This window comes from Crinia signifera, chromosome 1 (assembly GCF_055691185.1).
Source record: "Crinia signifera chromosome 1, ASM5569118v1, whole genome shotgun sequence".
Taxonomy (NCBI): Eukaryota; Metazoa; Chordata; class Amphibia; order Anura; family Myobatrachidae; genus Crinia; species Crinia signifera.
Genome location: NC_139217.1, coordinates 424,164,324 through 424,236,412, shown reverse-complemented (window position 1 = coordinate 424,236,412; position 72,089 = coordinate 424,164,324). Strand labels below are relative to the sequence as shown.

Genomic DNA, 72,089 nt, shown 5'->3' with positions numbered 1-72,089 from the left:
GGTTTGTGGTGCACCAGGAATTAGCGCTCCACAATGTGCAGTTGTAGGAAGGAGTAAGAAGCAGGTTTCTGCTTACTGGAGATTATTTTCACTGAGAGCTGAGGAAACAGCCATGCAGCCAGGAATGTTGCTCAAGCCCCAACACAGTATTTCCTTGCTTTTTACTTAATGTCTGTCCACAATGTTGTCAACTTCTGTTCAGTTTCCTCCGATTGTTTAAGTCCAAGTGCAAGAATGCAGATGGGCAATCTCATGCTACTTGTGTGGAAGTGACGTAAACCAATGATCCCCCATGACAATGAGGTTCTGTGGGCTCACTTATGGTAAGTCTGCGTGTGTCACCTCTGGTTGCTGCGGTCATCCCATAGCCTCAGAGGAAGGACCACACAGGCCAGCAGAACATTGTGTTGAGGAAGTGGCACTTGTTACACGCTGTCATACTCTGGTACCATAACAACGTTACAATACATGTTCTGTGACGCTTCTATTGGCCTGGATAATACACTCATCAGCCAGAAGGTGTTGGCTACAATCATATGAGTGTTTTAATATGATCATATATCATAATGCTTTCAAATAATGATACATTTAATTCAATGGATAACTTCATATAGCACATTATAGAGAATATTCAGCCACTCTCCTAATGGAATATGGAAGCATCTGCAGGAACACATGGACACTTGGGGGTAAATTTACTACGGTCAGCCGCAAACAGCCGTTCCCGGTACAAATGTGTACGAACAGGATTGGCAGTGAACGGTCCGACAATAAGAATGGAGAATACAGCAAATTTACAATCCTGACGTATTCTTCAGATTCATATTTGCTGATGTCGTAGCCGTTCGGGTACTGCTTTCCTAGCACGGCGCCCACGATTAGCATCGCATTAATCGCAAGCATCGTATGCATCTTATGTGTTTCTGCACCACTAGATGCATGCGATGCTTGCGATTAATGCGACTACAGTGATTTTTTCATCGTACCCATTTTTATCGTATGCATCGCATCACTCGTACTGTAAACATACATACAATGTATGCGATGGACGCGATGTTGTTATGCGCTATTGCACATTGCAACCATGATGTTAAATGCAGCCCCACGCCAAACCCCCACTATAAACGTGAACCCGAAGCATAGCGAGCCCCGCGAGGGGCGGCGGTACGTGTCCTCCGACCTTTTCATACCCCCACTATCCACGTCGGTGTGGAGTTGAGAATAGAAAGTGTGGCGAGCGCACGCGGATACCTTCACAGATATCCGCATCCCCTCGCGAGCTTCACAGGTATCCGCGTCCCCTTGCGGGCTTCACAAGTATCCGCGTGCGCTCGCCACGCTTCGGGCTCGGTGGCTCGCTGCGCTCGCCACTTTCTATTCTCAACTCCACGCCGACGTGGATAGTGGGGGTATGAAAATGTCGGAGGACGCGTACCGCCGCCGCTCGCCACGCTTCGGGTTCACGTTTATAGCGGGGATTTGGCATGGGGCTGCATTGAACATGGTAAGCACCCATTTGGGTGCTTAACAGCACCCGGGGGGTTGATGTGGGGCTGCATTTAACATTGTAAGCAGCCGTTTGGGTGCTTAAAAGCACCCTTTAGGGTGATTAGACAATTTGTACGTATAGGGGGCATACATACACCATAGTATATCGCACCCATCACATTCAGTGTACATCTACAACTACATACAATCCATACAAGTGACTCGATGAGTGTGATGCATGCAATTTAAACCCATACATCGCAGTCGCACGCATCGTAGCTAACTATAGTACTGTTTTTCATACGATGCCTGCGATTTAAAACCCTAAATCGCAGGCATCGCACAGATTGTATGCCATATAAAAATGTACACGATTATTGCGATGGGCGCCGTGCTAGGAAAGCAGTACCGCCGTTCGTATTTGATTGCCGTATTACTGGCAGCCAAATACGAACGAGCCACCAGCATCGTATGGATCTATCAGATCCGTGCGATGCTGCCCTATGTAAAAAACAGAGTATATAAATAATTACAAAACCTGACGTGTGGTGTGTCCCCCCCCCCCGACAACTCAGCCCCGGGCTCAGTTGCAGAAATACAAGGGAAAAAAAGCTGGGTTCCCCCTGTATTTCTATAACCAGCATTAAGCTATGGCCGGTCCTGGTTCCCAATATACGGGGGACAAAAAGAGTAGGGTTCCCCCATATTTTGCCAACCAGTACTAGGATCAAACATTCAGCAGGCTAATGCCGCAGCCAGGGGACAATTTTTATACAAAGTCCCCCCGGCCCCGGCCAAAGCATCAACCTGTGGCTGGCAGCCTGGGCTGGGACCCTGGGGGGGTCAAAGCCCCCCTCCTGGCCTGCACCGAAGCCTGGGGCTGTCCACAGTGCCCCTGGGTGGTGGGCACCGGGCAGATGGTATATAAAGTGTAGAAAAAAAAATTAGACATTGGGTTTTGTTGTGGAACTACAAGTCTCAGAAAGCCTCCCCACATGCAGGGACTTGGCAAACCACAAGTCTCAGCATGCAGGGCAATAATGGTCCTGCAGAGTTGTGTAGTTCTAAAACAAAACCAATGTCCAAATAAATGACAAACACACCCTGAAAAATAAAACTTTGAAACATAATACTATCACCCATACAAACTTTCCTAGGGTCCACTGTGAAAATATATTGTACTCCTCTGGCGTAGATCACGTCCTCGTCTTTCCAAAGTAGGCATCCAGGGAGGTTAAAATAACGACTGTCCCGTATCACCTGAGGAGCCGCAAGAGTGTTTACACTTGTATCTCCTCCCCCGAAACGGAGTGATTTCCCAGTGATGTAATTCACCAGGTCCTCCCCCAGCCAATCAGGAGCAGCTGATTGGCTGTTCTTGGCTCCATAGAAGCCTATAATAAAGTTGCAGCTGAAGTTTACTCAGGCTGGCCATAGGATCCGGACACGATGGCCAGGAAGTCACCATCCGACGACACAGACCCAAAACACCTTCAAATGGAAGACTAAAACCCTGTAGCAATTCATTGGGTCTTGTCTTGTCATGATGCTGCGAGCATCATGACAAGACCTATATTTGCCCCTAAACATCATATTTGTACTGAAACCATCAGTTGAATGTACAAATATGAAATCAGACCCTATATACAAAATCATATTTCCAACTTTGAAAATGCCACTAGCTCTCATTCGTTACCCCTATAATCTCCAGTGCTATGTAAGCCAACAAATAGACAAGGTAGACCACCACCTCCCCCATAGTTATTGGGAGAATCATCACTACAAGGCAGGACCATTTTAATGTACAGGCAGCTGCCCAGAGCCCCACAATTCCAACGGCCTTCAAACGAGGGCGGGTGGCTGGAGGAATACTGACAGTCACTCACTATATGGAAGCATTTGGAGATGGGGCAGGACTGCACAAGGGACACTGAATTGGTTTCCGTCAATGGGTGGGTAGGGGCCCAAGTCTTTGCCAGGGTTTATAATGCCTTTAGGATTGCCCTGCAACAAGGATGGTGACGTTTAACCCTTTGAGATCCGCACCAAAAAAATTCTCAACCGTTTGGTAGAGGTCTATATCTCAAAAACTGTGGAGTCTCATTTAAAAAAAAACTATTGGTTGTTGTTAATATTATCCTCAGTGAATAGAAAATGCAAAGAAAAATCCTTTCCTTTTTTTGTGGTGCGGACCTCAAAGGGTTAAGAAGGAGGTCTGGTGTGTCCCATGTGACACACCTGCAAATGGTATGACGATAAAAGCTGAGAAACATTCATGATTGGCAGCAGCTGTCTTAAGGCCCATACACAGTCTTTAGCAGCCCATACACGCTGCTATGAGGGCGTGCTTTCCGTGCTGTACTAGCACGGATCACATTGCATTGTATTGCATGTGCATCCGTTGTGCATGCAATGCGATGCAATTTGATGAAACCTAAGTACAAAAAGTATGTGCTTGCACATACTTTTTGTACTTAGGTTTCATCACATTGCATTGTATGCACAACGGATGCACATGCAATGCAATGTGATCCGTGCTAGTACAGCACGCCCACAGAGCAGCGTGTATGGGCTGCTTTTCTTCTTATGATGATGAACAACCCCATTATAAATCACCTCCTGAACCACCCAGAACGACTTCATTCAGGGTCGTTTAGGAGGTGAATCTTTTTTTTTTTTTTGATGCAATAATTTTTTATTGATATTTTACATTTTTACATAAAGAAAAACAAAACAAAGATAAACATACAGTTCACAGTCAAATCGAAAATAAAGATTGTCTTAAGTAAAATTTACATGCGTTCACGTGCGTCTGTTTACATTGGCTGAACCAAGAGAGCATGTTTAAACATACCTATACAACATATAAAAGTTATAAAGATGAAGGGAGACAATAATGATAGAATGTGCGAAGATGAGCGGGAGAGGCGCCCTGCATTCACACGTCCCAGTGTCGATGCGGGAAATAAGTATAGACAGGGTATGCGAATGTCCAATATTTTAAGTGGTCGTCATTAGGTGGAAAGTGTTTGAGTGGTGGGGTTAGCGAACTGGGAATCAGACCATCTGGACCATATGGCCGTAAACCTGTGAGCAGATCTTCTAGCAAGGTATGTGAACTTCTCATGGGACACACTGTCATTGACTAAATGGAGCCAGGCTTGTATGTTGGGCGGGTTTTTAGCAAGCCAGGTTCTGGCGATACACACTTTTGCGAGGGCGCACATATTAATTACATAGCGTTTGGTTGGCACATCTATTGTGTCGTTGTCTAGGGCAGCTAAGATACATACAGTAGGGGTGAGAACTTCACTCGGAACACCTGTCTGCACTATAATGCTAGTAACTCCTGTCCAGAATGAGGCTACACGCGGGCAGGACCAGAGCAGGTGTAAGAAGGACCCGTCCGACGCTCCACATTTAGGACAGACTGGCGGGGGGGCAACACCTAGCCGGAATAGTTTATCAGGGGTGTAGTATATACGGTGTAAAACAAAAAATTGGATCTGCTGAAATCGTACAGTTAGTGTGGAGATACGGGGACCGGCAAGTGCCAATTCCCATACCTCATCTTCCAGGGGGCCCAAATCAGACTCCCAAAGAGTTTGCAGTCGTGGCAAGTCGTCCGGGTGGGCGCGTAATAGGATGTTTGAGTATAAATGAGAAATTAGGTGAGATTCAGGGGATTTCAGAACCATTATTTTCACCGGTGAGTCTAAGAGTTCTGGGGGAGCATCCCGAAATTGGGCAGAGAGGGCATGGCGCAACTGTAGGTATCTGTAAAAGTACGAGTTTGGTACCGAGAGTTTAGTGTGTAGAGCTTGAAAGGTTTTAAGAATGTTTTCTTGGTATAAATCACGAAGCAAGGAGATGCCCCATCTGGACCAAACTGTCGTGACCTCCAAAGCAACTAGTTCAGGCAAACATAGGTGATTATTTAACGAGGTTTCAGGGTCCCAACCATGCCCGCCCAACACCCGGTGAACCTGTTTCCAGATCAGAATTGCTTGTCTGATTAGGGGGATGTGGACAGAGTTTGTATTAGCACTGATTAAGACCTGTAGAGGGGATAGGTTTGGGAATTTTTGCGCAAACATTTGGGCATGAAGTGTGGAAGGTTCCTGTTCATGAAGCCACTGTCGAATAAATATCAACTGGGCAGAGTAGTAATATATCCTGAGCGCTGGGAGTCCCAAACCTCCCCTATCTCTGGGACGGGTCAGTGTGGTGAGCTTGATACGTGGACGTTTATGGGCCCAGATCAGGGTCGAGAGCAGACCATTGATCGTGTGGAAGAGTCTCTGGGGGATGTATACCGGGGATTGCTGTAGGACGTATAAAAGTTTAGGTTGAAAAACCATTTTAACTAAGTTAACTCGGCCAGTTAGAGTTAGCGGTAGTTTAGTCCAGACCCGTATTTTGGTACGAAGATTTATGATCAGAGGGTCTAGGTTTAGTGGTATAAATTGGCGATGGTCATTAGATATCTGAATACCTAGATACTTGAAGGAATCTGACCATTGAAGGGGAAGTGAAATCTCAGGGGTTGAAGGACACCCTCCCGACAGGGGCATAATGCAGGACTTTTCCCAATTAATTGTAAGACCTGAGAACCTCCCGTATGTATCAATGAGGTGAAGGATAGCAGGCATGGAGGAGACATAGTTTTGTATAAATAGCAGAATATCGTCTGCATACAGGGCGATCCTGTCCTCTCTTGTACCCACTGTAAGCCCCTGTATAGCTGTGGATTGCCTGATCAAGCAGGCCAGGGGTTCGATTGCGATGGCGAAAAGTGCTGGAGAGAGGGGACAGCCCTGCCTAGTACCTCTAGAGAGAGGAAAGGGAGGGGAAACAAAACCATTAACCAAGATCCTCGCCACCGGCTTAGAATATAGCAATCTAATGTAACTAATAAATGTAGGGCCAATGCCCATCCGAGCCATCACCCCCCATAGGAAGTCCCACTCCACGGAGTCAAACGCCTTAGCGGCATCCAAGGAGACTATGACCGAGGAGCAGGACTCCCCACGAGGGAACTGGAGGTGAGTAAATAGTCGACGGAGGTTAATAGATGTTGATTTTTGGGGCATGAATCCAGTCTGGTCTGAGTGTATAAGTTGCTCTATGACCCCATTCAGCCTGGCGGCGAGGATCTTGGCAAGGATCTTTATATCTGTAGGAAGAAGGGAGATTGGGCGGTAGGATTCAGGGAGGGTAGGGTCTTTGCCCGGCTTGGGAATGAGAACAATCAGAGCCTCAGACATTGTGGTCGGGAGGGAACCCTGCAATAGAATTTGCTGGAATAGGGTCAGTAGTCGAGGGGCGAAATAATCTATATGTCTCCTGTAGAATTCTACTGGAATACCATCCGTGCCCGGTGCTTTTTTTAGCGGGGAAGGATTTGATGGCGGTAGTTACTTCTTCTAGGGTCAGAGGGGAGTCTAAGAACGCTAGGGCTTCTTCCGATAGGGAGGGAAGGGGGATATTATGAATATATGCTTTTAGATCCTCAGGGGTACTGTCCAATTTGGATTTGTAGAGCTGTTTATAAAAGGCAACAAAGGCATCCGCTATATCTGGTGTATGTGTAGCCCGGGAGCCGTCTGGCCGCTGTATCATAACCACTGTGTTGTTAGGACGGTCACCCCTAGCCAAATGAGCCAGAAAGCTACCCGGTCTGTCCCCAGTGGCGTAGGCAGAATGGGATGAAAACAGCAGTTTAAGTTTGGCCTTATCCTCCAAGTAATAGGTCCATTCTCTCTGGGCCTTCAACCATGTCGCCTTCGAGGTCTCTGAGTGGTCTGACAGGTATGCCAGCTCAGCCACGACGCAGGCCAGCTCCAGCTCCTCCTCGTTCTTCCTATAGCGGGCTTTTAGAGTGGAGATAGTTTGGATAAGGGTACCCCTGGCAAACGCCTTAAAGGTATCCCATACCAGCATAGGGGAGGAACTGGACGAGTTATGTTTAAAAAATTCCTCCCACCCGGTCTCAAGTTCAGATGGTGGGCCCAGACGCTCAAGCCAAAAAGGATTGAGTTTCCAGATCCTCTGTCCAGGGTGGCAGTCAAAGTCAAGGGACAATGTAAGGGGAGAGTGGTCGGAGATGCCTCTGCTCTCGTATCCGATCCGCGTGACCCGGGGCAGCAGCTCTCTCGAGAGAAGAGCCAGGTCGACCCTCGAAAAGGAGGAATGGGTTAAAGAGAAACAGGAGTATTGCTTTGTATTTGGATATTTCTCTCGCCAAGCATCGACCAGGCCCATCTCACCGAGCAGCTGGGAAAAAGGGGACAAACGTGTGTGCAAGGAGGGGTTGACAGCAGAGAGTTTATCTAACTGGGGGTTCAAGACATTGTTAAAGTCACCGAGACACATAACAGGAGTGGATGGATAAAGGGTCATGAATGCAGCTAATTTTTTAAGAACATCATGTTTATAGGGGGGAGGGATATACACTGCAGCAAGGATAACTGAAATAGAATTAAGGGTACATTTTAAGAAAATGAACCGCCCCCCCGGGTCCGTCTGTATCTGTTCCATGGAAAATGGTACAGTTCTACGTATAAGGACAGAAATTCCCCTAGAGGCGGAGGTGTGCATCGAATGGTAGGCCCAGCCCACCCAGGGTTTTTTGAGCGCCAAGGTCTTGGATCCCACCAGGTGCGTTTCGGTTAGGACAACTATGTCAGGGGAATACTTTTTAATATGATTGAGTACCAACGACCTTTTAATTTTGTCGTTTAAACCACGCACATTCCAATTGAGAAAGGTAAGCTTAGCCATGTTGTAGATAGTATATAGTAGGAGCATAAGGATGACCCCTCACCGGACGTCTCCCCCACCCATAACAGCACATGAATAGGAACAGCCAATGTATTATCACAGAAATAAAACAAACTGTAAACAAAAACACAAAAAAAGAGTGCCCGAACCCACCCCGTATACCCCCCCCCCCAACTTGAGGCATACCTATATCCCAAACTAGAGAAGAAAACCATCCCTGATGTAGGGAGACACGTCAATGACCAGAGGGCTGGTCACCAGACGCCAGCATTAAAGAAAAGTAAAGACAGAAAGTAAAAGAAAAGAGAAAGAGAAAAGAGAGAAAACAATAAAGTTTAGAGAGTAATGAAGACTATAACATACATGAAGGGGCCAAAAATATAATGGCAACTCAGCAAAAGGAGCTCCTCCGAGATGGCACGGAGTATACCGAACCAAACCCGGGGAGCCGGAACCCTTACTATAGGCAACAGCGTCTTATCAGTATATCTATGTATGGAGATTAAGGTTACTAGGATCTACACATCAATTACGACACCATAACAGTATAAATCTGGATATCTAGCGGCTATACACTGTTAAACTAGATATGCAGGGCTATGTAATAGACAGACCAGGTTGTGTCAGTCGTTGTCCATTGCTCGTCTTGCAGGTCTGTGATGATCCAACCAGGCGGATGCTTCTCTAGGCGTTTGGAAAAACTTTGTCGCCCCATCTGCCACGATTCTTAATTTGGAAGGGAAGAGCATGGCATAAGGGATTTGGAGCTCACGGAGACGACGTTTGATTGGGAGGAATTGTGCTCTATCTTTCTGAACCCCAGCTGCAAAGTCGGGAAAGACAGAGATATTGGAGCCGTTCCATTTCAGAGGGCCTTTCGTGCGGGCCAGCCGCAACACTGCATCTCTGTCCTGGTAGTGAAGGAAGCGTGCTATGAAGGTACGCGGTGGGGATCCAGGAGGCAAGGGGCGCAAGGGGACTCGATGAGCCCGCTCTACAGCAAAATGGGTAGAGAAGTCCTCCAGACCGAATGATTCCACGAGCCATTTTTCCAAGAATCTTTCAGGAGAGGTGCCCTCTTCTCTCTCTGGAAGGCCCACAAAGCGGATATTGTTGCGTCTGAGGCGACCTTCCATATCAACAAGCTTCTTTTGGATGTCAGAGACATGTGACTCCAGAGCAGTCGTACGCCTCTCTATAGGGGGGATATTATCCTCGATATTAGAGACTCTGGCCTCAACCTCTCCTACTCTCTCTCGAACCCTTTGAAGGTCATGGCGAAACGTGGCAAGGTCAGACTGTACCTGCGTTATCTTGTCTGAAAGTCTTGTTTCAGTCGCCATAAGAGCATCTATCAGCTTTTGCATTGGGTCAGGTGCTGGATCAGGGGGTGCAGGGCTCTCTTGGGGGGAGGGTTGGGCAGAGTCCTGCATCTCAGTCTCCGACACCCGTCTTGCAGGGGGGTTTCTAGAAAACTTCTCCAGCTTAGCTGCAGCATTCGACTGGTGTTGAGTTTTCCCCATTTTTGTGGTGTATACCTAAAGGTAGATATGTGGGGGGCCAGAGAGCCGGATATATAGCAGGTCAAGCTAAAACAATGTCTTCAATAGGCCCGTAGGAGTTATAGCCAGGTATGTGTTAAGGCAGTACAATGTGCCTACACAGGTATGCGTCAGTTAAATAGATATAGTGGTAGATCAAGGATCTGCGTAACAATGTCCCAGAGCCCCAACAGTGCAGGGTCACGCCGGGGAGTGCCTGCCAGTTAAGACAATATGTGGAGCAGTCACAGGTGTATTACAGAGTCTATGGGCACACTTTGTATGGCCAGGCGCCAATTCAAGAGTATCAGCACCGCAGCTCAGGTTATATATATAGGTTATATCAGGTAATATATGCGGCCTTAAACACATGCGCTGGGCCAAGACCACAGGTAAGTAAGGGAGACGCTGCTGCGCTGTCCAACTGCTTATGTGCTCAGGAGAAGAAAGGAACCCGCAGGCACAGCGCGCTCCACAGCGTGGTCAGCTCCGTGTCACAGGCGGCAGTGAAGCGCACTCACCGGGCTGTCTGTTGGAAGGAGGGTCTCGGGAGGGAGGCTGCCCGCTGTAGTACCCGGGAGTATCCTCTGGTCACGGTGAGGAGAGGATCTTGGTGGTCGCGCTGCGTCTCACGATCCGGCCGCAGCTGTGTCCCGGGCAGCAGCGCAGGACACCCCCCAGGATGTTAGTCGGAGAGGGGGGCCTCGGGAGGGGAGCCCTGCGGCGGGTCACTGAGAGAAGGAGCACGACGTTAATGGCGTGTCCCCCAGCGCGGTGCGGCACACTCACCGGGACGCCGGTCTGAGGAAGGAGCCGTCTGCTGCAGTACAGGATCGCGGGGACTCCACAGTGGCTTCCAACTGGAGCGCGTCCTGAAGCGTGGTTGGATTAGGGCCCAGTCGCCGTCCTGCACGACCGTAAGTAGGCTTGGGGGGAGTCTGCCGGAGGGTGCAAGGTCGCAAATGAGGTATCGCCTGTCGCCTCAGCCTGTCCCCCAACAGAATATTAGGGTTCCAGACCCCGGGGTGGTATAAGAGAGGATAATCTGCAGGATAGCACGGAGGAGTAAAGCAAGATGCGTGTTACTCCATTGCCGCCATCAGGAGGTGAATCTTTTAACATCGTCTAGTGTTTATGCTATGAATGATGGACGACTACCAACGATGCTCGTACCCGCAGGTCGTTAAAGACCATAGCCATCGTCCATACATGCAGGTCAATTTGACTATGGTCGTTAACATTGTTTGTATTTTCAAAAGAAAAAGGTCCTGCATCGTTTGTGGTCATTTGTCATCCACCAGCGATCCCCTGCAATGCTGAGGTCGTTCACTTTCACTTCAAGGGTGAACATGAAGGATGGTAGTTAACGATGGGTCATTAGTGACACATCGTTGTGTGTGTATGGGCCTTTAAGATTTAACCATCTTTCCTATCATAGATAAAACAGGATAGGCAGCTGTAGACAGGAGAATGCTTCTACCTTACATACTAGCCCTACCACAGCAACACTAGATATTCTGATGCTGTATGTACATACGGTCTTAGATTGTGAACACCTCTGAGCATATCACTGTATGTCCTTTGCATTATGAGCCCCTCAATATACAGGAATACCAGAGGATCAATAATTTTCTGGTGACATTAGGACACTTTGCTGGAGAGGAATTAATCCAAAAGTGTATTTGCATTGTATAAGGTGCGCAGAAAAGGAGACTTTTGCTGTAGAGGCGTTGTATCTTATCGCAGTGGGTTAAGGTGTTTGCAGATAGATGGCGTGGCGGTTCTCCCAGTTGCGCATGTGTAGTTAAAGGCTTTGCCTCAGTTTCTTCACTTCTGTTGTTGTGCATGATGTAGTCCTCCAATATCAGAACAAAGAGCTGTCATCCAATTTATTCACACAGAAGGTGGTGGCAATTCTGACAAATGAGATCCTCCACAGCGTTTAGGGCTGGTGACAACGTGCGCCTGCCCGGGCCGTGAAAAGTCTTTGATGCTTTAGCGTCCCGCCTTATACTATGGGAGAAAACACCCACACAATAACATCTGTGTATGTTCTCCATTGAGTCATGGCAGTGCCCACAGTATCATAGTTAAAAATGCTAAATTATTAAAAACAGATAAAAATATATAACTCAGTAATAGTTTGTGATATGTCTAAAGCACCTATCAACTCATCTCACTGCTGACTGCATGCTGCCACCTAGTGGCAATGGTTTGCACAACAAACCCCATGTGTGTAATGGTGTAATGTAAGCAGTAATGAACAAGAGGTGGGCCATGATTGTTACTAGGAGTTAAACACAAAAAATGAAGAGTAGGAAAAAAAACAAAAAACCTCAAAATCTGCTTTTTTGTTGTTGTTCTAAAGCAAACAAACGTAACATTTTATGTGTATCATATGCCAAGTATGTTCTGTACATGTACAACTGCACTGTAATGTAGGTTGGGCTCCATGAAAACTAATTGGTATGTTTTTCTATACAAACATAGGAAACATGTTCTAAAATGTGACAAACCACTGCTTGGGAAACCAGACAAAAAGTGAAAGCAATATAAGAAATAGAACAATTCAGAAGTCTAAGACCAGGTACACATCACAACAATGTGTTCCTAGCTCTGATGGGCATCAAATTGAACGTGGTTGGTTGGTTGGTTGTGTGTGTGTTTCAAGAGCCCCTTGTTTCCTGTACCTTCAAAATTACACAGGTCAGACAGCAGTTTTTTTGTTGGCCTAAAGCATATTGGGAGAATGGAGTGCAACTTAAATAAATGGATTGTCTGCACCACAAATGGTCCTCATTTAACTTCTGAATTCTTTAATATATTATAGACGTCACATCCTGGTACTACTACAAGGACAGTCATTTGCAGGTGTGTCACATGGGAGGTAGCAGTGGTGGCCATATACTGAAGCACATGGACACTATAATAATGTGCCCACGTGATGCAGCATCTACAGTTCCTAAGCGGAGCCGCGGTACTGCACAACCACAATAACTATGCAGCTATGTACTGCAATCACATTACTCAGCCAGGCACTGGAGAGGACAATGTCCATGGAATCACAGCTACACAGAACAAGATATAACCCAGTTTCACTGTTTTTCAATATTTTCAATTACTGTTGTCTTCAACATTGGCTAGCCAAATTGTGTTTCAGCCATTTCCCTTATGGCGATGCATCCTTACATGGACCATGCTATGCTGCAGTGTGTATTTTATCAGACTATATTCTCTTTTCCCTTTTGTTTAAGCTCTGTTTTCAGGTTGGATTGTACACACAAATCATTACTTTCTGCTACCACAACCATGCACAGGTCTTGCCATCAGTGACTATGTGCAGAACAGTGCCATCTAGTGGCTTGGTGATGAAAATTTTAACTTGCATTATTATTATTATCATTAGTAACAAACTCACTGAATCATTTTTTTAAAATGTTGACATACTTGAGTTTTACTCAGTAATGACCAGTGAACAAATATTGGTACAAAAATATTCAATATCCTTTCCTTCACTTGCTTGAATGCGAAACAGCTCATGCCAATTTGATTTTCCTACAGATTATTGTCATTACTACAATTAATAATACGAGAACGGCTTCTGTGTCTGTTCAACCTACCAGAATGGTGGGATTGTTTTGATGGCTTTTCTGCTATTACCAACTCAGAGACACTTCAAGGTCCTTTCAATGGCTCAAGTGTTTGAAGAAGCCTCTCAGGATAGATCTCCTTGTGAGGCTCTGGTTTGTGACCTTTGCTCATACAAATATAAATGTATAAGGTGGTGCACATAAATGAAACTTGCAAAGCTCTAAGGAACATTTAGGCTATCTGAACTGCCCCTTTACTGAGCACTTCTCCAGGCAAACCGTATCTGGAAAATTAGGGGGAAAAAAGTGCAGGACCATTAGGGGCCATCCAATCACGTGCTGCCCCAGTTTCACAAATGATCCTGCTACAATGTTGTGACAAATAGGAGTCCTGTGTCCCAGAACTACTGGTTAGGCAGTAAAGCAACACAGTAACATTGAATTACTATTAATGTTAATGGATATCTGAACCAATAAGGCAGAATCTTGTCCTAAGTACTGATATCATATGAGCGGTGTAAATGCAGATGTCTTATTCCATCTCTGCCAGGTGAAAGCTGATCATCGTTTGACAACCTCGGTCTTTGCATTTAAAGAAAAAGAACTCAACTAGAGATCAGGATCAGAACACCCCATCTACTATGTTACAAAGTAACAGCTGAAGACCGACCGTCTCCTACAGCTCTGGGTCAGCGAGATAGCAGAGAACAGCAGCAACCAAAACGACAGAAGGAAACAAAGTGGATGCTGGACAATGAGCTTTACCAGTGGTGGTCACAGGGCAATCATCTGACAGAAGGAGTTCATGTAAAATCTACTCAAACACTTTGTTTAAAAAAAGTCAATGAACAAACATCCTTGACTGAGTCCTCTGCAACCCTCAGGATCGCGACCCTGGCCAATGGTCTGTAATAGAATCCCAACCTTTGCTCTGGAACTGATGACCCCATATAAAATATATAAAAAGTGATAAAAGGTCTTATGTCCACTGGTAACTGCCAGGTCACAGTGAGGATTTTCTGTCAATCAAGGTCTTTGGATCTGTTATTGATTTGGTCTCTCCTGAAACAGTTTCTTTTTTGCTTGCCATAGTTGCAAAGAGGGTGTCCATCATCCCCAAAACCTCTAGGAGCTCTTCTTGGTAGCTGATCTCTTTCTCTAAAGTGTCTTGGAGCCTTAGGAACAGTTTATCGACTATAGGAGATTGGTTGATGACGGAAGAATAGATATCTAGGAAAATAAAAATACACAATTAAAAGGGGCGATCACATCAATCAATTCATCAAACATTGGGGCAGATGTATTAAGCCTTAACAAGAGATAAATGCAAAGGTGATAAAGGGGCAGATGTATGATGTGTCGATATGGGGGAGAAGGGTATCAGCGCACGTTATGTGCACTGATACCGCTTCTCCCCCATGTATGAAGCGGCCGGGATGCGGTAATGGACAGGGGCGCTATGCGCCCCTGTCCATATCGGCGCTGCTATCAAAATGATAGCAGGCTGATTTTATGATTGGTCAGCATCCCCGACCGTTCCGCACGAAGCCGGGTTTGGCTTCGCCAGCATCAGGCTGGCGAAGCCCTATCTAAACAGCAGGGACAGCGCTGTCCCTGCTGTTAGGTCTGGGCTGGGGATCTCGCGTGAACAGCGAGATCCCGCGTATGCCCAGTGCGGCCGGCCGGGGGACAGGAGATAGCGCATCAGTATTAACTGATGCGCTATCTCCAGAAAGGGACATCGCCAGAGGGGGGAGTTAACGCTCCCCCGCTTCAGGCCGACAAGATGTTAATACATCTTGTCGATGTCCCTTCCTGCTTCGCCTCGCTATTGAGGCGAAGCAGGAAGTATCATAGCGGCGCTTATCGCGCCGCTATGATACATCTGCCCCAAAGAGAGATAAATGTCCAGCCAATCACATCCTAACTGTCATGTTACAGGCTGTGATTGAAAATAGTCAGTAAGGAGCTGATTGGCTGGACGTTTATCTCTCCTTATCACCCTTGCATTTATCTCTTGTTAAGGCTTAATACATCTGCCCCAATATCCCTAATAAGTGGGTTCTGCCGGTTGGACAACTTGCTACATAGCAGGCCCTCCTGCAGAACACCTTCCTAGAGAGTTGGCGGTGAAAGCACCATCACATATCAGGGTAATCATATGGAGTCTTGCAATTCCCTCTTTCTTCTTTTCTGTATACATTAGAAATTAAGAACTTGTGCCAAGCAACACAGGTGACCATAAATTCAAAATAACAAGCATGTATTGATCCCTTAATAGGTCAAATGGTGCCCAAATTACTATGGGGCTCAGTTTTCAGGAATCAAAAGTGTACCTTTCTAAGTTAATACTAAAATATATTATATAACAGGCAAATTCCACACACGGCCATGATTTTTACATATAAAAGCACCCAGCTCATTTAAATTACAAATATAAAAAAGTAATTAGTTAAAAAAAACACTTACCTATAACTTTTTCGGCTACATTTGCCAATATTGGGGCAAACCGGGGCTCCACCACGTGCCTGGAGATGGGAGAGAATTTAATGAAAACATTTATTTCCTGGGCGCACCAAGCGTTTTTGAGGATGCAAATGCTCCCTGCCCACCTCAATCCCCCCCCTTAGCGAGGGACCCCCTGTGCAGGTCACCTACACAGAAGCCCTGAACATACACATATAAGAGAATTTGCACATGTGCAGTGCTTCAACACCGGTCCCGAAACGAACACGCCGGGGACTGAAGTGATTACAATGAGGGCCTGTGTGTTTGAGTTCCGCTGAGTGATAGCACACATCCACACCAGCTAAGTCACAGGCAAGCGCTAGTTAGAAATATATGGGAAATGACTGACAGCTTTAACCCCTTGACTACCATAGATGCACACCGGGCAGTGTGTTATCTTATCTGGAAGCACATGATGTGACCAATCAGATACACAGCGGGGTGGCGGCAGGAAGAGAATCCTCATTCACAGAGACCTCCGTGAAGTTCCCTAGTGTGAACCTGGTGGCTGAGCATCCGCTGGCCAAATTATTGTAACAATGTTTTAATGGTGACGATTTGAGGTTTAAAAAAACAATTAATTTATTTTGTTTTATAAATATATATTTTTTTTTTTTAATATTTTTCAAAAAATAAGTTAATACATTTTCTTCACCTAGTTCGCCCACAAAAAAGACCAGACAATTTCTAAGCGGACATTAGAATGGATTTGGTATTAACATCTAAAAAGGTCCATACACACTGGGTGTGCATACACACTTCAAAAACAAAAATTAAACATATTGATACACTATACAAAAATTGGACGATCTTTGCACGGACATAGGAGTAAAACAATTACATTTGGATAAAACACCAGACTTCGGAACGAGAAGCAGAGCTCCAAAGAATAATGCATGAATAAAGAAAAAGCAATGCAAGAAGAGCAATGATAATCCCCCGATGCTGGGAATACTTACTTGATTAGGAAAGTGAGTATGGTGCTCAGCTGCTTCTCATCCCTCCCTGCTAGAGCATTTTTAAGGGTTCCTCTTCGGTTAATTTCATTCATCACAGCTACGGTCACCTCTGGGGTTCTAACAGTAATATCAGCCTTTAACAAGAAATTAATATATTTTATATCAGGGAACTACACAGAAAACAAAGTCTACAAATCAAGGGTAACAAGACCATGTTGTGCACATTAACCCCTTCCCGACATTTGACGTACATTTACGTCATGGCCGGGATGTACTTCCCGACACATGGCATAAATGTACGTCATGAGTTTAAACTGTCACTGCGTCTCGAGACGCAGTGACAGAGGGACGATGTCTGCTGTCCCTGACAGCAGACATGTCCCTGCATGCCCAGGGGGGGCTGCGATGTCGCCCCCCCGTCGGCGATCGCTGTGATTGGCTGTTCAGTGTGAACAGCCAATTACAGCGTTTTCCTGTGTTACCAGCGAATCGGACGCTTGGTAACACAGGTGTCAATCACCGCCGGGCGTCGGGGGGCATGAGGGGGTCATCGGTGACGATGACACCTCACCCCACCCTCACCCCACCTGCCCCCAAGGCTGTGATTGGTCCGTGGGACCCACGGACCAATCACAGCCAAGGCGCGACATTTAAACTGACGGTGACTGCGCTGCAGACGCCATTCCGGTCTGGAATAGCGTGCAGAACGGTCACCGTGCCTGCCTGCCGTGAATACCGACCTGATCCTTGCTAATACTTACCTGATCCTTGCAAATACCTTACCTGATCACCTTATCACTGCTTGTAGCGTGCTGGACGCTTCCTGGATCTGACTTCCTGAGACTTCCTGCTGCTGCTGCAGTGTGATAGAGAGATAGAGAGATAGAGAGAGAGAGATAGAGAGAGATAGAGAGATAGTGACAGAGAGAGCTATATTTTGTGTCTGCTACCCCCCCTTTTTGGGGGTGCAGGGGTTTTCTATATATAAATAACTGTCAGTGCTGCTGCTGCAGTGTCATACAGTGATAGATAGTGATAGATAGTGAGAGGTAGTGAGAGGTAGAGAGATAGAGAGATTTGTGTCTGCTACCCCCCCTTTTTGGGGGTGCAGGGGTTTTATTTTATATATATAACTGTCAGTGCTGCTGCTGCAGTGTCATAGAGTGATAGATAGTGATAGATAGTGAGAGATAGAGAGATAGAGAGAGATAGTGACAGAGAGTGATAGAGAGTGTATATTTTGTGTCTGCTACCCCCCCTTTTTGGGGGTGCAGGTTTTTTTTTATACATATAACTGTCAGTGCTGCTGCTGCAGTGTCCTAGAGTGATAGATAGTGATAGATAGTGATAGATAGTGAGAGATAGTGACAGAGAGTGATAGAGAGTGTATATTTTGTGTCTGCTACCCCCCCTTTTTTGCTGATCAGTATTTCTGTGCTGATCAGCAACTTTTTGGGGGCGCAGAGGTTTTTTTTTTATATATATACCTGTCAGTTGCTGCCAGTTGCACTGTCAGTTGCACCAAAGGTTGTGCACCTGCTGTCCCTCACTGGTAATCAGTGTCGCATCACTGATCACCTTTTTTTTTTTTTGTGAGTGCTGTGGGGTCTTTTTTTAATTTTTTTTTTACACACACTGATTTTGTGGGTGTCCTGTGGCCACTGTGCGCCGATCAGTGACGTACATCACTGATCAGCTTTTTCGGCACAGGGTTGATCAATTTTTTTTTTTTTTTTGATCAGATTCCTGTTGCCTTTGAGCGCTGTTCAGTGACAGACGTTACTGACCAACATCTGTGCTCAATTTTTGGCGCAGGACCTTTTTTTTTTTTTTTTTAACCCCTTCAATTTTTTTTTTTTTAACCCCTTCAATTTTTTTTTTAACCCCTTCAATTTTTTTTTTTTTTTAACCCCTCCATTTTTTTTTTTTTTGTATAAAGTATTTTTTTTTTTCTGCACACTACAAAAAACACTACACACTACATACCCCCCAGGTTGAAATAAAGTTTGTACCCCCCCCTACACTATACACGTGTTGAAACATTTCACTACCTGTAACACAAAAATAAAAATGGCATCCCAAATGTCCTCCCAAATGTCCTCCCAAATGTCCTCCCAGTCATCCAGGAGAATGTATTCAGTGGAGGAGGCATATGCCATGCTTGCCTCTGACTCTGACACAGGCAGTGATGCAAGCGGGGAATTTGAAGGATTCGCCTTAAGCTCCTCTTCCTCCTCTGGTGATGAGGGACCCCCTCAAAGACGCCCCCGTAGATCAGCTGAGACCCCCCCCCCAATAATTGATCTCGTATGGACCCCACCACCAGACAATTTTGAGCCCCAGGTTCCTGAGTTTTTGGCCATGCCAGGAATCCAATTTGATTCCACAGGTCTCAGAGAAATTGAGTTTTTCAAATTATTTTTCTCTGATGATTTTATAAATTTAATGGTGGACCAAACTAATTTATATGCCCAGCAGTTTATTGCTCAAAACCCCACGTCATCATTTGCTAGGTGGACCCCTGTAGATGCAGTAGAGATGATGACGTTTTGGGGTCTGGTGTTTCATATGGGCATAGTAAAAAAGCCAGAAATTAGGCAATATTGGAGTACAGATGTTCTGTACAGTACTCCATTTTACCGTATGGCCATGCCCCGGACTCGATTTGAGACAATTCTTAAATTTATACATTACACCGATAATGCACAGTGCCCACCCAGAGATGATCCCACCTTTGACCGGCTATTCAAAGTCAGGCCGGTCATTGATCATTTCAGTGCCAAATTTGAAGAGGTGTACATCCCAGAAAAATTTATTTGTATCGACGAGTCCCTTATACATTTTAAAGGAAGGGTTAAATTCCGCCAGTACCTTCCCAGTAAGAGGGCAAGGTATGGCATAAAAATGTATAAACTGTGTGAAAGCACCTCAGGGTACACCCACAGGTTTAGGGTTTATGAAGGGAAGGATTCAAGAATTCAACCGCCAGAATGCCCCCCCTCCCTCGTAGGTGTTAGTGGGAAAATTGTCTGGGATTTAGTGCACCCCTTCCTGGATAAAGGTTATCACCTCTATGTGGATAACTTTTACACTAGCATCCCCCTGTTTAAGGCCCTTGGTTCAAGAGGTACAGCAGCTTGCGGTACTGTGCGCAAGAACCAAAGAGGCCTCCCAAAAACGCACATTGCCCAAGTAATGAGAAGGGGTGAAAGCAGGGGAATATGCACCGAAAATATGTTGTTGGTCAAATATAAGGACAAGAGGGATGTCCTTATACTGACAACAATTCACGGAGACAGTACCACCTCCGTCCCTGTACGAGGTACCAGTACCCACACCTCAAAACCTAATTGTATCCTGGATTACAATAGGTACATGGGCGGAGTGGATCTTTCAGATCAGGTACTGAAGCCGTACAGTGCCCTGCGGAAAACAAAAATCTGGTACAAGAAGGTGGCCGTGTATATCATCCAGATGGCACTGTATAACGCTTACGTGCTATTCCGTTCTACCGGCCAGAGGGGGACATTTATGCACTTTCAAGAGGAAGTCATAAAGGGCCTAATATTTGGGAACCAGCAGGCAGAGGGCCCCAGTACTTCTAGTACTGGCCCCCGTATTGTACCAGGGCAGCATTTTCCTGATGAAATCCCCTCCACTGGAAAAAAGGGCAGGACACAAAAAAGGTGCAAAGTTTGCTATAAAAAGGGAATAAGAAAGCAAACTATTTTCCAGTGTGACACTTGCCCCGACAAACCCGGCCTATGTATAAAAGAGTGTTTTAAAATATACCACACATCTATGGAATATTAGGTTCATCATTTCACCGTGCTTCGGGGGTCTTGCTAATGCCACATAGCACCCACCATTCATTCCACCAGAATCTGAGCCGCAAAATCCAAAAATCACTCCTTCCCTTCTGAGTCCTGCCATGCACCCAACTGGTATTTTTTGGTCACATGTGAGGCATTGCCGTACTCGGGAGATATTGGGGCACAGATTTTGGGGTGCTTTTTCTCCTTCATTCCTTGTGAAAATGAAAAATTTTGAGCCAGAACTGCATTTTTGTGTAAAAAAATGTAATTTTTCATGTTCACTGCCCAGTTTTATCAAAATTGGTGAAACCCCTGGGGGTTTGAAATGTACACTATACCCCTAGATGAATTCCCTGAGGGGTGTAGTTTGCAAAATGGGGTCACTTGTGGGGGGGGTCCACTGTATTGGTGCTTGGGGGGTCTTGCTAATGCGACATAGCACCCACCATCATTCCACCAGAATTTGTGCTGCAAACTCCAAATATCACTCCTTCCCTTCTGAGTCCTGCCACTTTTTGGTCACACATGAGGCATTGCCGTACTCGGGAGAAATTGGGGCACAGATTTTGGGGTGCTTTTTCTCCTTCATACCTTCTGAAAATGAAATATTTTGAGCCAGAACTGCATTTTTGTGTAAAAAAATGTAATTTTTCATTTTCACTGCCCACTTGTATCAAAATTGGTGAAACCCCTGGGGGTTTGAAATGTACACTATACCCCTAGATGAATTCCCTGAGGGGTGTAGTTTGCAAAATGGGGTGACTTGTGGGGGGGTTCCACTGTATTGGTGCAACATAGCACCCACCATTCATTCCACCAGAATCTGTGCTGCAAAATCCAAAAATCACTCCTTCCCTTCTGAGTCCTGCCATGCACCCAACTGGTATTTTTTGGTCACATGTGAGGCATTGCCGTACTCGGGAGAAATTGGGGCACAGATTTTGGGGTGCTTTTTCTCCTTCATACCTTCTGAAAATGAAAAATTTTGAGCCAGAACTGCATTTTTGTGTAAAAAATGTAATTTTTCTTTTTCACTGCCCACTTGTATCAAAATTGGTGAAACCCCTGGGGGTTTTAAATGTACACTATACCCCTAGATGAATTCCCTGAGGGGTGTAGTTTGCAAAATGGGGTCACTTGTGGGGGGGTTCTACTGTATTGGTGCTTGGGGGGTCTTGCTAATGCGACATAGCACCCACCAAAATTCCACCAGAATCTGAGCTGCAAAATCCAAAAATCACTCCTTCCCTTTTGAGTCCTGCCATGCACCCAACTGGTATTTTTTGGTCACATGTGAGGCATTGCCGTACTCGGGAGAAATTGGGGCACAGATTTTGGGGTGCTTTTTCTCCTTCATATCTTCTGAAAATGAAAAATTTTGAGCCAGAACTGCATTTTTGTGTAAAAAATGTAATTTTTCATGTTCACTGCCCACTTGTATCAAAATTGGTGAAACCCCTGGGGGTTTTAAATGTACACTATACCCCTAGATGAATTCCCTGAGGGGTGTAGTTTGCAAAATGGGGTGACTTGTGGGGGGGTTCCACTGTATTGGTGCTTGGGGGGTCTTGCTAATGCGACATAGCACCCACCAAAATTCCACCAGAATCTGAGCCGCAAAATCCAAAAATCACTCCTTCCGTTCTGAGTCCTGCCATGCACCCAACTGGTATTTTTTGGTCACATGTGAGGCATTGCCGTACTCGGAAGAAATTGGGGCACATATTTTGGGGTGCTTTTTCTCCTTCATACCTTCTGAAAATGAAAAATTGTGAGCCAGAACTGCATTTTTGTGTAAAAAAATGTAATTTTTCATTTTCACTGCCCACTTGTATCAAAATTGGTGAAACCCCTGGGGGTTTGAAATGTACACTATACCCCTAGATGAATTCCCTGAGGGGTGTAGTTTGCAAAATGGGGTGACTTGTGGGGGGGTTCCACTGTATTGGTGCTTGGGGGGTCTTGCTAATGCGACATAGCACCCACCAAAATTCCACCAGAATCTGAGCTGCAAAATCCAAAAATCACTCCTTCCCTTCTGAGTCCTGCCATGCACCCAACTGGTATTTTTTGGTCACATGTGAGGCATTGCCGTACTCGGGAGAAATTGGGGCACAGATTTTGGGGTGCTTTTTCTCCTTCATACCTTCTGAAAATGAAAAATTTTGAGCCAGAACTGCATTTTTGTGTAAAAAATGTAATTTTTCTTTTTCACTGCCCACTTGTATCAAAATTGGTGAAACCCCTGGGGGTTTTAAAAGAACACTATACCCCTAGATGAATTCCCTGAGGGTGTAGTTTTCAAAATGGGGTGACTTGTGGGGGGGTTCCACTGTATTGGTGCTTGGGGGGTCTTGCTAATGCGACATAGCACCCACCAAAATTCCACCAGAATCTGAGCCGCAAAATCCAAAAATCACTCCTTCCGTTCTGAGTCCTGCCATGCAACCAACTGGTATTTTTTGGTCACATGTGAGGCATTGCCGTACTCGGAAGAAATTGGGGCACATATTTTGGGGTGCTTTTTCTCCTTCATACCTTCTGAAAATGAAAAATTGTGAGCCAGAACTGCATTTTTGTGTAAAAAAATGTAATTTTTCATTTTCACTGCCCACTTGTATCAAAATTGGTGAAACCCCTGGGGGTTTGAAATGTACACTATACCCCTAGATGAATTCCCTGAGGGGTGTACTTTGCAAAATGGGGTGACTTGTGGGGGGGTTCCACTGTATTGGTGCAACATAGCACCCACCATTCATTCCACCAGAATCTGTGCTGCAAAATCCAAAAATCACTCCTTCCCTTCTGAGTCCTGCCATGCACCCAACTGGTATTTTTTGGTCACATGTGAGGCATTGCCGTACTCGGGAGAAATTGGGGCACAGATTTTGGGGTGCTTTTTCTCCTTCATACCTTCTGAAAATGAAAAATTTTGAGCCAGAACTGCATTTTTGTGTAAAAAAATGTAATTTTTCATTTTCACTGCCCACTTGTATCAAAATTGGTGAAACCCCTGGGGGTTTGAAATGTACACTATACCCCTAGATGAATTCCCTGAGGGGTGTAGTTTTCAAAATGGGGTGACTTGTGGGGGGGTTCCACTGTATTGGTGCTTGGGGGGTCTTGCTAATGCGACATAGCACCCACCAAAATTCCACCAGAATCTGAGCTGCAAAATCCAAAAATCACTCCTTCCCTTTTGAGTCCTGCCATGCACCCAACTGGTATTTTTTGGTCACATGTGAGGCATTGCCGTACTCGGGAGAAATTGGGGCACAGATTTTGGGGTGCTTTGTCTCCTTCATACCTTCTGAAAATGACAAATTTGGAGCCAGAACTGCATTTTTGTGTAAAAAAAATAATTTTTCATTTTCACTGCCCAGTTGTACCACAATTGGTGAAACCCCTGCGGGTTTGAAATGTACACTATACCCCTAGATGAATTCCCTGAGGGGTGTAGTTTGCAAAATGGGGTCACTTGTGGGGGGGTTCCTAACTTTTAGCATGTTATGGTGCCTAGAAACCTACATGGTGCCTAAAAAATAATCTCATAAAAAGGAGGCTCCAAAATCAAGTAGGTGCTCCTTCTATTATGAAGCCTGTGGTTTGGTCACCGTGCACACTAGGGCCACATATAGGATATTTATGAAAACAAAAGAATTGGGGGAATCAATTTTTAGTCACATTTCTCTAGTAAAATGTACTGTGTTCCTTAGAAAAATGTATTAAAATTGCAAATCTGCAAAAAAAAAGAAATTTTGAAATTTCACCTACACTTTGTTTTAATTCCTGTGAAACACCTAAAGGGTTAACAAACTTCCAAAATGCTGTTTTGAATACTGTGAGGGGTGCAGTTTTTGAAATGGCATCATTTATGGGGGTGTCTCACATACAAGTCCCTCAAAGTCACATCAGAACTGAACTGGTCCCTAAAAAAATCAGTGTTTGAAATTTTCTTGAAAAATTGAGAATTTGCTATTCATATTGTAAGCCTCCTAGTGTCCAAAAAAATTAAAAGGAAGTTGAAATAATGATGTCAACATAAAGTAGACATATGGTCTATGTTAGTTATTCACTATTTTGAGTGGTAAGATTATTTGTCTCACAAGCAGAAAATTTAACATTTTGCAAATCGCTAAATTTTCCATTTTTTCACGATATTTTGGTATTTTTCACAAAAAAACACAGACCGTATCGACGAAAATTTACCACTAACTTGAAGTACAATGTGTCACGAAAAAACAATCTCAAAATCACTGGGATAAGTAAAAGCAAAAAAAAGTTATCCCCACTTAAGTGAGACATGTCAGATTTGAAAAAAAGGGCTCTGTCAGGAACGCAAAAACTGGCTCTGTCAGGAAGGGGTTAAGGAAAGGAGTTATGGCTTACAGCTGTGCGGCAAAGGCAAAAACCAGAATAAATGTTAACACTGCAAAGATCCCCACTTCTTATGCTGCATTCTCATTGCCGCCCCTGCAAAATCCTGGGTTTTTCTTGCCGGATTTTTGGCGGGGCACAGAGCTTTTCAGCTCAACAGACCCCCTTCATACTGCACCTCAGACCCGGGAATTTCCTGTGTCTGCCCCTTTCACACAGCTTTCCATGGTCTGCCTTCCAACAAGTGTGTGGAATTTGATTGGGTGTTGGAAAATTTGTACAAATTGCTGTGATTGGCTGTTTAAAAAACAGCTTTTATTGTCTGGATGTCACATATCACATGATTACACCCCCCAATGAACTTGCTTTTTTGCATTTTGTGAGAAAAACCCGGGTCTGTGCTGTTCACACTGCCATACACCCGTGTATTACCCAGAAAAAACCCTGCAGAAACCTGTGTCTAATTCCCAGGGCATAACACCCGGGAATTTCACAACGACCCTTTCACACTGACTTGACTACTGCAACATCCTTCTCTCTGGGCTACCTCTCACCCGCCTCGCACCTCTCCAATCCACTCTTAACGCTGCTGCTAGGCTCATCTTCCTCTCCCGCCGCTCTACCTCCACCTCCCCCCTCTGTCTATCTCTTCACTGGCTTCCCATTCCTTTCCGAGTTCTCTTTAAGCTCCTCACCACCACCTACAAGGCTCTCTCCTCCTCCACCGCTCCTTACCTCTCTTCACTGATCTCTATCCACACTGCCTCCATCGCTGACCGCCGACTGACCTCTCACCTAATCACCTCCTCCCACTCCCGTGTCAAAGACTTCTCTCGCGCTGCCCCCCTGCACTGGAACAACCTCCCGCCACCCATCAGGCTTTCTGATTCCCTTACCTCCTTCGAACGCTCACTCAAAACCCACTTTTTTTGACTAGCCTATCCCTCCTCCTAACCTCTTTTTCTCCTCCTATCCTGCCTCCGTTCCTACTTATCCTGTTGTTTTTCGTTCGTCCACCCACCTATTTTTAGTATGTTAACTCTTATGAGTAGGGTCCTCCTGCCTCACATACTCACCCTACCTCTTTACCTCACCTGTCCTCCTGTCCTGTTCTTCCCTTCCTCTACTTCATCTTCAGTCTCCTTGACAATTTTGACACCTACTTCTGAACTGATGCTGATTTTAGTTCTACCAGCTATACCCCTATTTATACTGTATTTTTCAACACACCCTGTAAGTTACCTTGTCATTTGTTTTTTGTTTGCTATGTACGGCGCTGCGGACACTTTGCGGCGCCTTATAAATAAACGTACTACTACTACTACTACTACAGGAAACGGGAAATTACTGCTTGCCCTGGCAAATACCCGGGTTTTTGCGGCAGTCAGAACGGGGTATAACACCAATCTCACAATCTAAATTGTAACCTTCACTTCAGTAGTAGTTAATTTATTTGTTCCAACATTTTTTTTGTATACCCCATTACCAAATTTACGTGACCTTGTTGTATAAATGACCCATCCAAATAGTGTTTAAAAGGTGCTAACTTAGGTGATTGAGTGCAGTTCTTACGCTCACAATGCATAATCAATGAATTACATATTTCGATTATTAAAGGGAAGTCACAGGAACCACCAGGGTACGGTCACTCTTCAATATAGAAACACATACAAGATTTATTCTAGATAAGAGTCACCCCAAGGGGGTTATTCTGATTTACTTGGAAAGGAACAATCACTCTCTAATGGACAAAGCCATGTGCATTGCAGGGGGGCAGATGTAACATGTGCAGAGAGAGTTATATTTGGGTGTTTTATTGTTTCTGTGCAGAGTAAATACTGGCTGCTTTATTTTTACACTGCAATATAGATATCAGTTTGAAGTACAACCCCCAGCCAAATCTAACTCAATCTGCACAAGTAACATCTACCCCACCTCCAGTGCACATGGTTTTGTCCATTAGAGAGTGATTGTGCCACATTATGCTCCATGTTAAAGCAATCAAAGGCTTCTCATGCGCCAAATGCCCCTATACGGTAATTGACAGTCCTATAGCCAGCAGGCTGTCTCTTACCTCTAGCACCGTATCAAGGGCTGCCGATACCTGGAACCCCCTGAGCAGCTGGTCATATTTCTTCATGTGCTGCCTTACTGGTTTACTGATAAATATGTCATCCTGCAGGGAACACAAATTAAACAGGTTATAGAATTTGTTATTCTCTACTTCAAAGTATAACATAGCCCCTGGCGGCACAAATGTACCTGTTTCACCATGTAGTCCTTTCCTTTTATAAACATTCTGTATCTGGGATGTCTCTTTGGTTGTTGTTTCTTTTCCTCGTGCTTCCGATGTTTGACATTCAACACCCCGTTGGTCAATCCCACAACGATCATCTCGTCATCAGGCTAAGGATCATACAAAAGCCAAATATTCAACCATGTGTGATGCCAGTAATACAGAAACTCAGGAGCTTATTCAAAGGTGAATGCTGTTTCGATTATCAGACAATTGTCCAATGTTAAGGATCTATGCTGGAGCCGCACTGGTCATACGTAGACCTGGGGCTGTGATGTAGTGCCCCAAAAGCCAGGAATGGCTTTTGGGGCACCAAAAAACAACCAAAAACATTTTCCTCTTATTGTCATACTCCCAAACAGCATCTCCCCAAGGGTTCCGTCACTAATCCAAAGTCCCACATAGAATGGAAAAATCTAGTACCGAACTCTAGTATTATCACATCAGGTACTTTAATGTGGCACCTTTCAACGGTATCTAAAATTACATGGACTTCACTACTTGCCCTGCACAGCCTTAGATTCACAGCACAAGATCTTGTATAATACTGCATACAGTAGCAACTGAGCACATTAGCCCATAAATATTTAATGCTGAAATGGTCACATTAGTGAAGTCCGTAAAGCCAAGTTTTACATTCAATATTAACTTTTAAGCTTACTTCTCATTCTAACTAGATAATGCGGTTCTCGACTTACGGGCAGAATACAGGCGCCAAAATCTCAACACTGATCCCAACTGGGGGGTGTTAGGGCTAGGCAAGTGATGGCTAACCTTGACACTCCAGCTGTTGAACTACACACCCTAGCATGCCCTGCTACAGATTTTCTATTTCACCATGCTAAAACTGATGCAGGGCATGCTGGGATGTGTAGTTCAACAACAGCTGGAGTGTCAAGGTTAGCCATCACCGGGCCAGGCTGGGGGGGGGGGGGGGGGGTGGTGGTGGTGGTGTTAGGCTGGGGTAAAAAGGTATGGGTTAGGCCGGTGATGGCTAAACTTGCCACTCCAAGCTGTTGATAAACTACACATCCCAGCATGCCCTGCATCAGTTTTAGCATGGCCAAATAGTAAAACTGCAGCAGGGCATGCTGGGATGTGTAGTTCAACAACAGCTGGAGTGTCAAGGTAAGCCATCACAGGTTTAAGTTTCCCTGACTTGATAACCAGCCTTGCAGCTTGCTTTATACTCACCGCCAACGCAAGGCTCAAGAGTGAGGCTGCATAATCAAAACTGTGAACGACTTTGTAGTTCATTGTGCTATAGATCTTCACATGTCTGTTGGAAAAGAACACGCATTAAAATGTAAATAAATAAGATATATTTATTACTTTAATACAACTTTCACACTGCCTAAACGTTTTAAAAACCGGTATTTTTAAACGGTATTTAAAACGGGTCTAAGCCTTCACATTGCAGTAGATTACTGTTTTAAATACCGTTTAAGTACCATTCACATCAGTCAACCTGTTTAATCCCCTGAACACGTTTCAAGGCAGAATTCAGGGGACAGCCTATCACAGGTCTGTAATCGGTTGTTTTTACTAAATACCGTTTCAGAGCCATTCTCACTGCATAAAAAACGGCTCTGAAATGTGTAGGACTCTGCTTTTTAAACGTTTTGAAATACCGGTTATCTTTAACCGGTAAATTAACTCTGGGGCTTAACCACTGCAGCCTTAAACGTTTTAAAATGGAAAAATAACGGCAATATACCGTTTAACAAGTGCGGTGTGAAAGGGGTATAAAATGAATTTTGAAATTACATTTGTTTCATGCTTAGATGAGAAAAGAAAAGCAACAAACCTATCTAATGATCCAGACAGCAACCTCTGGCCGGAGCTGCTCAGACACAGACAGGTCACGGTTTTGTGATGGTTTTTTAAGGACACCAGTAACTGTCCACCTTTCAGCAGGTCCCATACTTTGACATATCTACCTCCTAAGAGTGAGCAGGATACAGTGCCGGTGAGTCACAAAGAATTGCCCATTCGTATCAGAGAACAACAAGATAAAAGAATGGTTAATGAAAATGAAACGTCCTAGTAATCAGATCATCTGTTTATTTGATAAGATCTACCATACTTAAGTCTATAACGGACTTATATTCAATGCCAACACGTACTTTTGGAAATGTCAAAATAAAGTGAGAGATTTATACAGTGCCATAACTGCGGACATGTGAAATAAATATGGGATACATAAATCCATATGTTCTGAAGATGGAATCACTAAAGAACAATTTGGAAGATCTAGCAGATTTCAGACTGCCTGAAATCAATAATTATTCAATGCCATACAGAGGACCAGCATTTAGTATAGTATAATATATGAAGGTTATTTGACGAGTTCTCCCTGCTGTTGTACTGTAGAAGGCAGTGACTACTGTACCTGCAGATACAAGGAGCCCCCCAGATGGGAAGAGAAGGACACTCTCCACTGGCTGCTCATGTTCCATGGTCATCACACTCTTCTCTGTCCGTGCATCAAACACTTTTATAGTGTGGTCATAGGATCCTAAACGGTGAGGGTGCTTCATTACCAACACATAGCAGTAATTATATGGGCAACTTAAACACCTATAGCAACAGCTGTAAACAATGATATAAAACGTATCCCAAACACAATACATACACCACAATGTGCCATCAGTTCAAAGAACAGCAATAGTACATTTAGATCCCATGTAGAGTCTGATTAATAGACTATCTGTATGCAATGCAAATATTCTGTTCGTCATGTCTAACGCTGGGTACACATCAGCAGGTTATCCGTACACACACAAAACGGTATACTGCTCATCTGTACCATTGTGCCATCACATCTGTGCATAGCAGTAGATGTGATGACCCTGATGTTGGCGGGTGGGAGCGTACAATCACAGTTACACGTGGTCTTTTATGTATCCAGCCTTTACTGCTAAAAAGATCATAGAGTGTGTCCCATGGTGCGAATGCACAGAAGCGCAGCTGCGAATTAGATCCAGTGTCTGAAGTGTCTTGGAAATGTGCTAGAACATCTTTGTGACTCTGAACATCCACCACATGGGTGTGTCCCTGACAGGCTGTCACTCAGGGGCTCATCGCTCACACTGGGGGATCTGACTGACAGATTCTGTACATAAAATCTTATTACCTTTATAAAAACGCCATTTATTTCCTCTACCTGGAAATGTCCCCCGAAAGTCCAGAACTGGCCACTGATTTCTCGGAAGGGTCATAAAGCTCCTTCGGCCTCTACACATCTATACTGCGAAACCACTCGAATTTACCTTTCCTTTGACTATTGCATCACCAGTATGTTGAAGCATTTACTCAAATGTAGCATTACAGAAACTTAGCTTTCCCCCTTTTTCAGTGACCCAACAACTACCACCTGTCTCTGTCTGATGACATCCCCTTCTGCTCTGTCCTCCATGTCCATCTCGCAGTCCTGCAGCTTCCACCTAATTAACATCTACATAAACTATCCCTTCATCACCCCAGATGCCATCACTGATCAACATACTTGTCTCCTTATTTGATTAATGTAAACTTATGTCTGGCCTCTTTCATCGTTGAGTCTTCACTCTTCAATCCACACTTCGCAATACTGTTCATCATGTATTCCTCTTCTGTTGTACAACATCTGACTCCCTGTCTGCAAGTTCCTTCACCGGTTACCTAACCCCTTCGGAAGCCAGTTTAAACTTCTCACTCTCACATACAAAATGTATGTGAGTGAGAAGTTGGAGCACCTACATCTTCCTCTCCCGCCGCTCTACCTCCGCCTCCCCCCTCTGTCTATCTCTTCACTGGTTCCCCATTCCTTTCCGAGTTCTCTTTAAACTTCTCACCACCACCTACAAGGCTCTCTCCTCCTCCACCGCTCCTTACCTCTCTTCACTGATCTCTATCCACACTCCCTCCCGTCCTCTTCGCTCCATCGCTGACCGCCGACTGACCTCTCACCTAATCACCTCCTCCCACTCCCGTGTCCAAGACTTCTCTCGCGCTGCCCCCCTGCACTGGAACAACCTCCCGCCACCCATCAGGCTTTCTGATTCCCTTACCTCCTTCAAGCGCTCCCTCAAAACCCACTTTTTTCGACTAGCCTATCCCTCCTCCTAACCTCTTTTGATCCTCCTATCCTGCATCCGTTCCCCTCCGTTCCTACTTATCCTGTTGTTTTTCGTTCGTCCACCCACCTATTTTTAGTATGTTAACTCTTATGAGTAGGGTCCTCCTGCCTCACGTACTCACCCTACCTCTTTACCTCACCTGTCCTCCTGTCCTGTTCTTCCCTTCCTCTACTTCATCTTCAGTCTCCTCTACAATTTTGACACCTACTTCTGAACTGATGCTGATTTTATTTCTACCAGCTATACCCCTATTTATACTGTATTTTTCAACACACCTTGTACGTTACCTTGTCATTTGTTTTTTGTTTGCTATGTACGGTGCTGCGGACACTTTGTGGCGCCTTATAAAAAAACGTACTACTACTACTACTACCTACCAGCCGTCCCCTTAACTTCTATAACACACCTTCCTCAGAACCTCAACAAAACTCCCCTCAGTAAGCAGCTGATCTCAGGTACCTGATGCTCTAGTATTACTTTGTACATGTGGTAAAGATACCACCTATTACTGTGTTCTACATGACTGGGCTCCGCACAGACGTTATACTAAATGCTGGGAAATGGAGAAAAGAACATACCTGTAACAAACAGATCTTCGCTGAGCTTACTAGTGCAGCCACATCGCACATAGTCTGTGTGCTCTTTGTAGCTAGAGATTTCAATGCCATTTGGGATATCCCAGACCTTAGATGTGTAATCGTCGGAGCCGGACACAATACGAAACTTGTCTGAAGTGAAGTCCACAAAATGCACGGCTCTAAGGAGAGCAGAGACAATGTAAGGATAAGAAGACTTCTGCAGCATTTCATTACTTAGCGATCAGCATTTTGCTAACACATGAAATGATTCTAACAAATACCTGCTTTATATAGCTACAGGCCTGCTGCATATATACAAACATACAAATACCTGCTTTATATAGCTACAGGCCTGCTGCATATACACAAACATACAAATACCTGCTTTATATAGCTACAGGCCTGCTGCATATACACAAACATACAAATACCTGCTTTATATAGCTACAGGCCTGCTGCATATATACAAACATACAAATACCTCAACTACTTCAAAGGCTAAAAATGGATATATTTTCCAATAATGATAGGAAATGTTGTTATTCACATTACAGCTGTATCCTGCAGGGGTAGATTCGAACAGCTCTACTTGTGAGCTGAAGATATTGGCAGGGACATTTATCACTTCCGCTCCCACATCATCCCCATCTCCTGTTCACTACAGTACACCTCAGCATGCAGCTACTGATGTACAACTACTTCCTCCTACCATACACTACTGTGTCCTTATATCAGTACGTGACATGTACGTCCAAGTGTGTACACGCCATCAGTGACTTAATGGGCTGTATTCGCAGTAGCATTAGACTGGCACACCATAGGTAAAACACAGCATCAGGCCCACCCTGTGGGTAAATGACTCAAGCACTAAATAGGCCAGACTTACTTGGTATGTCCGAAAAACTGTCTCAGTGCGGCCTTGCCATTGATGTCAAAGAGCTGCACCACGCTATCCTCGCAGCCAGCGGCGAGCAATCTCCCATCGCCCCTGTATGTCCCACAATATGCAGTGTCTTTAAAGCGGGAAAAGGTTTTTATGGGCTCCTGAGAGTACTGTCCGTAGACGTGAATCTGAGGGGGGAAACAAAACATGAAGACATGATTCCCACTCTCTATGCACAGATTGACCTGATGTACAAAGTGACTATTTCCCTGTCTGATTGGCTGCAGTAGCACTAAAGAATGAGTTAACATTTGTTCATTTGTTATTTATTTATATATATATTTTAAATTCCCCTGAAGTCAAGCCCCCTACACATGGAGCAATGCCAGGCAGGAGGCGCTGTGAGCCGCTCAGAACACTCTCATTGCACAATGCTGTGCACTTAGCGACCTGTCAGGGCCAGTGTTCTCCGGAACACTGGCCCGACTGATTAATAACCAGCGTGCTGGTTATTAATCGATGGGGTGATAACGCACTGGGCCACACAACGCTATGCCCCTACATACATAGTGATGTAGGGGCATTTTCTGAGCGATTTAGTAAAATCGCTCAAAAAATGCCTCCATAGGGCCCTTCAAGCTCTTGTGGTGAATCTCTGGCACAAATCTCTCTGTGTGTAGGACCTAATTTATACGTATGTACCTGGAGATGTGCTCACACCCAACTGGTACCCCAACCACAGAAAACTGCTGCAATTTCCAGGTAGGGGCAGGGCTAAATAATGCTATTTGCGTCATTCATCCCCGGACCTTTAACCTGGTTGAGTTGTCTACAACGTACAACAGGAGGACCACCGCTTGGGATAAACCATATCCAACCAAAGCCCGCCCACACAAAAATTTTTTTTTTTATAAATAGAAAACCACAGGTGTTTTCAGGGATCCCTAGAATTTAACATGAAGGGAACGCAGCAGATCTAACAAATGATGGAAGAAAGGAACTTAGCCAGAAGCTGAGGAGTGGCAGCATGAGTGTAAGCCAGACATGTCCATATGGCCCTCCAGTTGTTGTGAAACTACGAATCCCATCATGCCTTGCTACAGTTTTGCTATTAGGGATTGCTAAAACTATGGCAAGGCATGCTGGGATGTGCAGTTTCAGAACAGCTGGAGGGCCACAGTTTGGACATGCCTGGTGTAAGCCATCATTCTTCTTCCAGCTCTACAGGCTCTTATGTCAACATGTGTCTCATCAAGAGATTCTTCTAAATTCCCATTAAAATGAAGCGTGTAAAAGAATGGGTGCCTCCGGCCATTATAGCTAAAGTTTAGTATTCTAAGCCCCCAATGACAGCCAGGTTTCCATATAGTGAATGATAATAATAATGCCGCAGCTGCATCGGTGTGTCGTACTTACCCGAGTAGATGCTGTAACGGCATAATTACATGGCTGGACAGGAGAAAAGTCTATTTTTGTTACTGCTCCAAATTCTTTTATCTGGACCGGAGTCTAATACAGAAAAAGAATTATTAAAACAAAGTACAAACAGGAGTTTAGGTGTGCAAGTAATACATGTATCTGACTTCCTGTAACATGTACAGTTAGAAAATACAACTTAACAGTTCCAAAGATCAAGTACTCGCTTTCCTATTGCCATTAAAATGCAGCCAGAACACCCTACAGTCTCTTTGGGATCACTCAATTGTTCTCCGGATGGATGATACTAGTGGGTGTTACACAGAACAAATGAATTGTTGATGAATTCTGGCATGAGTGCTGTGGGAGAACATATTTCTGCTTGCAGCCTACTGAGAGAAAGGTGTAACAATTCCTCCCACGAAGGGCTAGATCAGGCATTCCCAACCAAGGTCCTCAAGGCACACCAACAGTGCAGGTTTTAGTGATATCCAGGCTTCAGCACAGATGGTTTAATCAGAATACTAATTAAGTCACCTGTGCTCAAGCCTGGATATCTACAAAACCGGCACTGTTAGTGTGCCTTGAGGACCTTGGTTGGGAATGCCTGGGCTAGATGTATCAAGCTTTAACCAGCCAATCAGCTCCTAACTACCATGTTACAAGCTGGGTTCAAAAATGACAGGTAGTAGCCGATTGGCTGGTTGTCTCTCCTCTATCAATTTTTAAAGCTTGATGCACCAGGACAATGGACTTTAAAAAGGTTTAGCTGCTATACTTGGGCTCAACTGTCTATTTGGGCACAACAAGTGTGATAATGAGTCCCCAGAACAACTGAATTACTCTGTCAGTCGCATATTATTTATCGTCCCTCAGAACACTTGAATTCCCCCCCTTAGACACTGTAACTACATGATACCTCTGAGGGAATTCAATGTAACACGACTTTGTTCAGTTCTAGAGATGAGTGCCTGGAACTTTCAATACTCCACGCTGTGAACCTGTAACTAGTAGTCCTCTCCTTAAACTCTCCTGAGGCAAGAGCACAAATCTGGCTAAAACTAGTGCCTTTGGGCTAGTTGTGGTGTTACCGGATGCGCTACCAGTATTGCGCCTGGCACTTCAGATTTGAAAATGAGGTTTGCTGTGACTAAGCACTGGGCATTAGTACAGTAAACTGCATGACCTGACCCCGAAGTGGACATATCAAAAGTTTGAGGCACTTGTTCCAAAAGCCTCCTTAGTAAATGGATCAATTATATGTGGGACTTTTGCTTGAAGAAGCCTTTTTGGTGCTAAGATTTTGGAGACACACTGATGGCATGATGTACAAGATATTAATATTAAACAATAACCAAAATAAAGATCCAGTCAGACTCCAAGAAGGCAGTGGGGACAATGCTGAAAGGGTTCTAATTTCAGCAATCACAAAGCCAATTTCTATTACAGCACATGCAAAGATGGAAGCAGCATTAATTTTTTATCACAAAAATATGTAACACTTTGCAGAATTACACTATGTGCTACAGTTCTAAAGATCACTTTACTGAGGTAAGATAACGGGCACTGTATTACATTGTCATATTGTGGATCAGGAACAGTGAGAACTCCATTAGCAGTCCTGCACTGTACACCATGAGCCAATGCCTTACTCTTACAGAACTGTTGCCATATATATTACCTTGTAATGCTTCCAGTACAGTGTATCCTGTGTTATCTTTTCCCCAAGCTTAGGGTAGGATGAGACCGTGACAGGTTTGTATGCAGACATCTTCTCTTTTCCAAGATATATATAGAAAAAATATCTCTTTTCCCCCCTCAAAACCCAGATCCCGTCTAGAATGTAGATACAAAAAAAGAGGGAGACAAAAACACAATTAGACATTTTCTTTAGTAAGTTTAGTTGTGCAGGACATCCGTAATGTTCTGAAGAGTCTCTATAGCCCCAGAGACATACTATAGAGTGTATTCAATGCTAGGATGGAGAACTGCTTTCAGCATGATTTTCGCCACGATTCACCGTTTTGCATTCCACATCTTTTTAAGGTGAACTGGTATGTGATCTAAAGGTTTTTTTGGGTGTAAAAAAAAAAATCAGTAATCTTATTCTGTGGAGGGGCATGCTTTTTTTATTCATGAATATATATATTTCATGAATATATACTGCACACTGGTCCCACTCATTACATATGCACGAGTGGGACCAGGTGCAGCGGCTCCTGGCAGCTCTTTGGGGGGCAGCTTCTGCTGCCTGTGTCCCCAGGAGCCCTCCTTCCCACCCACACATTGCGGCGCAGGCAGGGAGGCTTCCATCTCCCTGCCTGCTGTCATCCCCCGGCTCTCTGCGGCGTAAAAAACTGCTGTCAGGGGCAGCAAACCGCTTCGGCGTTGAATAGTGTGAGGAGGGCTGGCAGCGAATGATCCAGCCCTCTGGAACCCTGCAAATGTGCAGTGGATCCTAAACAGGATTTGCTGCACCAAACCCTAAACAGGATTTGCTGCACCATGAGACAATAATCTGTTTTAGGTTTATTCAGCAATGCCATCAACATATAAATACTACTGTGAATTGAATTCATTAGACTGTTTTTGAACTTCACTAATACAACACAAAATAATAGCTAATTTTATTTTCTGTATGTTAGGGCCAGATGTATCAAGCTTCAAAAAGTGATAAAATAGAGAGTGATAAACAACCATGTTACAGGCTGGGTTAAAAAATGACAGGTAGTAGTGTTCATTCTAGCACCCGCCATCTTTGAAAACACATGCAGTTCCTCTTTCCTGACTGGGGTGTCGCTGTCTGCTGTGGTGTTTCTTGCACAGGTTTGGTTTGTATATCAGTGCTGATGTACAGACCACACTGTTAGAAGCACTACAGCAGACAGTGACACCCCAGGCGGGGAAGAGGAACTGCATGTGTTTTCAGAGATGGCGGGTGCTAGAGTGAGAACTACTACCTGTCATTTTTTTAACCCAGCCTGTAACATGGCAGGTAGGAGCTGATTGGCTGACTGTTTATCACTTTTTGAAGCTCAATACATCTGGCCCATGAAAATTTCTCCCAGTAACAATTTAATTTTAATACACAGGCTCTTTTTAGATAATCAATACATGTCACTTATCACTGTACTTCTCAAGATGATTCCCTCTGGTCCCATGTCACCGGAATCCCGATCCTCTCACTATCGCCTCCATCTTCACACTGCCTGCCTGCCCCGCCCCACCTTTCGCACTACTCTGACCACTCCTGTGCTCCCCCATTAGCTCCGGATGAGGGCTAGGGATATTCATAGATGGCTTGTTGGTCTACACATGAATGTGTCAGTAGCTATCCACTGGAGCGAGTCTTGGCCCAACCTTTTCTTTTACCACAAAATCCAGCACAAAGCTTTATAGATTGTAACATTGCGAGCAGGGCCCTCATACCTTTTCACAGTCTGTAAATAGCCAGTTTAGGCAGGTATTCAATGTGAAATATCGCTATGTGCAGCGAATCTGGTTTAGGATTCGCTGCACATTCGCAGGGATCCGGAGGTCTGGAGCATTCGCTGCCAGTCCTCCCTCTCACCCTGTTCAATGCCTCAGGGGCTCGATGCCCCTGACGGTGATTTTTAACCCCTTCACGACATTTGACGTATATATACGTCATGGTCGGGAAGTACTTCCCGACACATGACGTATATATACACGTCATGACTTCTAACTGTCACTGCGTCTAGAGACGCAGTGACAGTTAGGTGATGTCTGCTGTCCCTGACAGCAGACATCCCCCCTCGCCGCCCAGGGGGGGCAGGGGTGCCCCCCCCGGTCGGCGATCGCTGTGATTGGCTGTTCAAATCTGAACAGCCATTCACAGCGTTTCCTGTGTTACCGGCGGCTAAGCCGCTCGGTAACACAGGGATTCACTGGTGATCGGTGCTGTCAAGTACAGCACCGATCACCACCGATGTGCAGCCCCCCCTCGAACCCGCCGGGCACTCACCCGGCAGCAGCAGCAGCTCCCCCGGCTCCCCCGGAGCGTCTGGAGCGCACGCAGCGCTGCCCTACTCCCCCCTCCCCCCCGCAGCAGCAGCATCAAGCTGCAGAAAAAGTAAAAAAATAAATATATGCACTGAAAAATATATATATATATATATATATATATATATATATATATATATATATATATATATATACACACACACACATATATATATATATATATGTGTGTATATATATATATATATATATATATATATATATATATATATATATACATACACACACACACACACACACGTGTGTGTGTGTGTGTGTGTGTGTGTGTGTGTGTGTGTGTGTGTGTGTGTGTGTGTGTGTGTACCGCACCGATTACCACCGATCGCCAGCCCCCCCCCCCCCCTCCCACCCACCCGGCTGCCGCAGCGCCAGCACCCCTCCCACCCCCCCGCCAGCCGCAGCGCCAGCCCCCCTCCCAAAGCTGGTGACTAAAATGGGGTCACTTGTGGGGGGGTTCCACTGTATTGGTGCTTCGGGGGTCTTGCTAATGCGACATAGCACCCACCATTCATTCCACCACCAAAAATCACTCCTTCCCTTCTGAGTCCTGCCATGCACCCAACTGGTATTTTTTGGTCACACGTGAGGCATTGCCGTACTCGGGAGAAATTGGGGCACAGATTTTGGGGTGCTTTGTCTCCTTCATTCCTTGTGAAAATAAAAAATTTTGAGCCAGAACTGCATTTTTCTGTAAAAAATTACATTTTTTTACACAAAAATGCAGATCTGGCTCAAAATTTTTCATTTTCACAAGGAATGAAGGAGACAAAGCACCCCAAAATCTGTGCCCCAATTTCTCCCGAGTACGGCAATGCCTCATGTGTGACCAAAAAATACCACTTGGGTGCATGGCAGGACTCAGAAGGGAAGGAGTGATTTTTGGATTTTGCAGCACAGATTCTGGTTGAATGACCCCCGAAACACCCATACAGTGGAACCCCCCCACAAGTGACCCCATTTTGCAAACTACACCCTTCAGGGAATTCATCAAGGGGTATAGTGTACATTTCAAACCCCCCGGGGTTTCACCAATTTTGATACAACTGAGCTGTGAAAATGAAAAATTAATTTTTTTCATTTTCACTGCCCAGTTGTACCACAATTGGTGAAACCCCTGGGGGTTTGAAATGTACACTATACCCCTAGATGAATTCCCTGAAGGGTGTAGTTTGCAAAATGGGGTCACTTGTGGGGGGGTACCTAACTTTTAGCATCTTATGGTGCCTAGAAACCTACATGGTGCCTAAAAAATAATCTCATAAAAAGGAGGCTCCAAAATCAAGTAGGTGCTCCTTCTATTATGAAGCCTGTGGTTTGGTCACCGTGCACACTAGGGCCACATATAGGATATTTTTGAAAACCAAAGAATTGGGGGAATCAATTTTTAGTCACATTTCTCTAGTAAAATCTACTGTGTTCCTTAGAAAAATGTATTAAAATTGCAAATCTGCAAAAAAAATGAAATTTTGAAATTTCACCTACACTTTCTTTTAATTCCTGTGAAACACCTAAAGGGTTAACAAACTTCCAAAATGCTGTTTTGAATACTGTGAGGGGTGCAGTTTTTGAAATGGCATCATTTATGGGGGTGTCTCACATACAAGTCACTCAAAGTCACATCATAACTGACCTGGTCCCTAAAAAAAATCAGAGTTTGAAATTTTCTTGAAAATTTGAGAATTTGCTATTCATATTTGAAGCCTCCTAGTGTCCAAAAAAATGAAAATGAGGTTGAAATAATGATGGCAACATAAAGTAGACATATGGTCTATGTTAGTTATTCACTATTTTGAGTGGTAAGATTATTTGTCTCACAAGCAGAAAATTTAACATTTTGCAAATCGCAAAATTTTCCATTTTTTTACGACATTTTGGTATTTTTCACAAAAAAACACAGACTGTATCGACGAAAATTTACCACTAACTTGAAGTACAATGTGTCACGAGAAAACAATCTCAAAATCACTGGGATAAGTAAAAGCAAAAAAAAGTTATCCCCACTTAAGTGATACATGCCAGATTTGAAAAAAAGGGCTCTGTCAGGAAGGCAAAAACTGGCTCTGTCATGAAGGGGTTAATGAGCTGAGGGATGGCGACAGACAGGGAGATGGAAGCCTCCCTGCCTGCCCCAGAATGTGTGGGGGAGAAGGAGGGCTCCTGGGGACACAGAAAGCAGAAGGTGCCCAACGGGAGAGCTGGCAGGGGATGCAGGTAGGGAGCCCCTGCACTGGTCCCACTTGTGCATATGTAATGAGCGGGACCAGTGTGCAGTGAACATTTAATGAGCAGCTCCCCACCCCCTGCTGGCGAATGTGTATATATATAAGAAAATAATTAAATATATATTCATGTGCACATGAATAAAAATAGCATGCCTTCACAGAATAAAATTACTGATTTTTTTTTACACCAAAGAAAAAGAAAAAAACCTTTATTTTAAAAGACCACATTCCAGTTCACCTTAAAAAGATGTGGAATGCAAAACGGTGAATCACGGCGAAAATCATGCTGAAAGCAGTTCGCCATTTTAGCATTGAGTACACTGTCAGCGAATCCCAGTGAAAACCCGATTGAAATACACCAGCGAATGAGAAAATCATCAAATCAGCGAGCATGAAATGGAGAACTGGCCAGCATTCACGGTTCGCTTTTGGTCATCATTGACATGGGTGAATCAGATTTTCAGTGAAAAGATTCACTGCGAGTGAAAACAGCCCGATTCGTCAAAAAAAAAAAAAAAAATGGTGAATAGTGTTCATTCTAGTACCCGCCATCTTTGAAAACCCATGCAGTTCCTCTTCCCTGCCTGGGGTGTCACGGTCTGCTGTAGTGCTTCTAGCACAGTCTGTATTTCAGCACTGATATGCAAACCAGACCTGTGCTAGAAACACCACAGCAGACAGCGACACCCCAGGCAGGGAAGAGGAACTGCATAGATTTTCAAAGATGGTGGGTGCTAGAATGAACACTAAGTTTGTTGTATCACAGTCTGCTATTGTAAAGCTCAATGGAATATGCTGTGTTATAGAAGAAAATGAATAATAATAAATGATCTGCCGACCCCCAGTCTTTGCTGACACTATAGGGCCGTCGGCAACATCAGTGCTGGCAGACAGAGACAGTATGACTGGGTGAGTGATGGCGCAAAGTACAGGTTCTCTGATGCTGCTCATGTTCCACAGCCAGTCAGTATTATAGTGTTTTGCAGATTGTAATCGCTCCAAAAACATGGGGGTTACAAGTCCCTTACTTAGGAGAGTTCGGACCCCTATATACAATTACACCCCTGTCTGACAATGTATGTTCAGCATTGGGCAACACTATAACCTCACTATGCCTTAGACATTAGAAACAAATGACCAATAACCTGTCATGTTTCTTATTGGACTGAACCTGTAGAGGCTGCCACAGGGAAGACCTATACCTCCTATCCTTCAGTCCATAGTGTGGCAATGTTATAACTGACCCATTACATAGCCCCTGTTACAGCTTCGTCTACTGTCCTCCTATGTCTGTTGGGTTTATATACAGTCGTGCTGGTTTATAATAATTTGAAGAATTTCGGCGCTTTACCCCTATGTAAATGATGAATGGAGAGATAAGCTTAATCTCAAAAAAGCTTTTTATTTATGTGCAAAAACAAGGTACTATAAAGGTGATATAAACTGATGAGTGTCAGATATATACAGTGAGTTCAAAAAGCACGTTAAGGATGGAAAGTTTGTGCTGGAAAGTCTGTGTCACAATGCTGTGACCCTTGATAGTTAGTTCTGAACAGTCAGGGCTGGCCTATCCCGGTATTCTGCTGAAGGTGTCCCCTGGGGCTCTCTAACTACGTCACTTATGGTGGTATGCTGTTGGGACGGTAGTTAGTCTGCCGGAATGGGGTTCAGTCAGTGGGTCGGGGCGGTCAGGACCGTTCTGATCAGTGGGGGGATATATTTGCCCAATTTATTTCCTGGTACAGGTGGCTGGATTGGGTGAGTCTGATGCGGAGGCAAGTGTGGCGGGGGTGCATACAGCACGTTGGTGGGTGGTGAGCGTCTGTGCTGGGTGGCACCGGAGGACGGCGTCCCTTACCTCGGGTGGTGGACCCGCACTGTCTGCGTCTTGATCCCTCGCTGCTGGCGGCTTGCTTCTGGTGCTGGGTGCTCCGGTTCCACGGTGCTTCTACGCTGGCTGGTGTGACTTCCGGGTCGGGCAATTTCGCGAGATCTCGTCCGCCGGGAGCGCACCTGACCAACGGAGCTCCGTGTGCTCCACTCCGGGGGGTGGAGGAGACTTGGATGTGGGGAAGTGCTGGATATGATGTGTCTCCGACGCGTTTCGGCCCGGGGGCCTTCTTCTAAGGAGTTAATGTCTGTGGGTGATTTCGGGAAGTATTTAGGTATGGAGGGCGGGACTCAGCCCGGTTCAGATCCTCCTATTGGTTTGTTTCCTGGCTCACTGATTTGTTCGAGCGTCAGTCAGTCTGAGTGACGGTCTCTGTCATAGATGCTGATTCCTGGCGCTGTGTGTGAACGATTAAATGGTGAATGGTCAGATAGCCTACTGATTTAGGAGGTGACTGGATATGATGGTAATGATATAATGATAGGGTATTTAGAGAGTTGGATATGCTGATAAGGATAATTTTACAGTGGTACACTGAGATACTGATGGTGTGAACGGTAAAGTCAGGAGTGCTAAAGTGCGGATTGTGTGAATGGTAAAGTTAGGAGTGCTATATTACAAGGGGGGGAGAGAGAGATGAAACTGCTGAGTGTTTGTTATTTCTTACCCACTATGGATTTGATTTCGTTGTCTATATTTAGGCCCCGTGGAGAGAAAGTTTTTATAGTATAGATCCATCTCAATTCTATTTTATTGATGCAGTGAATATAGTCTCCTCCCCTCCAACTCTGTGAGACTTCTTGTATGCCTATGAAATTTAAGCCTGCTGGGTTGCTCCCATGATGTTCTTTGAAGTGTTTTGATAAGTTATGTTCATCTGACCCTGTTTTGATTTTGCGGATATGCTCTCCTATGCGTATTTTGAGCTGTCTAATGGTGCGACCGATGTATTGCTTGTGGCATGGACATTCTAATAAATAAATTATTCCTTTACTGTTGCATGTTATTTGTTTTTTTATTTTATAGCTGGTTTCTGTGCTTGTGGATGTGAACTCAGTGATGGGTTTGGTACTTCTTTTGTTTGCGTTGGTGCAACCTATGCATGTGCCGCAATAGTAGTGACCTCCTATTTCGTTGTACTTGTCAATTGTGGTTTGTATTGTCCATTGTGAGGGGATATGGTTGTTTGTTATTTTACTTCTGATGTCCGGTGCTTTTCTGAATGTGATTCTGGGGTATGCTGGGAGAAGGTCTGTTATTTGGTCGTCTTCTTTGAGTAGTGGCCAGTGTTTGCGCAGTATGTGTTGGAGTGCTTTAGAGTGCTGGGAATATTCTGTTATGAAACGTATTTCTTGGGGTTTGTCTTGTTTTTCTTTGTATTTTAAAAGGTCTTCCCTCTTGTATTGGTGTACTTCTTTGTAGGCTGCTTCTACTGAGTCTGGGTTGTATTTAGGGAGGCCAATCCCGGGATCGGCGGGATCCCGGGATTTTGGCCTAAAAATGGCGGGATTTGAATCCCGGGATTGACCCTTCCAATCCCGGGATTGCGGGATTCGTACCTGATTGTAAAAAAAACAGCAGACGGCTGTTTGGAACAGTGTCTGTGTGTGCTGTAGCGGCATGACGGTGGCCGGGCTACGCAGCGTGACCCCTGACATCACACCACGCTGCACAGCCCGGCCGCCGTCATGCCGCTGCAGCACAGTAGCACACCGTTCTGAATTGTTCGCCTGGCCGGCCGCCCGCTAAGGCTCCCAGCCGCCCGCCCGCCCGCTGAGCAGCAACTAGCCGCCCGCTGAGGAGCTCTGTGCCGCCCGCCCATCCGCCCGCTGAGGACCTCCTAGCCACCCGCCCGCTGAGCAGCACCTAGCCGCCCGCTCGCCCACTGAGCAGCTCCCAGCCAAGCTGAGTAGCTCCCAGCCGCATGCCCGCTGAAGATGGTCCTGCTACTGCCTGTCACCACCATCATGTAAGTGACAGCGCAGTGCAGGGCAGGAGGGATAGTGGGGATTAGTCTGCCGTGTCGGGACGTGTTTTTTTTAACCATGGAGGCCGATCCCGGGAATCCCGGGATTGAGCATTTTTCGATCCCGAATCCCGGGATTGAAAAAATGCCCCGGGATTGGCCTCCCTAGTTGTATTGTTTGTCTGTAAATTGTGTGGTAAGTTGTGAGCTTTGTGTCTGAAAATCTTTAATTCTTGAGCAGTTGCGTCTTAGTCTAATAAATTGTCCCTTGGGTATTGCCATTAGCCAGTTAGGATGGTGCCAGCTGGTGGAGTGTATAAAGCTATTGACGTCTACTGATTTCCTGTAGGTTTTTGTATGAAGTTGTTGGTTCTCTATGAATATGTGTAAGTCAAGAAATTCTACCTCTGTTTTGCTGTACTTGTTGGTGAATTTGAGATTGTTGCTATTTATGTTCATGTTGGTAAGGAATTTCTGTAGGGTGGGTTCTGAGCCGCACCATATGAAGATGTCATCTATATAGCGCGACCAGAGCACGAGATTCGCCCCAAGGTGATCACCCTGCCAAATGTGGTTGTCCTCCCACCAGCTCATAAACAGATTGGCGTAACTCATGCAGTTCCTCTTCCCTGCCTGGGGTGTCACGGTCTGCTGTAGTGCTTCTAGCACAGTCTGTATTTCAGCACTGATATGCAAACCAGACCTGTGCTAGAAACACCACAGCAGACAGCGACACCCCAGGCAGGGAAGAGGAACTGCATAGATTTTCAAAGATGGTGGGTGCTAGAATAAACACTAAGTTTGTTGTATCACAGTCTGCTATTGTAAAGCTCAATGGAATATGCTGTGTTATAGAAGAAAATGAATAATAATAAATGATCTGCCGACCCCCAGTCTTTGCTGACACTATAGGGCCGTCGGCAACATCAGTGCTGGCAGACAGGGACAGTATGACTGGGTGAGTGATGACGCAAAGTACAGGTTCTCTGATGCTGCTCATGTTCCACAGCCAGTCAGTATTATAGTGTTTTGCAGATTGTAATCGCTCCAAAAACATGGGGGTTACAAGTCCCTTACTTAGGAGAGTTCGGACCCCTATATACAATTACACCCCTGTCTGACAATGTATGTTCAGCATTGGGCAACACTATAACCTCACTATGTCTTAGACATTAGAAACAAATGACCAATAACCTGTCATGTTTCTTATTGGACTGAACCTGTAGAGGCTGCCACAGGGAATACCTATACCTCCTATCCTTCAGTCCATAGTGTGGCAATGTTATAACGGACCCATTACATAGCCCCTGTTACAGCTTCATCTACTGTCCTCCTGTGTCTGTTGTGTTTATATACAGTCGTGCTGGTATATAAGTAGGGATCCCACAGACACACACATACAATCGGGAATAGCGGGTGTAGCCACAGCAGCCGGAGCATGGTGCCCGCATGGCATATGTTGCCCTTACACAGCCCTTTATAATTGGGGACAGTAATGCAGCCTCGCCCACTGATCTATATCACAGGCTAATAATATACAGAAATATGATGTTTGCTGCCTTCACTCATTGATCTGTGACACGTGAACCACGAGTGCTGGTCATAGTGTCACAGCAGCCCGATCCCCAAATGGGACCCGTACGGCGCCGGCACACATGCCGCACTGCATGGAGCACATCCTCATCCGCAGCGGCAGCCCCTGTACCGGCGTGACAGACAGACTGATGCACAGCCCTTCCCTGGTAACTCCGACCCTATCTTCTCCGTGTACCTACCCCACAGTCCCGGCTTCACCGCCCGCTGCCCCGGCCGCTCACCGTCACCAAGACCAAGTCACGTTGCCAGGATCAGCCCTGCGCGCCGCCATCTTCCCTCATGACGTACTTCCGGAAAGGTCAGGGAATTTCGCGTCATTAGTGAGCGCGGGATGTATGCGGGGGAGCTTCTGCCCGGTTCGAAGCGTCCCTGAGTGCCCGGGGATGCGGGGTGCGCCATAGTTTCGTCCGGTATACGAAAACGGGGACACTGGAAGCATCCGGGTGTCTGAGAGTACAAGGGGCGGCAAGTGACGGGTGTATCATATAACACTAGGAGGCGCCACCGGCTGTCATTGTCTGTGAGTTATCCGCATCCACAGCCCCTGATTCACTGTCCTGCACCTGTGTATATCCTGATCACCTGTCCTGCTCCTGTCCCTGTGTGTAACCCTTGTCCCCTGTCGTGCACCTGTGTATAACCCTGATTAACTGTCCTGCCCCTGTGTATAACCCTGATCCCCTGTCCTGCACCTGCCTCTGTGTATAAACCTGATCTCCTGCCCTGCACTGCCCCTGTGTCTCATATACTGTTACAGTATATTAAACTCATCCCCTGTACTGCACTTCTCCCTGTATATTAATTACACTGTTTCCCTTTATATTACCCTAACACTCATGCTACATATTTACTTGCGTATTATATTGATCACGTGTACTGCACTGACTCTTCCCACACCTCTCAAGTTTGGACAGAATGTATCAAGCTTCAAAAAGTGATAAACAGCCAGCCAATCAGGTCCTACCTGTCATGTTACAGGATGGGTTTGAAAAATGATAGGTAGAAGCTGGTTGTTTATCACTCTCCACTTCCTCACTTTGTGAAGCTTGATTCATCTGGCCCTTTATATTACACTGACTCTCATATTAAACCTCACTGTATATTACAGTGCATATCTCCCAACATGACCCTCCCCATGAGGGACAGTGGGGCAGATGTATGAACTAGAGTTTAGTACATTTCTGCACTTCAAGCTGTACACCGGGGCGAGTTCAGCACATATCGCTGGCAATATGGTCGCTGAGCGACCATATTGCCAGTGATTTCATGTGCTGTTGGAGATAAATCGCCGGGAGCGTGCTCCGCTGCCAGCCCCTCATGGTCGCGATATATCTCCCACAGCGCATGAAATCACTGGCAATATTGCAAGCAATATGTGCTGAACTGGCCCCCCTGTGTGTACACAGCTTAAAACTGTGTACACACTGAGCAATATGATCGCTGGCAATATATTGCTCAGTGTCCCATTTTCATCAGCGACCAGAGATGGTCGCTGATGTAAATGACACACTACCGGGAGAAGAGGCAGGGGAAGCCGCTGGTTGCAGGAGCATGCGCCTCCGACCAGCGACCATTAGGGGGCTGAAAATGGGAACGCGCACCAGACAATTTATCGCCGGTGCACACTCCAATTGCTGGCAATATGGTCGATCAGCAACCATATTGCCAGCGATTTTTGCCCATGTGTACACAGCTTAAAGGTGCCCATACACGTACCGATTCTGCGGATGCGATGTGTGCTATGAGATGCGCGCTCCCACGGCGTCTCATCGCACAGTACAAAAAGTATGTATTGGTGTAGGGATTGAAATGCTGTTGTAGAAAGTGAATTGATGTTATAGAATTGTCTTTTGTTTTATAAGCTTAGGAATGTGATGTTGAACTTACAGAGCTAAGAATGTTAGCCAGTCTGAACATTTTGTTGACAAAACTAGATAACGGGCATGCATGGGTAGACCCCAAGGCCACTGAATCACCCCAGCAACAAGAAGATGGGTGGATTAATGACCGCCAATAAGACTCAATGCTTAAAAGTAATTAATTAATGAAATTGAATAAGGTATAAATATGCCAGATAAAGGGGGTGTAGCGAAGGCAGTTGAGGAAGAACAGGCAAGCACGTGAAAAGAGGCTGGAGGTAACTATGAATGGGTTATCATGGCTGATCACTGTCCTTGTTAGGTTTCTATTTTGATTTGATTTAGAATTATTGTTGAAGTATAAGCCCATCAATGTTATGTTTCTTGTGTTAGTCGGCATTTGCAAATACATGTAATCAAGCTGTCTTTTAAGTAAAGCATTGTCATTAATTTTTACCAGTTTGTGTTGGCGTACAATTATTTCAGCGTTTGCCGTTATAGTTAAGGGTTATAAAATACTTCGATATAAACGCGCTTTTACAATTTCTGTAAAAAATGTCATGCCTTTCTAAATGCAAGTTTCACAACTGATACTAGACCATGAAATTATTCTCCCCAAGAGGAGTCTCATAACATTACTGCCTGCGGCGCTCGGACAGGCTCAGAGAGGAACGGATGTCCTATTTCATCACTTCCTGTCTGAGCAGCATGATTGTGGTGGTCTTAATGAAAGTATATGTTATAGACCAGATTGTAAGTTTTGAGGCAGTGGAAGAGATCTGAGGATGGTTACCAAGAGTAACCTGATTCAGAATGAGAGACACGAGGGAGCATGTTATTTTTATTAGAACTAAAGGGGCGTGGCCAATGCGGCAAGGGTGTAGGACACGTGTGTCTGTGGTGCTCCCCAGCTCCACATCCTGACAACCCATCCTGACCCTGCAGCGCTGCCTCTGACCTGGCTACTCTGCCTGCTTACTGTCCCTGGAGTCCAGTGATGCAGTTGGGAGCCTTCAGACCCATCAACCTGCGTCTTTCCAGCCTCCTCTCCCAAACCGCCCGACCTCTCTGGTGACCTCCTGCGCTGCCCGCGGGACCCCCTACTCAGCGATCTCTGCTGTCAGGCGCCCTGTGCACTCTGTTTTCCCACAATAGCGGCATATGGTAGGGGACCGCACATACATCCTCTTCTCCACTGTAAACTGCACACTAGACTGCTGGAATATATAAAATCAGCGGTGGGATACTGGTTGGGGGTGTGGCCTGAGTGGCGGCCATCTTGGGGGGGTATACTGTATTGGACAGCCTTTCACACGTGTATGGACAGCTGCACTTATGTAATGTGCTGTATACTGTGCCCTGCTGACAGTCCTTTGCCTGTGTTTTGACATCCCTGCTGCACTTATATATAGCATATACTGCTGACAGCCCCTTACCTGTGGTTGGAAAGCCCTGCTGTACTTATATATAGTAAATCCTGCTGGCCAACTGACTGTTAGCGTGTTCATCCTCTCTACACACGCTGCAGGTCCTCCGTGCTTGTGGTCCCTTTTCTTGAATCATATTCCCCAATATATAGGGTGCATTGGCCCTTATTCAGATCTGATCGTAGTACAAATTTGTTTGGAAAATTGGCAAAACCATGTGCACTGCAGGTGGGGCAGATGTAACATGTGCAGAGAGAGTTAGATTTGTGTGATTTATTTGGTTTCTGTGCAGGGTAAATACTGGCTGCATTATTATTACACTGCAATTTTGATTTCAGTTTCAACACACCCCACTTAAATCTATCTCTCTCTGCACATGTTACATCTGCCCCACCTGCAGTGCACATGGTTTTGCCCATTTCCCAAAAAATGTCTTACCCTTGTTTTCAGAAAACAGCGATCGATAATCAGTGGTCACAATCAGTGTCTGTAACCATTACTGAAATAAGACAAAATGGCAGCATGTCATGTGACACACTGTTACCAACTGATTTTTTTTTTAAATACTACAGACTATGACTAATGCACTGGGATATTCATATTTTGAATATACCAACTTTTTTTTTTCATGACCCATGTCCACTTTTTGTTGGAAATGCCCATATTCTCTTACAATTCCTGATATAAATCCCTCCTTGCCTATTTAGGAAGATTAATAGTGTTTTGTCGTCTTTGATATGGGCTAATAAAAGCCCCAGGATTAGTTTGAATGTTATCTAGACCTATATCGGATGGTGGTCTTGCAAAAAATAGGAAAACGATACAAATTTTTAATAAGCGGCGGTTTGTAGTCAATTCATGCGTTTGTAATTTCACTAGGTTTGACCCACGTCTTTTGGTTAGCACCTACTATATTCATAGCAATGTCTTCTAATCTATACACTTGATGGAACCATTTGTCCTTCGTGAATTGATAGGCTGAGTAAAGGTATGGCAACATGTACAGTACAGGTATGGCGACAGAATGGCTCTCCACTGTGTAGGTTGGCTTCACTTTAAAGTGTATTTGTGCTGAGTGCATTGTTTTTATGTTCTATTTTTCTTTGATTACATTCTTTTATTATTATTATGCCCTGCCAAACTGATTAATTGCAAATAGAGAGCCTGCACTGTTCCATTTACACTCATTTATACTTGTGTGTATGTGAATGCATTGCAGAGCCGGGACTGTACCATCCCACGCTGCAGAAGTAACAGATGATCCTGTAAATGCATCTCTGAGCCACCATGTCTACCTTGAGCAATCTGGAGGTCTCTGATGAGGAGTGTGTGGGCAGCATGCCTGACATCAAGGTGGAGCACGTTATGGACGCTAATCCAGATGAAGGACCTGCTCAGAATGTGGCGATGGGAATGAAGTTCATTTTACCAAACAGATTTGACATGAACGTTTGTTCTCGCTTTGTGAAATCTTTAAACGAAGAAGACAGTAAAAATATCCAAGATCAAGTAAACTCAGACCTGGAAGTAGCTTCTGTCCTATTTAAAGGTTGGTTTTTCATGGGTTTTTATTTGACAGAATTTTAATTTTTTTTTATTTATTTATTTTTATCCATGTTTACAAAATTGGGTATTGTGTAAAGTGTGTCCAGAGGACCCAATGTTTGTGAATGTACCAGATTATCAAATTGCTGGATTTGAACAATCCTCTAATGCAGGGGTGGCCAACCGGTTAGAGGTAAAGAGCCGAAAAATATCGGTAGTCAAGCTAAAGAGCCGACATCATGGGCGCGCCAAAGGCTCATGCGCCAAAAAAAAGTGGCGTAGTCTATTTTGACCCCTTGGGTGGGTGTGATACAAATATGCCTCCAATAGTGCAGTGCCATATATACATATGCCCCCAATAGTGCCAGATACACAAATGCCCCCCACGGTGCCAGGTATGCACCACACGGTGCCGGGTATGCCCCCACAGTGCCAAAAAGCTGGTATGCCCCCACAGTGCCACAAATTGCTATGCCCCCACAGTGCCACAAATTGCTATGCCCCCACAGTGCCACAAGCTGCTATGCCCCCACAGTGCCACAAGCTGCTATGCCCCCACAGTGCCACAAACTGCTATGCCCCCACAGTGCCACAAACTGCTATGCCCCCACAGTGCAAATTTCCCAGCAGCAGCACTCACCGTTGTTGCTGCCAGGCGGGGAGAGGACAGTCTGGCATCCCCCTGCAGTCCTCCTGTCATGTCACCAATGGGAGGAGAGCACAGCACACCGCGCGTCTCCTTCCCCCTCACTTCCCCGTGACTGGGCCGCCCACCAATCAAAGCTCGCTGGCCGGCTCCTGATTGGCTGCTGGCCCACGAGCTCTGATTGGCAGATGGCCCAGTCACAAGGATGCACAGTAAGGGGTAAGAGAGATGCGCGATGCGTGCTCTCCTCCCCTCAGAAGGAGAAAGGATTCAGGGAACCGGCAGCAGGAAGGACTGGGACAGACGGTGGGTGGCGGGCAGCAGTGGGAGCAGGAGCCGCACTTTACAAGGGGGAGAGCCGCATGAGGCTCAAGAGCCACAGGTTGGCCACCACTGCTCTAATGGTTGCACCATTTATCAATACAAAGACCTGTTGCTTTATTTATATGTGTTGTTTATATTTTATATATAACAGTAAAAATAGTTTTTGGTACATTATGACAACGGTATCTGGACTATTTGTCTACAGCAAAAAGATAGAACACCATTAGTTCGACATGCAAAAAGGTCGACACTAACCATTAGGTCGACAGTGTCTAGGTCGACATGGGGTTTTTCACTGTTTTTTTGAGCTAGATAGTCCTTGGCAGCAGAAATACATCCCCAATAATGTGGGCCCTGGCTTTTTAGTAATGATTTGGGGACTCCAGTTACAAATCAAAGTTCCACTTATTGTAGATATTAAGGATATTACAATTTACTCTCATTGGATTAGATCACAGCTCAGGGAGATTTAGTATATTGGCTAGAGGGGCAGATGTCTTAAGCCTTGTAAAGAGATAATGCAGAAGGTGATAACGCACCAGCCAATCAGCTATGTTTGAATATTGACAGTTAGTAGTTGATTGGCTGGTGCGATATCACCTTCTCTTCCCCAGGTGTAATACATCTGCTCCAGTATGAGAAAAGTGTATTTTCACCACTATTTAAACAAAGAGAATATTTGTTAACTGTACAATTAACTGTTGTTCTTTTCTCCAGCTGAATGCAACATACATACCTCCCCATCTCCAGGAATACAAGTGCGACATGTCTACACCCCGTCAACCACCAAACATTTTTCTCCCATCAAGCAATCAACGACGCTAACAAACAAAAACAGGGGCAATGAGATATCAACCACCCCCCTGCTGGTGAATTGTAAGCCTTTTATTTCCCATAGTATCCATCAATTTAAAATAATGTTCTGGCACCTTGTATTGCATTGTGACCTTGTACAGTGTGACTGGACCTAGATCGGGTGACCAGGTGCACATTATTGTGACGGGACGCCAGACACCGGTCGTTCTTAGGTGCTGTCAGGGATCCATGTTGTTTAGTAGTAAAAAACTAGTAAAGTTACAGATTATGAATAGAAGGTGATGAGTTAGTCCTATACTACAATATTACACTACCAAGCATAAGGTGCTGGCCTGGATTTGCATTAGTGCATGTTGAATGTGCTGACGGGTTAGGTATGAGATCTCAACAGTCAGGATACCAATGGTCAAAGTACAGACAGTGGCATCCCGGTGGTCATAATACTGTAACCCTCACCATAACCCTTACCGTCCCCTTCCCCCGTAGCCTAATCCTAACCGTCCCCTGACATCCCCCCCAGCCCAACCCTCCCCTTCCGCAGTTAAGGATCAAAAAAATGGTTAAGATTGCCTAAAGGATGAAAAATGACAGTGGTTCTTATCTGCCATCTATGTTTCTAACCATATTTGCCCTCCCCCGCAGCCTAACCCCTCCACCCCCTTTCCTCCCATGCAGCCTGACATCCTTTCTGGCGGAATGTGTCGGGGTTCTGACAGCTGGGATGCCGCTGTCAATATTATGACCGCTGGTATCCTGGTTGTTGACGTCCCTTTCTGACCTGTGCAGGACAATGCATTTCTCAGCGGGAGAGGAACGGTGTAGATTTTCTGTGCACCTCTCTGGGCAGCGAATAGGTGATGGCTATTTCTGGGAAATTGTATTAAATTAACATGAGAAGGTCGGTACAGTGTTAAGGGCCATAACGCTGTACACAGAAAGTATTGCATTGCTTTCTGCTCAGTAACCAAATGTCCTCATACTGCAGACAGAAATAGCTATTTGGGATGATCAGGGGTTTGCTTTAAATCAAGTAAAATATGTCTTCCTTTCTGCCACAGCCTTGTCCGTTCACCAGCTGGCAGCACAAGGGGAGATGGTGTATTTGGCAAGCCGGCTTGAACAAGGTAATACATAATATACAACATGACCTGGTATAAATAGCATGTACTAGTGTAAGCAACCCCACAGTAATAGGTTCTGTCACTTATGTTGGAAATGCTGCTGATTGATTCATATATTGGGCCAGGAATGCACACACCTGAATTGAAAGGTCTTTGTGTAGAGATTTGTGTCATCTGTATGAATTAGCCATAAGGGAGACTGTAATGAAAAGTTATTTGCTTGCAGTTATTGAAGTAATTGTATCTTCCCAGGTTCCTTTCCCTTGAAATTGTACTATTCTCCAGTATCCTTGTAAAATATGTTATATGCTAGTGTAGTGTTCCTTCTAGGACCTGTGCAGTATAGGGCGGTGCTGCACGGGGGCAGCTCAAAGGGGACGGACCGGGCCCGCCGACGTCACCGTTGTGGGCTGGCAAGGGACGACGACGTCACCACATGGGGCGGGGCCCGGCCATAGACATCACCAAAGGGGGCCAACCCAGCCGCCACTGAAGTCATTGCCAGAGAAGTGCTGGCATCTACGGTGGCACTGTGCGCACCGGCGGGGGCAGGGCGCTGCTAGAGGGGCAGGGTGCATTTTGCCCTTTAAAAATCAGGCAGGGAGCAGCGCCCCGCTAAAACAGCCTAGCATGAACACTAGTAGTGGCTCAAATGAAACACAGGGGTAGATGATGCGTGTAGAGGTATCTGTGTGTGCTAGATCGGTTTCCTCGATGCATTTCAACAGTCAGATGCCGCTTTCCTTCATTATAAACCATTCATTTTACAAGCATGTATAAATTATTTGAAAAATGTGTACTTGTGTATTTTAGCGGCGCCCCCGATGTTGGTCGCGCAATGTTTTAATCCCATTGCATCGCATGCCATGTACCAGATGGCATGCGATGCAACGCGATTTTGGCCCCTATACGATTAAAAATTGTATAAGCACCCTAAAGGGCTTACGATGGTAAATGCAGCCCCACGCCAACCCCCCACTATAAACGTGAACCCGAAGCGTGGCGAGCCTGCGAAGGGTGGCGGTACGCGTCCTCCGACCTTTTCATACCCCCACTATCCACGTCGGTGTGGAGTTGAGAATAGAAAGTGTGGCGAGCGCAGCGAGGGGACGCGGATACCTTCACAGGTATCCGCGTCCCCTCGCGGGCTTCACAGGTATCCGCGTCCCCTCGCGGGGCTCGCTGCGCTTGCCACGCTTCGGGCTTGCTGCACTCGCCACACTTTCTATTCTCAACTCCACGCCGACGTGGATAGTGGGGGTATGAAAAGGTCGTAGGACGCGTACCGCCGCCACCTCGCGGGCTCGCTGCGCTCGCCACGCTTCGGGTTCATGTTTATAGTGGGGGGGTGGCGTGGGGGTGCATTTAACATTGTAAGCACCCATTAGGGTGCTTATACAATGTTTAATCGCATCGCATTGTATGCCATATACAATGTCATACAATTTTAAAATTGTATGACATTGTACAACATCGCGTGATATTGCATCGCATACCATCGCATGCCTTTTGGTATGCGATACGATGGGCGCCGCTAAAATACACAAGTACCTAAAAATGTATATAATTACATTAATGTAGTACAATATAGAATACACCAACATTTTCCATCTTGCTACACCCCTGTGTTCAGTGGGAAAATGTAGAAAGTTTCACTAAAAATAAGTCTGTTACGCCATTGCAACACTTTGTTGGTCCATGGGCATAGCAAGTCTCTCTCTGCACAAACGTCCGGACACGCATTAGAATGAAGATGAGGATGTACTGTTTACTATAATAATAATACCTTTTATTACTATAAAACTAATTGGATGGATAATTACCCATTGGCCCTTATCCTGTTTCACTCGCAAATGTAAATTCCTTCTCAAATGGACAAAACCATGTGCACTGCAGGTGGGGCAGATGTAACATGTGCAGAGAGATTTAGATTTGGGTGAGGTATTTTGTTTCTGTGCAGGGAAAATAATGACTGCTTTATTTTTACACTGCAATATAGATGTCACTTTGAAGTAAAACCCCACCCAAATCTAATTCTTTCTGCACAAGTAACATCTGCCCCCCCTGAAGTGCACATGGTTTTGGCCATTTGAGAAGGAATTTTCCTTTGCGAGTGAACCAGAATAAGGGCCATTGTCTTGTGCATTCGGTATATTGTTGTTGTTGTTGGTGTTTTTTTTTTTTTTTTTTATATTACATATTTTTAACTCATTTTAGCTTTCTTGTTTTATACAGAAAGTGTGATTAATCTTACAGACGAGGAAGGCTTCACACCACTTATGTGGGCCGCGGCTCATGGCCAGATCGCCGTGGTGGAGTTTCTTCTTCAAAATGTAAGAAAGTAAATGATCCAGACTGTTCTATTGCAGACAGTTACCCGGCATCTGCAAACTGATTATACCAAATGATAGATTATATCAGGCTCTAGTTATACATAGACTTATCTTCTACTCCAGGGTGCAGACCCGCAAGTCCTTGGCAAAGGACGGGAAAGTGCCCTGTCACTGGCTTGCAGCAAAGGTTACACCGACATTGTCAGAATGCTGGTGGAGTGCGGAGTGGATGTCAATGAATACGATTGGGTAAGATTACAATCCTTCTTCTTTATCTGTTTATAACAGTGTAGATGTATTCATTGTTACCATTGCCAGAAATGTATAACTAGCTGCTGTATAATGTTTGCAGGCAGTCTGTCCCAGGTCACCTACTGTACAAGGATTTAGTATTTCCTCTGACTTTCCCTGAACTTTCATTCTGCTGAATTCTCATAAGCGACAAATAGGCTTGGAGGTTTTTTTGGGCAGTGACTCAGATGTTCCCTCATTCTAACTCCATGATGCCAGTGTAAGGTGCTTGTGAAGGGGAGCATGTTGTATATTTTAGAAACTGGGTGGATTTCTCAATTATTGTCTCTGTCCCTCCCTATCCTATAGTTGTGTATATGTCTTTTGCATCACTGTCATCTTGGTGTTTCTCCCTCTTTCTTTCACTTGTCCCCCTATCCTACTCCCCTCTTTAATCTATCTGAGGGGGTGGCATATATCATGGGGGGAGAGGGGGATTGTGGTAGGGCCGTGAGTGTGTGTTTGTCTGGGGAGAGGGGAAGGGTCAACTCCAGTTGCTGGCTAGGAGCGCACAGAGGCTGAGGCCTAGGAGGGGAGGGAGGAATTAGGGCCTGCATCTCTTTAATACTCTGTTGCTAGACACACACCTGGCAGCATTATATCCTAAAAATAGGGCAATCCCATTTGTAGGTAGTAGCAGGGGTGACATCTTGCAGGTCAGAGTGGTAGGTGGTTAGGCCCAGATCTAAGCGTGCAAGAGGAGGACTGGTCAGAGTGGTAGGTGGTTAGGCCCAGATCTAAGCGTGCAAGAGGAGGACTGGTCAGAGTGGTAGGTGGGTTAGGCCCAGATCTAAGCATGCAAGAGGAGGACAGGTCAGAGGTAGGTGGTTAGGCCCAGATCTAAGAGGTCAGGTCAGAGGTAGGTGGTTAGGCCCAGATCTAAGAGTGCAAGAGGAGGACATGAAGAGGTGAGAAAGAATATCAAGTTTAAGTAATTTCCAATCCCAAGTCCCGGTCCTCAAGGCACCCTACCGGTCCAGATTGTAGTGATCTCTGTACTTGCGCACAGATGGTTTACTCAAAATACTGGAGATTACCTGTTCTCTAGTATGGCTATCCCTAGTAGTTGGAATGTTATTGTGGCTTGGGGACCATGATTTGGAACCCTTTATTTGGTATTCAAAGTGGACTGCTGTGGGCATTGGAGGTTATGCAGCAGATATATGTATGTATGTATATACTGGATGTGCATTCATTCCTCACCCATTCTATTATATGGTCTTTTTAGAATGGAGGGACGCCCTTGCTGTATGCTGTACATGGAAACCATGTGAAATGCGTGAAAATCCTTCTAGGTAAGTGTAAGCTCACACTTATAGTGGATACACACCATTTGATGTGGAATTCAATTCGATCTGACTTTTGATTCTGACTTTTGATTTCGATTTCTACTATATGTGAACGCATGTCGGGATCGAATCTGCATCGAATCTGCATCGAATGTGGAAAAACCGTTCAATTTTGCTTCTATAAGCAAAAAAATAAAAATGAGTTGAAATCTCACCATGTGTACCCACCATTAGGGCCTGATACAGGTTGACCCACTATGCAGCGCACATTTGCTGCCCAGCAAGCTCATAAACACCGCCCAGCCAAAGGCCCGCCTCCCCCACCGCCGCCGAATCCCATCAGTATCTTGCAAGGGAACGTGTAGGAGAACACATCCCCTCGCATACGGCTGAAGGGGAGAGAAATCATTGGACGGTCGCTGACCATTGATGATTTCTCTCTGCTTCGGTAATAAGTTAGTCTATATTGATTTTTTTAATTCCTTCGTCGAAGACGGGGCGGGCAATGACGTCGGCCACCTGCCCCAAGCAGGCCTCCCGCCTTCCCTCCCCACAGCGAACGGCCCGGCGAGTGAGTTAGAAAACCGTCATCATATCTCTAACCACTGCTTCTAAAAATACATTTGTGTTGAAATATTTGTCTTCTATTTAATATGCCAATGATTTGTACATAGTGTTATTGGGAATAGAAGCGGTCCCATTGAACCATTACATATTGCAGAGTGGTTGTACGTCTGTATGATTGATGGTTTCTTACAATTGGCAGAGAATGGGGCCGATCCAACCATTGAGACAGACTCCGGTTACAACTCAATGGATCTCTCAGTAGCTCTGGGCCACAGGAGCGGTAAGTTATGTACTAAAAGCAAACAACTGTGTGTTTATAGCACCGTTTCCTGTGTACACAGTAGTGATTGTGTTCCTTCTACACAACTGTCCGGCATCACGCTTCTTGTTAGTATCTGCTGAACAATATTCAATATTGCGCAAAAGGTCATAACGTCACACGCTAAGTCAGATGCTATAAATATCCTGTAAGGTCATGACCTTAATGTATAACAATGGACTTCAAAAGAATAACCGTGACATTTATTGATACAAATTAGTGATCTTTTTATTCCTGCTCACCAGGACCCTCCCTCATGTACTACATCACTCATTTTAATAGTTTACCTCTTAAAATCTATTTGCTTTTGGTCAATCTATTGTAAATAACTTACACAGAAGCCTTGTTAAGTTAGACCATCTCTTAAACATTATTATAATATCCCATTAAACCTTATTACATATTTGTTTTCCTTTGATCACATCTAAAAAAGTAATTTTTGCCAGTTTAGTACATGTTAAATGCCAGTTTCTGAACTATTGGCACAAGTGCGTACTGAGGCCACTTGGTGCTCCCCAGCCGCTCTCATTCATCTGCTGACTTGCTCTACAGTTTGCAGCACTCAATAACCCATCAGACAACAGAACAAACCTGCCTACTTTTTATAACTCCTCTCCGGGAGAAGCCGACAAGGCTACATTTCGGGGGCGGGATGAGGCTGACATCACCATGCCCCACCCCCATGACAGCCAGCAGCGTTAATTTGTGGGTCCTTGGATTGGGGAAGGGTAAAATGATGCAATTTGCGTCATTTTAGCTCCTCCTCGCGGACCTGCAAAATGTGGGATATTTTTTTTCGCGGGCTGTGGCGGTGATGCGGGAGACTTTCCCACTTTCTCGGGGGGCCGGTAGGGGGTCCCTATTTGCGGGACGGCAAGTATGCAACAGGCTGGTCACATTTACACTACTGGTGGCATGCCCTAGTACATAATTTGTGTACCACAAGTTCCTCTCTGGCCTCCCCACATGCCTTGTCCCTGTCATTACGGAAGCAGACACTTCCGCTAGCAGAAGTATGCCGCTTCCTCAGCAATACAACTATTACTGCCATTCCCAATATGAAAGGGTTCCGTATTGTGGATCTGCATTGGTTTTCCAGACACTATTTCCATTACTTCTTTAAATGGACCCAGGGCCCTGTTCTACCATGTCTTCTCCTCATGTACACTGAGCCCAAGCTTTGCCCTCACAGTGAGCAGCACTATGTTGCCAATGGACCTGACCTCTAGGATCCATTTGTGTTTAAGTGAGCAATCCATAGTTGCCTAGTGCCGGTCATCTGCATTCAGATATGCCATATGCTACAGTAAGATGCACCTGGTAGCTTCTGGAGGCAGCCATTTTTGATAGGCTATGTGCTGTATTTATATATCCATGCCATAGTGGCTGTAGAAAAGACATACACATACTGTACTGACTTAACTTGGCCAAATGGTCGCACTTGTAGCCTAAAAGCAATATTACAGTACAGTACATGATATTCCAATCACATTACTGGTACAATATGGGATGCGGTTGGCAGGTTGACAATAAATTGGAGGACCACTATTGGCAGACAGGCCATAGGTCGACGCATAAAAAAGGTTGACATGCAAAAGATCGACATGAGTTTTTCACAATTTTTTTTCCCAGAACAGGAGTTTTTTCATACTTTATAATCTAAGTGGACATAGATGGAGAATATAATAGTGTGCCAAGCTATTGTCAACCTATTGCTTGTGTCGACCTATTAGATTAAAGTATAGCCCAGTACACACACATCGATTTGCTTTTGCTTTGATGTTAGATTCGATTTTCTATTAGATCTGGCATTAGATCTTTCCATTCGATTTGGCATTAGATCTCTACTTTTGCATTAGATATCGAATTCGATATAGAATTTGATATACATTCATGGTACATTGTACACATTCGATTTACTAGATCCCTTTCGAGATTTCCTTGGCTGCATAGAGGATTTTTTTGGCGAAAACGGGAGCGCGCATCGAATCGAATTTAGATCGAAAGGAACAACAAACCGAAACGATTTCTTACAGGATTCGATCTGATTTTGCTCCTATAAGCAAAATCGAATCGAAAATGGCCAAAAATCCAAACGTGTGTACGGCCCTATAGTCCCATAACAAATATGTGATCACAGCAGGCTAATTGGACTAGGTAAAGTTCCCTTAGTTGAAAGTAAGAACGTATCACTGTAAATGTATTTACCCTCTGTCCTCCGTACATGACCTTCACTTGCAGGTGAGCCCAATGCAGCAGGACAACTGTAGATGATACGTCTTTTTATTTTATTTGATGTATTTATGTATGTAGCACAGCTTACATCTGCCTTCAGCACACATTGCAGCCTGGGGGTAGTAACTTATCTTTGCCAATTTGCTTTTGCAGTTCAACAAGTCATCGAGACTCACCTCTTACAGCTTCTCCAAAGTATCAAAGAATAATGGACTCCAGAAGATGCGGCTGGATTCTGTCCTACAGAGATTTATTTGTTTTACACCGTTGGAGATGTGACGTTTAGTGACGTCTGAACGTCGTCTTTCCACATGACCTAGTTATACAGTAGACTCCTCTTGCTGACAATAAGCGTATACAGCATAATCTGGCTAAAAAGATCTATTAGAGCTGGATATGTTTCTGTAGAGCATGGAGAGAGATTTCCACCAGTCTACTGAGCATTCTGGCTGCTGTTGTTTCTTTGTTTACCCAAGTATGTTACACTTTATGGCCCAGACTCTGATGGATCTCGTGACATCTGCAGACTGCATGCACCCTACATATGCCTGGAGATCAATCAGAACGATCAATCTGCCCATGACTGATCTCTCAGTGTAATGAGTGTTTCTGGGTAGTGACCATGCAAATGCAGTGAAACAGGTCCATGTCATGGTAGAGTCTTTGCTGATTTCACAGATCATTTGTACCGTGCGGTCAGAGATGGGATTCTGCCTCAGGTGGCTCTTTTATACATTGCATGGGGTCTGGTGTAAGTCCCCGTACATCTGTAAAGGCCGCCATACACTATGCGATTTGGCCCCGATTTCACCCGATCCAGATGGATCGGGCAGTGAAATCGGACCAAATCGCAGGTTTTGACAGCCGTGGGGACTCTGAGGACGCCGGCGAGGGAGGGGGGCGGGAGACGCCGGCGAGGGAGGGCTGGCGGCAGGGGGAGCCGGAGCAGGGGGCTGTCATGCTCCGTCCGGGTAGGGGGGGGGGACACGACACGCCGCTAGTAGTGCGGACGTTGCGGGGGACACAGGCGGCAGTGACCTAGAGCCAGGCGGGGGGAGCCGGGAGCTGTCAGCACTGAAAAACAAAAAAAGCCCATACAATGAATGGGCAGCCTGTGATTGGCTGAGCGCTCTCTCAGCCTGTCAGCAATTGGCTGAGAGAGCGCTCAGCCAATCACAGGCTGCCCATTAATTGTATGGGCTTTTTTTTTTTTTTCCGGAACTGACAGCTCCCGGGTCCCCCCGCCCGGCTCTATGTTACTGCCGCCTGTGTCCCCCGCAGCGTCCGCACTACTAGCAGCGTGCGTCCGTCCCCCCAGCCGCCTTGCAGCATCCCCCGCCCGCCACCTCGATGTCCCCGGCCCCCCTGCTCGCTCCACATTGCAGCTCCCCAGGAGTTGCAAATGATACATCGCATGCGATGTATCATTTGCAAAACTTGGCACATCAAGTGCCAAATCGTGTGTCCCCCTCCCGGGGAGCTGCAGGGGGAAATCAGGTCCGACTTGTCCTTAGGACAAGTCGGACTAATGTATGGGGGCCTTAATCAGAATCAGAATCAGAATCAACTTTATTGGCCAGGTGTGCTTGCGCACACTCGGAATTTGTTGTGGATATACAGTGCAGCATCAAGCAGGGATGAAGGGGGGGGGGGGGGGAAGAGGCATTACATAGGTTACAGACACATTTCATGCTGGCAACACATGCTCATCGAGTAGCACAGCTGTACAGCAGGGACAGTACAGTATACACAGAGAATATGTACCCGCCAAGCTGCACAGCGCCTAGGCAGCCAATCAGCGGCGCCACTGGTCGCTGCAGCAGCCAGGTAGGTGACAATATAAGCAGGGACAGTACAGTGTCACACAGAGAACATATACCCACCAGGCTGCACAGCGCCTAGGCAGCCATCCGCGGCGCCACTGGTCGCTGCAGCAGCCAGGTAGGTGACAATATAGGCAGGGACAGTACAGTATCGCACAGAGAACATATACCCGCCAAGCTGCACAGCGCCTAGGCACCGCACAGCCAGGTAGGTGACAATATGAGCAGGGACATTACAGTATCACACAGAACATATACCCGCCAAGCTGCACAGCGCCTAGGCAGCCATCAGCGGCGCCACTGGTCGCTGCAGCAGCCAGGTAGGTGACAATATAAGCAGGGACAGTACAGTGTCACACAGAGAACATATACCCCCAGGCTGCACAGCGCCTAGGCAGCCATCAGCGGCGCCACTGGTCGCTGCGGCAGCCAGATAGGTGACAATATAAGCAGGGACAGTACAGTACCACACAGAGAACATATACCTGCCAAGCTGCACAGCGCCTAGGCACCGCGCAGCCAGGTAGGTGACAATATAAGCAGGGACATTACAGTATCACACAGAACATATACCCACCAAGCTGCACAGCGCCTAGGCAGCCATCAGCGGCGCCACTGGTCGCTGCAGCAGCTGGGTGGTAACAGTATGAGCAAGATACCGCAGTTATAGCAGGGACAGTACAGTTTTCACACAGGGGAACCACAGGGTACACAGGGGGTTACATATGCTGATTGCACAGATCCTAGGCAGCCATTTGCGGCGCCAGCTTCCTGTAGGGGAACAGCGTGGAGAGCCAGCAGGGGGGAGGGGGAGGGGGGGGAGAAAGAGTCACTGGGGCCTGATGGAGTCAGTGGGGCCTAGGGCTGGAGTTGGGCCCTCCCTGGCTTGAGTTCCAATGGACCAGACGTCCAGACGTACCTCCTCCCTGGAGGGCGACGCCAGAGGCATAAAATGTCTTCTACAGCCTCTGGTGCTGGGGATCAGCAGCCGGGGCCTGCGGCCTGATCGCTTCTCATGTGAGGGTCAGCCGGGCGCCGGGGGGGGGGGGGCCGCAGCCGTCTTTGTGATCATGCCGCCAGGTCCTCCCTCCTGGGCCCTGAGTCACCAGCGTCTTCCCGGGGGCCAGCTCCGTGCCGCGGGTGTCTTCGGCGGCGGCGGTGGTATTTGATCCGTCTGTGATCGGAAGCTTCCCTTAGCTTCCCTGGCGCTGACCTCGCAGTAGAGGTCACGCTGCTGTGTATCGTACGTCGTGCCGGGCCTTGGCGGTGCGGCCGGGAGGGTGGACACCGTGCCGTCGGAAGCCGGGTAGCTGCCGCCAGGTCACCTTCCCTCTTCCCCTCCGTCCTCCCTCGTCTGCGTCTCCCCGCTGCTCTGGGGGCCGGGGATGTAAGCTCCGGTGGATGGGAGCTCGCGTGTGTGCGACCATCCCCGGCCCCGACCGGAAATGTATTAAGATAGTGGATGGATACTCACCTGGATATGCGCAATAGCGTCAGGCTGTCGTCTGAATAAGGCCCTTTATGCCCCCCAATCTGGTTGCACACTCACTCATTATATTGCTGTTTCTCCAAACAGTACTTGTGTGCGTGTGTGTGTGTGTGGCATTAGGCATTAATTGTCACTAGGCTTCACAGCAGCAGCAGCCACTAAGATGCATGTACTGTAAGTGCAGTCCTCTATTTCACAATATTGTATGTGTGAATATACAATGACACTTTAACAGACCCTGTGTAATACTTTCACTTTCTATGTATGCTTGTATTTATTATAATATTGTATGACTGTTCTGCCCTAAATGATCCCGGTGTATTCAGTTTCATTGGAAGTCAATGAAACTGAATAATATGATGCAACCAGATAGTGTCCATTCTAGCACCCTGCATCTTTCAAAACCCGTGCAGTTCCTCTTCCCTGCCTGGGGTGTCGCTGTCTGCTTTGTTGCTTCTAGCACAGTGTGGTCTGTATTTCAGCACTTGCATGCAGACCAGACCTGTGCTAGAATTAACAGTAACCAGATACCATAATTTGGTTGCCCAAGCTTAGTAACCTTTTGTAGCTTAGTGTAAGCGTAAGTTAGCTTTCATAAGTTTTCTTCCCCCATCCAAGAATGTTTTATCATTTTACTGTAAGAATTGATGCATTATTTATTTTGATTTTGCACAAGTTACTTGAAATGTTGGTATTTCAGAGAAATGTGTTGTTTAGCCCCGTACACACAGGGTGATTTCAGCTGAAATCGCGGGGAATATGGTCCACGAGCGACCGTATAGCCGTGTGTACAGGGCGCCCAGGCGCGCACTCCCGCAGCCAGCCCTGCAGCGGTCGCAGGAGTGTCTCGTACACTCAGCAATTTGACCAATCGCTCCATGTGTACGGAGCTTTAGTATTTCATTGTTGGTAGTCTGGATCTATGTTTGTGTAATACGTAGGCTAGGATTCCCTAACTGGTAAGACAGATGTACGTCCTGTGACTGTCATAGGGTTGTGGTAAGCCATACATATGTGGGATTGTAGTGTGTAATGTTAAGTGTTTCCATGTTGACTATCTTTGTGTCCCTTGTGACGTGTATATATGACCTCCTGTACAATAGTGTATGTATATAGTGTATATGATTGGTTCCTAGTGTCTGTTTACAAATGGATATGCAATTATAAATAAATTGATCTTGTATTACCCTTTTTGTTAATATGTTGCTGTGTCCATGTTGATGAAAATCTACTTTGCCCATTGAACTCTAGTATTAATGGTAAATTATTGGCAAGATGCGCGTTGTGCCATTCTGGAATGGCATATTGCAGCCATCCAAATTTTGTCTCGCTCCAGAGGTTGGCATCAAATCATGCCATGTTGGCGGTACTTTGCTGGCTGATATGTGCGCAGTAGAGAATGACAGCAGAACACACACGGTCATTAAATCATACCTAAGAACACTGGCAGACCATCGTGAGGCTTCTCGGCTTCTTTTAACCTTTATAAAAAACAACATTTGTTTCTATTGTTTATTAGTAAAGTCTCTAAAATAATGAATTAATCATTTTACTTACACCAACTGCCTAAAAGCAGTCCCGTTCTTGTGTGAAAAAGTGTCTGCGACTGCAAAAGCACTCATTTCCCTAAATAGGATTGTCCCCGTCCCCCCATATAAAAAAAATTACATTTTTCACTGCTAATGATATACCCTATGAGCATTAGTAGGGCTTTCCTATCCCTGCACAGTGTTCCCTAATAGCAAATCTGTGGTAGGGCATGCTGAAATGTGTAGTTACACTGCAGCCAGTGGGCCACATACTGTATACAGTACACTTGAGATATAGGGTTACAGGAGACACTCCAAGGCAAGTGATGACTTCCTAGCACTGACAATATCTTATGCAATTAATCCTTAATAATTACTTTAAAACATATATGTTACAGAACATTTAACTAAGTTTTAAGGGGGGTTCAAACTGCGATTCTGACTGTGGGAATTCCGAGCTGTATTTCTTCAGTTCAGCTGTAACTCAACAGCCAGAATTCAATGTTGTGTCTGTCAAGTGTCAAAAACGGCCGTGGATTGTCGAAAAACGGCTGTGAATTCGACCATTCGCGTCCGTTTACGACAAATCCGTTCTAACTTGTTTTAAAGTCAGCTCTGCTTTGCTGGACACTGCCATCAATGATGTCTGTAACGTCAGCATTGAATAGGCGAGGGCTGCTGTTTCCACCGGCGGAAATACCATCTGGGATTGACTACCCCACAAAGTGAGAACATGACTATTGCTACCATCACTAGAAGACTCTATATACCAAGACCTAGAAGCGTTTGCTTCACTATGTTGATCAAAAAGTGGCTGGGGCAATGGTCAAGGCTGCAAGGGTGGCTCTCAGGACCAGCTGCTCCTTCCATCTGCGGCTTTATGTGGTGTGCTCACGATGTAGGTAGCCCCAAGCATCGTTTGTGTTTAATCCCTGAAGTAAAAACTAAATATTGTTTTCAAAGAAACACTATAAAATATACACCACAACATTTGGTGGCATTACGTTCTTTGTATAATTAAGTCAACTGAGCAACAACCGCCATCCAGGCGGGTGAAGCCGCGAGTAAATTAATAAATATATTGTCTATATATATATATGCTATAAATCAGGTTTCCAATCACTAATAAAGTTCTTGCTTTTATCATGTTGTGTCGCACAACCAGAGGGATGTTTTGTTAAGTCCAACAATACGTTCAAACTGTTTACACAGTCCATTTATCTGCCAGAGAAGAGGATACAGTGAACAGAAGCACACATGCCCATCGTGGGTGTAACACATGTAGGAACACGGCTTTTGCTACCTGAAGTGTGTGGTCTGTCAAGTGAAGCATCGATAAGTACATAGAATAACAGTAACCCAACAAAGCACAAAACAAAACCACAGTTGAATAAGAACCGTAAATAATGGCATTGGTGCAGGTGTGCTAATTTTCCTTTGCAGGTGCAATAAACACTAACCGAATATCCATTCACACTATTCTAAGCCATTATACCTCTCCAGGTTTATTATATTGTTTATTCTGGTCACCATTTATAGTGTCCTGGTGATTTTGTTGCTAATAAACTCAGCACATTGTGAAGGTTTGTGTGTGTTAGTGCTTAGTATTGCATGCCTATGCCTCTGAATGCGGTGCCCACAGGGTCCGTGACGTAGTCGAGCGCGAGTTCATTACTAATGTGACGCATGATTGTTTATTCGCTGTATTAAAATATGATTATGGCACCTTCAGTATAAGATGTTCTCAGGGCTTTGTGCCTCTTATGTAAATTGTAAGATAATACACAATATTTCTAATGCAAGCTTTTAAAAGCTGCACAACTCGCCCAACGTTCACAATAATTTGGAATGTATACGAATAGCAGCAGTAGCGTCAAGATACAGTGTTAAAATAGGGAGGAAGTCCTTCAAGGGGACTTTGGAGGTGGTTTCCTAGGGCTTTCAGACACTTATTTTGACTGTGCATCATGTGTTGAAGACTTCCGATGTGACCAGAATCCTTCACTGCCTTTTTTTTTTTTTTTTATAATGACAAAAGTCTTTAGTCACATTCCCAGTCTCACAGGAATTAGCTTGGAAAGATCCGGATTTAAAAAAAAACAAAAAAAACAGTTTCAAAGCATCACCTTGCCTTTTATTCTTTTACCACAAACAGCACAGTAGAGTGGGAGACTGCACCAGCAGTGGATCCTTCCGTATCCCGTCTGTTGAAGATGGTACTACTGTTTCCAAATGCTACCTAACTGAAGCTTACCTCCCAACATTACCCTCTCCAGGAGGGACACATTGCTCTGCTCCTGCACTTCCCACTTAAATTTAGGATTACCATCACCTGTGTCGAAGCACCTTTCTTATCAATTAACCTGTTCAACACAGATGAGGGTAATCATACATTAAGAGGAAAGTCCAGGAGCAGAGCATTGTGCTGTGAGGTATGCTGAAGGGAACCATCAGATCGTGAATTGGAAACTACCATAAAGTCTACACAGCAGCAGATAATGGATAGTTCTTTGCCCTGCTCTTGTTAGCTCTTAAGCCACAGCGGCTTGGGCTGAACAGCTATCATCAGGGTTTCAAGATGGTCTCCCGTGAGCAGAGCTTCTCAATTTAGCAGGCAATATACACAAATCAGCTGTGAAATACAGGTTGAGTATCCCTTATCCAAATATCTGTTATCCTAATTATTCCGAAAACCATGCATTCCTAAAACCTACTGCTGTAGACATCTGTAACAGCACTACTGGGAACATGATATGTAACTGGGACTACTGGGGACATCTGTAACAGCACTACTGGGGACATGATATGCAACTGGCACTACTGGGGACATCTGTTACAGCACTACTGAGAACATGATATGTAACTGGCACTACTGGGGACATCTGTAACAGCACTACTGGGAACATGATATGTAACTGGGACTACTGGGGACATCTGTAACAGGACTACTGAGAACATGATATGTAACTGACACTACTGGGGGCATCTATAACAGCACTACTGGGAACATGATATGTAACTGGGACTACTGGGGACATCTGTAACAGGACTACTGAGAACATGATATGTAACAGCACTACTGGGGGCATCTATAACAGCACTACTGGGAACATGATATGTAACTGGCACTACTGGGGACATCTATAACAGCGCTACTGGGGATATGATATGTAACTGGCACTAAATATCTACATGAAAATGATTTCTTGGCATTCAAATTCAGTATCTGAGATTGTACTCAAACTTTGTTTCATGTTTTGAAACCTTGTTTTATGCACAAATAATTATATCTGTGTGTATTTCATGTGTTTGATGTGTTTATACAGCATAAATGCAAGATACAGCATTGAAATATAAAAATATTCTGAAATATGGAATAATCCATTAGCCAAAATTCTTCTGGTCCCGAGCATTTTGGACAAGGGATACTAAGGGAACCTGTAGTAGTGGATGCTTTCAGAGACGCGGAAATGCTTGGTTCTTGGATTTCTGCTGTAATGATCTGAGCCTTATTGGCTTTGTCAGTGGCAGAAGTTGTAGAGGCTCTTTCTTTTTCAGGCTCTATCTCAGTGGTTCTCAAACTCGGTCCTCAGGACGCCATACAATTCACTTTTTCCAGGTCACCCGACAGGTGAACTCATTACTGACTGACTTCATTTCAAAAGATCCACAGGTGGAGCTAATTATTTCACTTGATTCTGTGAGAGCTGCAAAACATGCACCATGTAGGGTCCCGAGGACCGACTTTAAGAACCTGTGCTCTCTTATTTAGCCCTGAATTCTCAAGCTAAATGTGGGAAATCCATTTATCTGCCTTCCGCATCTTTGGCTCCCAGATTTATACTCATTCACTTGTTAAGGCCCCTGTCCGCTTGCCCAACTTGTGGCTCAGGTAAGTCGGAACAGATTTCCCTTGAGCTCCCCGGGAGTCCTCACATCCAATTTGGCTCTTGATGTGCCATTTTTTACATGCCCAGCATCTCAAATTTACTCTGTCAGATTGCAGTTTAATTAGCATTATATTTTCTTTTTCTTTGTGTAGCATATAAGGTGGTTTGCATTAATACCAGTGAGAATTGACAGAATTTTACAGTTAAACAAAATTGTATTTGTACAATAAAAAAAAAATGAATTACCAGTTTACCAATGTCCTTTTGTGTGTGCGTCTATGTGAGTACGCTCAAGACCTCAGAGAACAGTTGACTTCTTGTGTCGTATTAGTTGGGAGGTCAGCAATGATTGGGATCTTGACACGGCTCAAATACTACTAAAAATGATTTCCCCCATGCAATTGTTATAACCTTTAAACGGGTATGGATCATTGGGTTGGCCTAAAGATGGTCACCATTGTTGCGCCAACATACTGTTTTTTGACCCGAATGTCGACACAGTTGACAAGGACACAGGATTAAGTGCACTGCATCCCCTCAAATGGCACACTATTTTATTCTCCCGCCATGCCCTACTGGATGGTAGGTATGGTAGGGCATGAAATACCACCTGTTGGTTCAAAAAAGGTGAAAAACCCCATGTCAACCTTTTGACTGTCGACCTAGACCATGTCAACCCAATGCTTGTATCATGTACGGTTTGGGTGCAATCGCACAAGACTTGTGGGTTGTAGTGAGATGGTTTATATCTGTTAGGCCCCCTTATATCTTAGTGTGCAGACCTTTATAGGGAAGATATACTGTAGGGGTGTGCTACCACTGACAAATGTATTTTATTCAAGGAGAACAGGGAGAGAAAAGGATTTGTCCTGGTGTGGTGCACCAACAAGAAATTTTATAAATAAAACTTAACTTTTATTTATTTATATTAGAAGCAAGCGAAAAATTGTTAAAAAACACAGACAAACAAAAGACAAATATGGTGTGTTAAAACTTAACACGTGCGGGCGTGTTGTGTGTGCTTCAACGGTTTGTATACAATTTCAAAAAATAGGACAAGCTCCGTTTAAGCTGTTACTCAATCTGGGAATTTATGGGATTCCCTTGAACAGACACTGTTATTATGTAATATATTGGCTAAACAAGCTCTATAATATTGTGTTCTTCAGTTCAAGTGACAATTGGCAACAATTTATACAGATTGTATTAGATGTGTCAATCACCCAGATTGGTTACACTGCAATCGGCTCTGTTATACTATTGCTGTCCTCAATCCTATGGGTTGATTATACAGGGTTTGTCTGTGGCCTCACACAATTTAAGATAAATGTTGGGGATTGTGAATTATATTTTACTTCCCTCTTATTCTCATAAATACTGCTTTCAAGCAGAGATTGTGTGCCAGACCCGTGGGAGACAGACTAACTGGTGTTTGGTCAGACTACTGCAGCAGATATGGATTCTCTGCTGGTGTCCTCCTCCACAACCAGTTAGATTGCTGATGTCCCCACGTTTATATAGACAAGTAAAGTATGCTTATTAAAGTATATGTACAAACTAGGTAATGCAGTAAGCAAGCCCTGTAGTAATCTGAAGCCAGAGCGGCTGGCACTGTGCAAGTATATGAAGCAGAGCACTTAGCAGTAGGCTGCGTGCACACTGTGAATCTCCCCACTAGGTGCATACAATTCAGTCTACGTAAATGCTGGCATACAGCAAGGCTAAGTCACAGAGCAGGCAGAGCCCTGAGAAGGGCTGACGCCGGAGCGGCTGTCACTGAGAGATACACAGATAAGAACACGGAGCACACAGGTAATTGCGCCCGCGCGGCTAGAGTTGCCAACTCTAGCCGTGCGGGCGCAATTACCTGCAGGGCTGCAGCCCTCCCCAGGTAAAATCTGCCACTGTGTGAAGCCAGATGCAGTCTGTGAGACTGCACTGGCTTCACTGTGACTGGCAGTGACTTCTTATTGGAAGTACCTCTGGAATGGCTCTATGGGCTGCTGCGGCATCAGCCTATAATAATGGGTTCTGCGCATGCGCAGTACCGAGGACAGTACTGCGCAATCACCAGACCCGGGACGCTGGGGGCCAAGGCATGTGCAGCAACAAAGAAGCTACTGCGCATGTGCTGGTCACGCGATGGCAGCGGGGTCCACCTGGTAACCAGCGGCGGGGTGCAGCGGATGGGGAGATGGGGCAGCATTGCAGCAGCCCCCTTCTCCACAGAGGTAAGAGTCACCACTGCCAGTGGTGGTTTATACTTATGGGCTGCAGGGCTGCAGCCCCCCACGTAAAATCTGCCACTGTGTGAAGCCAGATGCAGTCTGAGACTGCACTGGCTTCACTGTGGTTAACAGGAGCTTCTTATTGGAAGTCCAATCTGCCAGTCACCCAAGGCAGTCCCATTGGGAGGTGTTCCATCCCTCTGGGATGCCTCTATGGCAGTGGTTCCCAAACTGTGTGCCGTGGCTCCCAGGGGTGCCTCAGGACACATGCAGGGGTGCCCTGGGTT

General features: G+C 45.3%; 2 protein-coding genes across 2 annotated transcripts; one reads left to right on the top strand and one right to left on the bottom strand.

Moving 5' to 3' along the window:
* Positions 1 to 12,607: 12,607 nt before the first annotated feature.
* UTP15 (UTP15 small subunit processome component) lies at positions 12,608 to 46,419 on the bottom strand. The gene is made up of 13 exons (XM_083151900.1): positions 46,251 to 46,419; positions 36,037 to 36,191; positions 34,356 to 34,448; positions 32,943 to 33,127; positions 32,057 to 32,235; positions 29,750 to 29,875; positions 29,165 to 29,300; positions 28,552 to 28,636; positions 27,324 to 27,467; positions 27,136 to 27,237; positions 16,870 to 17,003; positions 15,872 to 15,930; positions 12,608 to 14,632 (listed from the first exon to the last, which is right to left on the bottom strand). The coding sequence occupies exons 2-13, from the start codon at positions 36,124 to 36,126 to the stop codon at positions 14,406 to 14,408; spliced, it is 1,560 nt and encodes a 519-aa protein (XP_083008026.1). The 5' UTR covers positions 36,127 to 36,191; positions 46,251 to 46,419; the 3' UTR covers positions 12,608 to 14,405.
* ANKRA2 (ankyrin repeat family A member 2) lies at positions 46,373 to 61,757 on the top strand. Its single transcript, XM_083151901.1, has 9 exons — positions 46,373 to 46,591; positions 50,577 to 50,906; positions 52,590 to 52,748; positions 53,747 to 53,812; positions 56,045 to 56,142; positions 56,266 to 56,391; positions 57,662 to 57,728; positions 58,489 to 58,569; positions 60,997 to 61,757. The coding sequence occupies exons 2-9, from the start codon at positions 50,645 to 50,647 to the stop codon at positions 61,050 to 61,052; spliced, it is 915 nt and encodes a 304-aa protein (XP_083008027.1). The 5' UTR covers positions 46,373 to 46,591; positions 50,577 to 50,644; the 3' UTR covers positions 61,053 to 61,757.
* The last annotated feature ends 10,332 nt before the right edge of the window (positions 61,758 to 72,089 follow it).

Excerpts from the sequence above, each read along its gene's own strand:
- UTP15 (XM_083151900.1), bottom strand. The coding sequence starts at position 36,126 with ATGTCTGCATACAAACCTGTCACGGTCTCATCCTACCCTAAGCTTGGG. Across the intron at positions 32,236-32,942 it reads CAGTTTTTCGGACATACCAA|AGCCGTGCATTTTGTGGACT; the intron begins GTAAGTCTGGCC and ends TGCTCTCCTTAG. Across the intron at positions 29,301-29,749 it reads GGGGCTCCTTGTATCTGCAG|GAGGTAGATATGTCAAAGTA; the intron begins GTACAGTAGTCA and ends GCTCACTCTTAG.
- ANKRA2 (XM_083151901.1), top strand. The coding sequence starts at position 50,645 with ATGTCTACCTTGAGCAATCTGGAGGTCTCTGATGAGGAGTGTGTGGGC. Across the intron at positions 52,749-53,746 it reads CACCCCCCTGCTGGTGAATT|CCTTGTCCGTTCACCAGCTG; the intron begins GTAAGCCTTTTA and ends TTTCTGCCACAG. Across the intron at positions 57,729-58,488 it reads ATGCGTGAAAATCCTTCTAG|AGAATGGGGCCGATCCAACC; the intron begins GTAAGTGTAAGC and ends TACAATTGGCAG.